This window comes from Crinia signifera, chromosome 8 (genome assembly GCF_055691185.1).
Source record: "Crinia signifera chromosome 8, ASM5569118v1, whole genome shotgun sequence".
Classification (NCBI taxonomy): Eukaryota; Metazoa; Chordata; class Amphibia; order Anura; family Myobatrachidae; genus Crinia; species Crinia signifera.
In genome coordinates this window covers 144,039,049-144,111,137 of record NC_139224.1, presented here as the reverse complement: position 1 = coordinate 144,111,137, position 72,089 = coordinate 144,039,049, and the positions used below count along the sequence as shown (strand labels likewise).

The window sequence follows — 72,089 nt, the reverse complement described above, 5'->3', positions numbered from 1 at the left end:
AACTGCCGTCAAATGCCATGACATGCCTGCGTCTATCTGACCACGCCCTGTTATCAACCCCGAATGCTGTCACTTAATTTGAGATTATTTGGTGTACAATGAGAAAATAGCGGGTGATTTGCATAAAGTAGCCACTTTGTGACCACTTCTGAATTAGCCCCCTTGTTTGGTGCACAGTAAAGCTATACATATTTCCCAACAATCCAAACTATCGAAGGGACCTGAGAGTGATCCAAACCAGTCACAGGGTCCACGCAACCACCAAGCAATGAGAGTGGTCCATATCCAGGCACAGGGCCTGGGCTACCTCCAAGCAATGACAGTTGTCCATATCCAGTCACAGGGTCCGGGCAACCATCAATCAATGAGAGTGGTCTATATCCAGTCACAGGGTCCGGGCAACCACCAAGCAATGAGAGTGGTCCATATCCAGGCACAGGGCCTGGGCTGCCTCCAAGCAATGAGAGTGGTCCAAACCAGTCACAGGGTCCATGCAACCACCAAGCAATGATTTGTGGTCCACATCCAGGCACAGGGCCTGGGCAGCCTCCAAGCAATGAGACAATGAGAGTGGTCCATATCCAGACACAGGTCCTGGGCAGCCTCCAAGCAGTGAGTTGTCCATATCTAGTCACAGCTTACTCTGTTGTGAGAAGCTGAGCGGTAGGGGAGTGGGGGGATTTCAGGGGCCTTTGGGGAAAGCGGGAAACTTTAGCTACTTTTTGGGGGGGGGGGGGGGGGGGCATACGATTTTCGGGAGCCTCCCAGCTATTCCGGAAGGGTAGGCAAATATGAGCTACAGCCAAGGTTCATGTGAGTACTAAGGAGAATAATATATTAGTATCAGGCATATATGACAACTATTCCTAATTTCTATTGAAAGTACACCATACTTGCCTACTTTTGAACACTAGTTTCAGGGAGATTATTGTTGGTAGTAGAATTTTGCAAAACTCCCCATTGAGGGTGTGTGTCATGCTCCACCCAAGGTGTGTGTCATGCTTCACCCAAAGGGTATGTCTAGTTCCATATATTGTGAACATGGAACCTAAAAGCGTGGGTATATACTGCTACATCTGAGAGGAATCTTGAAAAATTATTTATATCCAAATGTAGATGAGCCCAAAGCAGTTAGTAAGAGCTACTATACTTGGTAAAGTGCTAGGCAATGGTGCAGATGATTCAATGTAAATGAGTTTGAAAAAAAACTCAGGAGCCCGAGGTGTGCTCCCTACGGAGCCGGCGCCACCACAAGGCAGTGCTAGGCATTTGCCTAGGGTGCCGGCCACTGGGGGGCGGTAGTTGGGAGCAGGGTCCCCCAGAAGGCTGTTGGGAGCAGCCTCCCTTCCCCCCTGGATCAGCGCGCCGGCCGGGCGGCACATGTTAATGCTGGGCAGCGCTGAGCACTTGGCTCACCCTCAGACGCTGCCCAGCTGTACGCGGAAGATGTCTGCGCCTGTCTGCACCGGGACTGAATACACAGCACAGTGAGCCCTGCGCCCTCCTGCCCGGTAAGCGAGACCTCCTCACTCCCTCCTGCTGAGCCAGCTCGCCCCGCCCGCTAGCAGCACAGTGGCCGCATTAACCCTCCACCCACCCGTGGAGCGGGTGAGCACCAGGGCGCCCCCCTGCCTGGGGCGCTCCGGTGCCTGGCACCGGCACTGGCTCCCTACCACCAGTGCCGGTGCCTAAACACATGCAAAGGGGGCCATGCATTCGAATTGGGCTTTCTCCCGAAGGAGAAGGGCCCCGTTTTTCCCCTAACCCCTCTCAACCATAAGGCCGAAGAGGGGAAAATAGGGAACGGTGGGTCCTCTTCGCCGAAGCTTAGAGAGACCCTCATTCCTCAACCCCCGGAAGGGTTAGGACGGTGGGTCCTCCGCACCCGAAGGTTTGGAGAGACCCTCAGTAGACTTCCCTCCGCCTTGCGGCTCGGGGTCGTCCTCGGGGGACCGAAGCTCTCCCCAAAAGGCGAGAGCTTCGGTACATTGGGGAAATGGAAGGCCCATAAGGGTCGACCACACTACCCAAAAAAACGTGACAAACTTCAAAAAACAAAGAACGTGAAAAGTGACAAACGTGAGAGGGAAGAGAAATAAATAAATAAAGAGACCCCAGCCAGAAGGCCAGGGTGGGGGTGTGAAAAATTGTCCTACCCCATCCAAAAGGACGAGGTAAGGACGTGAAGCGCTAACCTAAAGGGAAGTGCACAGTGCTAGTGCCATACTAGTGCAAGGTGACTTGGGATCACCCATGCATGTTCGGCACCCCCAAGTTTCCCCGGGGGCACAGTGCAGTCTCGGACTCCAGGCAGCCGGCCAGTCAGCATCCGACCAAGTGTTTCTCCGCCTCACCAGCAGGACCTTTCCGCCCCCCCCCCCCCCCCCCGGCATGGGAATGGATACTCCACCGGGCTTTTCGATGAGTCTCCCCCGCAGCAGCGGAATAGACCAACTGAAGGAGAAGAAAACACCTACTCAGTCCCAACGTTTCACCTCTCCCAGGGATTGAGTACTGGGCTGGGCTTTTCGCTGTCTCTCTGGCCGAGGGAACTGGGAACCCCCGGACCAGAGAGCAATCTACTCGGTCCCAGCTTTTCCCGTCTTCCTGGGAGTGGATACTATACCTGGCTTTTCAAGTGACTCTCCCTCAGAGGCTATAGACCCCCGAACAAGAGCCCCATCTACTAGGCCCGATGCTTCTCCCCTCCCTACCAGTAGAAGGGTGTGTGTCCCCCCCCCCCCCCCCCCCTACGGCAGGATGAAGATACTCAGCCAGACCTTGCACCTGCCCAGAACATGAGGTATTTCAGGTCCTCAGCTCAGTAGCAAGGTGGTTTGGTCCAGCCTTTCTCTATTCTCTGCCAGGGGGCGGTCCAGACCCACTGATAAGAACAGATACTACACTTGATCTTAGCCAAAAGGCTGAGAAGATTCAATGTAAATGTATCTACTGTATCTCTCATTCCTTTTTTCCCTAAAAATGTAACAATGTAATAATGTGGGCTAGGTGACATAAGGGAGATTGCTAGACTAATGAGGGAGATTGCTGCTATTTCAGGAAGTCTCGTGAAGAATGCAGGAGGGTAGGCAACTATGAAGTACACACTATAAAGATGGACCCCTGGAGATGATGACTACACAGCACCAGTTTCCCTATTCTGTATCCCGGGGGCACTTTTCAGTATCTGACAATATTTTGCATTAATTGAGCAGATCTGTAGTTATCTCATTTTGCCCCATTTTATATCACCATAATTACAAGGCTCCAGCCTCCACATTATACATCTGCATAAAATACATCCATGATAATTGTTGATGCTGGTTGTAATGTCACGCTGAATGGGTAATGCCCCATAACTTTACATCTAGGATACGTCACTGGAGACTGCTCTGAACGCTGGCAGCTGTGCTCAGAAGTACTGTTGAGTTTATGTTGCATAAATACAATAAACACTGTATTACATTGCATTCTGTGAGATACTGTTTTGGATTCTTGCATATAACCTTTGCTGACAGTGCCGTGTCCTTATTGTGTATTACTGAATTACATAGATGTGGATCTCTGGATATTTCCACTAACATGAAAAGGGTCAGTTTTGAGTTCAGCCAGCCTGATCTAATTGCCAGTACAAGGACATGGGTGGTTGAAGGTCAACAGAAGGAAATTCATTAAGTACTTAGAATTTCTGAGTCTTTGGAACCCCAACGCTAGGACTTTTGCCTGCAATGTGTGGGGATTCTGGCAGTCAGAATCCTATTATCAGTGTTCTGACTGTCGAGATCCAGACTGCTGGGATTTCGTATTAAGCCATACAGTATTTCGTATAAGAGAGATCCGACTGTCTGTATTTTGAGTTTTGACCACATCCAATTACTGAGCTGTGATACCATATACTTCCCTCTGATTTCCTGTGCATTTATTGAGCGTCTATGACATGTATTCATCCCACTCTCACAATTTTATTTTTGACATCATTGCATCAAAATTAATTGATTTGGGAATTCTTATGATCAGTGGTGGCACCAGGGTCAGTGGCTCCTAGGCCCTGATTGTAATGTATTTGGTACCCCTCGCATTCACACGGGGGACCAATGGTTTTGCTCTACGTATGTGCATAAGAAACCACCTTATTAACCAATGGCACAAGCAGCCAAAAAGGGGCCATGACTTCCTGGAAAGGAGTGTAGCCTTGAGGGAGCCCCGATGACATCACTAAGGGGAAGTCTAAGGGGAATATGGCCAATCCCCATACAGATGGGAACGAATGGGATCGGCCATATACAGCCCAAAAATATGGAGAATACTGCAAATTTATGAAGCTGCTGTATTCTCGTATTGTTCAATGTCATAGCCCTTTGTATTTGGCAGCGGCATCGCACAGATCAGTCAGATCCGTGCAATGCTGCCCTGTGTAAAAATAAAAATAGAATAAATAAATAAATAGATTATTAAAAAAACATTGTGTGGTTCCCCCCCACCCTGCTGTAACCAGCACCAGGCTCATGGGCTGGTCCTGGTTCCCAAATACGGAGGACAAAATTTCCCTATTTTGTAAACCAGCATCAGGCCCAAACATGCCACAGCCGGGGGAAATTTTTATATAAGTTCCCCCGGCCAAAGCATTGACCCCTGACTGGTCAGCCCAGGTGGGGTCCCTTGGGGAGTGGGGAGACCCGAGAGCTACCTGGTTGATCCTGCCAGTAGCATATACTTGTCTCAAAGATTAAGCCATGCACGTGTAAGTACACACGTCCAGCATAGGCGTGCGCACATTGAGTGTTAAGGGTGCACAGGCACCCCCTAATGCTGTGCCCCCACCCCACACTTATTGCTGCTAGTAATACCAGCAATACCTTTTACCAAAGACTTTTGCTTTTTAGACCTGTATTCCATTCAAATAAGCGCCCATCAATCAATTATGTGTGTTTTGCATTATTAATTGTATTACACCTTTGTCATATCACTACATACCTGTGTCATCCAGATACGATTTTGACATTATTTGCATGTACTGTTACACAGAGTAATTAGAAGATTAAAACTGAAATAGGCAGGATACTGTATAATGGTGTGGCTGAGAGACATTTTATATTGTAGTGAGTGCTTGCCTGATTGGCGGTGTTAGACAGACCCAATGGCGGTGTTAGACATGCCCAATAGGTGGTGCTAGGCACACAGCTTTGACAGTGCACCCCCTAATAAAATGTGCTGCGCACGCCTATGACGTCCAGTACAGTGAAACTGCGAATGGCTCATTAAATCAGTTATGGTTTAATGAGCCCCCCCCAATAAAGGCCCCTATCCCTCCAGGCTATCCCCTGGGCAGTGAGCACTGGGATAATAGCCATACTGTTTAAAAAATAGAATGAAAAACTATTGGGTTAAGTTGTGGAACTACAAGTCACAGCAATCTGGGACTTGTAGTTCAACAACTTAACCAATTGTCAAATAACAAACACAGACACCCCCAGTCCCCACCCCTGTGCATGTAGTATGTGCACATACAGGGGAAAAATCAGTGAAATGATTTTTCACCTGAGCACTTAGTGAGTCAGGACTCACTCGGTGCTGTGAAAGCCGTGGGGAGAAGGATGCCGCTGATCATGTCAGCAGCACACTCTCTCGATGGCCGGGGAATGACTGAATTTTCTTAGGACATAGGCACAGTGGACCATGCACTTGCGTCATCCTCCGATTTCTCTTTATTGGGGAGTCCCCGCTCCCCCAGGTACCCCATCTGCGGTAGTCTTGGTTCGGCCAGGGGACCTTGTATAACAGTGTCCCTCGGCTATGGCATAACACGGTTGGCTGTTAGAGCCCGGTGCTGTTCCAAAATACACGGGACCCCCAGTCTTTTTGGCCCCCGTATTTTTGGAACCAGGACCGTTCCAAGAGCCCAGTGCTGGTTTCTTAAATACAGGAGATCCCCACTATTTTCCCCGCATATTTGGGGAACCAGGACCGGCTCAATGAGCCTGGTTGTGATCGGGTGGACCCCACGCATTTTTTTTTTATTTTAACTTTAACATATTTTTTTGACAGATCACCAGTGAGATCTGTGCATGGTTCTGTCAAAGTCGCCAGGCTGGACTTGTTCTATTTATTTTGGGATTTTTGATCATATTTCGGATGCCATTTGAAAAATCGCACCCTATTGCATTTGTCCAATTTTTTCGACATGTTAAAACTTGCAAATTTCACAGCAATTCGCACGTTACTAGATGTGCGATTTTCGGAAAGCGTGCAATTTCTGCCGTTTTTTTGCCTAAAAAAATCGCACATTTCCAAAAATCGCATTTTACTACATTTGGCCCACCATAAGTTCCTATAAAGGACCTGCCTGTAACACTGTACAAACCCCACTCTGTATAGCCAAGAAGGAGACTTTAATCAGCTGAAAGAGAGATCGAAACTGACCTTTTTATACACAAAAACCTGTAAAAGCTATAATGATGTATACATATATACACTTTTGAAACTAGTCATAAAAATATACTTAGAAAGTAGAATTGGGAGATTTTTTTTTTAAGAGCTTGGGGCGTAATGTGTAGAGTGTGACTTGCCATAAAGCTACATGGTGCATGGAATATGTACTGGGACACCTCGCCCACTACAGAGGCATACGCAGTGATTCATTTATAAACACAGCAGGTACAGGTGTAGACGTTTCCCAGGTATTTATACCTGCAGGGAAGGTGACCACAGAGGTGTGCAGTCCAGCATCACTGGAGTGGAAATCTAGGGAAACTATTTGCATTCATCGCGTAGCCTTTAGAACTGGCTTGATCAACTCTGGGCAGGAATGGACTCTGTGTGAATGGAGAGAACCACCAGTCATATGCTGGAGATCAGTGTCTGACAGGCACAGCAGGAAGGTGCTGCCTCCGTTCCTCTCTGCCACTTGGATGTCTTCACTTCTGCAACTATTCCAAAAATAATCTTTTTGGATTTTTATTGAAAGGATATGGCGGAGGATAAAACATTCCGCTACGGACTCATTGTGTTGGGATTCTTCTTGATTATGATTGGCATGTTCATTATGAGTGTGGATAAGCCCCAAGTATACGGTACATTTTGTTCTATGGGCGTGTTGCTGGTGTGTGTCGGCATCACTTGGAGCATCTGCCAATGTTACCCCAAGGTAGGAGAGTGCTCGCTCACTTTATATATTCAGTTCAGGTGGTGGTGGTGGTGAAAGATATCGCTCAGAAAGGGCTTTCCATGTAATATCGTTCGCTATATCGTCTAGTGTGTACACTCAATATCGTTACAGATGCATTCCGATGATTGACGTCTACTGAACATGCAGGTCCATTTGGCTGTATAGCCAAACGACCCTCATGTTTAGCGGGCCCCGGTGACATCACTGAACGATATCGGCGGACGATATCGTTCAGTGTTTGCACGCAATATCGGACGATCTCCTTGATATTGTTAACTATATCACCCACACCCAGGTCGGCTAGTGTGTATGGGGTATTATACAAGAAGAATGTTAATGGTTGTCCAACTTTACCAATTCATGTCCACATTATTCTTACAATGCATACAGTAAATGGTCTCCGTGTGAGATACAATGATGTGGCAGAATGTATTCTAGTCATAGTAGTTCCTACTAGTCTGTATATCAGCATCTGGTTTCTGCACAGTACTGTGCTTTTATATCCCTGCTGCTGATACAGTTATAAAGAAGTGATTGTTGTGTCATTCTTATCTGGTATCCTGATGCCACTTGCCACTCAGACCTCCCCTGTTCCCCGGAAAGGGTGGCTACTACAAAAGTAGGAGGGCAGCGTTCCAATGCCCTTAACTATGCCCTAATACCTTGCACTTCCTTGTTATAGGATTAGCGTGCCCTTCATTTCTCCTAATCACTGCTAATTACACTGGCATCGACGTCTAGGGTGAACTCCAGCCTGTTTGAATGTTGTGCCCACGGTGTGCCACTGTAACGGCATTGGTGTATGTCGACCACTGAAGATCGACAGGGCTTAGGTCGACACCTGAAACAGGTCGACAGGGTTGGAAGATCGACACAAGCTTTGGCAGGGTCGACAGTCAAAAGTCAACAAGTTTTTCACGGTTTTGTCCTGAATGTCGACATAGTCGACATGGACACCGCCAAAGTGTGTCACGACATGCTTCGGGCACGGTGCCTTGCTGCGCTCCTCATGCTTCGGGCACACTATTCTATTGTTCCACCATGTCGTAGTGGATGGTAGGGCATGAAATACCGCCTGTAGTCACACGTCGGCAAAAAAAAAATGTGAAAAACTCATGTCAACCTTTTGGCTGTCAACATTGCCATTGTCAACCTAATGCTTGTGCCGACCTAACAACCCTGTCGACCGTAGCCATGTCTACCTATTTCAGCTGTCTACCTAAGCCCTGTCGACCTTCAGTGGTAGACCCAATGCATGTCGACAAAAATAGGGTCGACCGAGTGGCCGTATCCTGTCAGTTCACACAGACCTATGGTACCAGGGGGTCCCTGCGCCCTGCATCCTACGCCCAGTATACATTCATCTTGTGATGTTTGGTGCAATTGTCCCGTGCATCACGTATCTGTACTCCATGTATAGCAGCAGCAGCACTGGTCCTGGTGGACGGAGGTCTCAGCTCCTGCAGCTCTCACACTAAGGTGCTTTATTGGAGATTAATATGATTGATGTTATTTTCACAGATCACATTTACTCCTGTGGATATGGAAGCCGTTCCATTATCAGAGAAGTCTCATATGTTTACTGCCCCCCCACAGAAGTCCTGGTATGTCTGCTGCAATATATTACTCATCTGTTACAATTGTTTATGACCATAGACATTGTATTTGGATGGAACATCACTCATCTCATTGTAATCTAAGGTCAAACATTATTATGATGTGTAAAATGGAAACTATGCAGCGTTTATCTCTCAGGCACATCATATTAATGTGAGCAAAAATAAGGAAGTTTCTGATCAGGGGATAAGGAGGGAGAAAAGTCCTGACTCCTGTGTATACAGACACTGACTCCTGTGTATACAGACACTGACTCCTGTGTATACAGACACTGACTCCTGTGTATACAGACACTGACTCCTTTGTATACTGACTCCTGTGTATACAGACACTGACTCCTGTGTATACAGACACTGACTCCTGTGTATACTGACTCCTGTGTATACAGACACTGACTCCTGTGTATACAGACACATCCAAACTACTACCAGTGTCTGGCCCAGTGCTCTGGGCCAGTGTCTAACATTGTCATGTGGACCCTTCACTCGTGTTGACCATTTGTCAATGTTGACATATTGTAGGTTAATCCTTTGCCCATCAGCCTAGTGCATGTCAACTTTTTGTCCGTGGTGACCTATAGCATTTTGACTTTTTGGTGTCATCCTTTTGACTGTTCACCTAGAATCTGTTGATCTTTCAACCACGTTCCGAGCGCAAGCGGTGGGTGAGAAATGCCTCTGAAGAGTTTGCGCAGTTTCCCCTCGATTGGCCGTCCCCCAGGCGTTCTCTGAGACCAATGATGTAGCATTATGCTGCAGAAAAAGCCGCATTCATTCGGTGGGGATGTGGTTAATAGAGCTACAATAAAAAGATACATAGTCAATAGGGCGACTCCCCAAATGGTCAACATACAAAAGGTTGACAGAGTCAAAAGGGTCGAAAGGTAAACAGTTTCAAAAGGTTGACAGGTTAAAGGCAGACAGTGCTTAAGATCAACAGGTTCAAAATGCCGACATGACAATGGTCCACTAATTTGCTTCAGATATGGTGAAACATATATAATGACGCCAAAAAAAAAAAAAAAACAATTGTGTTGACCAAATTCATGTCCACTATTGATCTTTTCTACCCATTCTATGTTGACTTTTTGCCCTTGTCAGCCTTTTGACGTAGTCATCCTCTTTGCATATGGACCATTTTAGCTGGACTCTTTACTGTCTATTTACTGTAGATCAGTCAAACTCAAGGCCCTCCAGCTGTTGTGGAACTACATGTTCCAGCATGCCCTGCCACAGATTTTATATAATGGATTACTAAAACTGTGGCAGGGCATGCTGGGACGTGTAGTTCAACAACATCTGGAGGGCCATGAGTTTCATACCACTGCTGTAGATCATCCTAATGAGAACACTTTCAGGGCCCAGTTCAGACCGTTTTTGTGGGCATGCCACATGAAGCGCTGGGTGGACCCCAGCATATGCCACCTGCCTGTCACTCAGAGGCCTACACTTGCACATTGGGGACAATAAGCATGCGCAGAGCAAAAACATTGGGGACAGGGCCGCATGTGCACGAAGCACAGTGAGCGCAGGGACCCATACGAGGGGATGCGGTACACTTATACGGTGTCTGTGTCAGCCGCAAGTTGACCTTTTTTCATGTCAACCTTTTGCTTGTGACAACCTTTTTAATCATGTTGACTAAATGCATGTTGACCTTTTTCATGTGTCAACCTTTTGACTGTCAACCAATAGTGGTTGATGTTTTGACCGTCTACCTAGAACCCATTCCCCACGCAGGCCGAACTGTTAATTGCAGGTGTGGAACTCCTGTCGGCGCTTAGTACTGTGGACCCTAACAAGGCAGCGCCATGCTTAGCCAACATTCGGGGCATATGTGCTAAGGGCCCAGTTCAGAGTTGATTGCTGATCTGGCATTTTGCGTATGACGGTCGTAGATAGCCACTGCCCATACAGAGAGAAAACCTGCCCTATGTAAATCTGCGAGTGATTTGCGAATGGATCACTATTCGCTATCCACTGGCAAATTTATAAAAAATCAGGAACCGTCAAATTATTTTTCCAATCTGCGCAATTGTGAGTAAGGCTGACCCTTCCACAGCTCTGCGACAGAAACAGACTGATCGAGGCCCAAGCTGACGTCACAGGCTCTCCGTGAAACCGCCTGGGCACTCACAGGAGAGTGATAAAAGCCAGCCAATCAGCTACTGTCTGACATTTTTCAAACACAGTCTGTGACATGGGAGGTAGGAGCTGATTGGCTGGCTGATTATCACTCTCCATTTTATCACTTTTGAAGCTTAGAGAATCTGGCCCACAGCCTGTTACTACCCCCAAAGGCTGGCTTCCTGTCAATCACTATTTGTGATCCCACATGCGCGCTACGATCCGCATGCATGCGCAGTCATTCCATAATCTAACGGAGTTCCAGCCATGGGCGCCGGAACGGGGGGGGCGAGGGGGCAGCTTGCCCGCCCCCTAAAATTACTGAGGCGCTAAAGTACCGTTGTCTGGGGGCGCTGTCAGGGCCGGCGACAGGGGGGGTCAAGGGGGACATGTGTGACGGGCCCCGGCGATCTGAAGGGCCCCAGAGCCCGGCCGGGGCCCGTCTGTGTCTTGATGTATGTGTGAGGTCTTTTCTACACTCACATATCCTGCAGTGCTATGCGCGCTGGCGCCGCTGCGCCGGGTCTCTCCATCCGTCCTCCCTGTCAGACTCAGTCCCCTCCCTGCCGGCCGCCCTGCCCAGCGGTGTTTGATTGACACTTACAGTGTCCGACGCCGCGGCCGCCCGCCCCCTGCTGCTTCAGCGACGAGCGTCGCATGGGCATGGCATCCAGCATCCAGGTCCCCAGCGCGCTCCAACCCCATCCTGCTGCGGCCAGCGTGTCTGCCCTGCTGTGTATGGGAGGGATCCAGGCAGCAAAACAAAAAAAGTAAGTTGAGGAGATCTCTAAACTTGCTCACAATTTGAGTTAATGTACATTGGGGATGTATTAAGTTATGGGGAGTGTGTGAACAATTGATGTTCTGGGCATATGAGTGGTGTGGGGACATGTTCTGGGCAAATGAGGGTTATAGGAACATGTGCTGAACATATGAGGGATGTGGGGACATGTGCTGGACATATGAGGGATGTGGGGGCATGTGCTGGACATATGAGGGATGTGGGGACATGTGCTGAACATATGAGGGATGTGGGGACATGTGCTGGACATATGAGGGATGTAGGGGCATGTGCTGGGCATACGAGGGATGTGGGGGCATGTGCTGGACATATGAGGGATGTGGGGGCATGTGCTGGACATATGAGGGATGTGGGGGCATGTGCTGGGCATATGAGGGATGTGGGGGCATGTGCTGGACATATGAGGGTTATAGGGACATGTGCTGGACATATGAGGGATGTGGGGGCATGTGCTGGACATATGAGGGTTATAGGGACATGTGCTGGACATATGAGGGATGTGGGGGCATGTGCTGGACATATGAGGGATGTGGGGGCATGTGCTGGACATATGAGGGTTATAGGGACATGTGCTGGACAAATGAGTGGTGTGGGGACATGTGCTGGACATATGAGGGATGTGGGGGCATGTGCTGGACATATGAGGGTTATAGGGACATGTGCTGGACATATGAGGGATGTGGGGGCATGTGCTGGACATATGAGGGATGTGGGGGCATGTGCTGGACATATGAGGGATGTGGGGACATGTGCTGGACATATGAGGGTTATAGGGACATGTGCTGGACATATGAGGGATGTGGGGGCATGTGCTGGACATATGAGGGTTATAGGGACATGTGCTGGACATATGAGGGGTGTGGGGGCATGTGCTGGACATATGAGGGATGTGGGGGCATGTGCTGGACATATGAGGGTTATAGGGACATGTGCTGGACATATGAGGGATGTGGGGGCATGTGCTGGACATATGAGGGATGTGGGGACATGTGCTGGACATATGAGGGTTATAGGGACATGTGCTGGACAAATGAGTGGTGTGGAAACATGTGCTGGACATATGAGGGATGTGGGGGCATGTGCTGGACATATGAGGGTTATAGGGACATGTGCTGGACAAATGAGTGGTGTGGAAACATGTGCTGGACATATGAGGGATGTGGGGGCATGTCCTGGACATATGAGGGTTATAGGGACATGTGCTGGACATATGAGGGATGTGGGGGCATGTGCTGGACATATGAGGGTTATAGGGACATGTGCTGGACATATGAGGGATGTGGGGGCATGTGCTGGACATATGAGGGATGTGGGGGCATGTGCTGGACATATGAGGGATGTGGGGACATGTGCTGGACAAATGTTATTTTGTTACTAATAAAACTATAGTGTTTTTCTGTTACTCTATTACTATTGATGAAAACATATTTCATTAACTATCAGGGGGTAACATATAGCAATTTAGGGGGCGCCAAAATGAGATTATATCTTGCCCCCCCCCCCCCAACCTAAAAACGTTCCAGCGCCACTGGTTCCAGCCCATCATCTCCTAACTGCCAGGCTGTGTTTGAACCTTGAATAATGACAGTTTGGATATGATTGGTTGGTACTTCCTCTCTCCACTTTATCCCCATCTGAATCCTCTGATGCGGATGTGCTGTGATAATATCGGCCCAACTTGCAATGCGATAATTGACTACATCGCAGGGATGTATTGATCATTGAATTCAGGGACAGAGCTCTGTCCCTATGATGGGTCTCTGCAGCATTATCAGGGTATTTTTATTTGAGGGGGGGAGGGGAATACCATGACTCGATGTGCAAACGACATTGTGATAAATCCCCTCCAGGTATGGAATCATTGCATATTCACTGTTATAAAGGGTGGGCCTGCTCAGCACAGTTTAAACGATAAATGCGGCCTATTTCTCAAATCCTAACTATGGCAAAATGGCAGTTTTTGCAAAAAGGGTAATTCTAATTTTGGAGCTTTTCATTAAAATTCTAATGCCAGAGTGTTCACTGATTTCCCCAGTGTTAACATAGTCAATACTGCCACCCCCACTGATCTCTGTAGTAAAGATGACAATTTCTAAGCCTGCCTGAAGGTGGCGTTGGCTGCCATCTGCTATAGGTATAGCTCCAACAAAAAGGCTGCATACAAAGTTGTTTCCTGTAAGGTTGACCAGGATTACAACTATCCTTCATAAATAGCTTAATTCATTCAGAGCTAAGACCTGAATTTGGTTACTTATTGGGAAGAAGCCATGTCGAGTAATAAATAGCCCATTAAGAGACTATACAACTAATGTACAGCATGGTTTCCTTACCAGGTCTACTACACCATATACAAGCAGCAAGGAAGCTGAGCGCTATGAAGTCACCCTACCGTCTTATGAGCAGATTCATATCAAGGTGGAGGAACTTGGAGACCCAGCATTGGACCAGTCAATACCTCCTTTCCCACAGGCCATGATGACAGGGCATTCCCAGCCAAAGGTGCACGCCAAGGTTGAAATACATAGGAATTCTGTGGGCAAGGAGGAGAATGGAATAGCGGAAGCTATCTGGTAAGTAACAAGAGGTTGTGTAGGACGTAGTATGAATAATTAACACACTGATATTCCAAAGGACAGCAGAACCAGAGAGCAGCGATAAGCCATACTGACAGTCAGTCCCTTGTAGACCAGGCGTGGCCAAACCTGTGCTTAAGTTCTGCCAACACTTCATGGGTCTCAGGCAACCTGTGGATCTATAGTAGGAATGAATGCAGCTTGTTCGAACATGTGACAGTTAGTAATAACTACAGCTGTGCACCAGCTAGGTGATTTGGTGAATGTGACAGTTAGTAATGACTACAGCGGTGCACTAGCTAGGTGATATGGAAAACGTGGACCATTGGTAGATCTCGGGGACCAGTTTAGTGACCCCTGATGTAGACCAAATGATTTTGTCCCACTTTGGATTAAACCCAAAATTATATTGCACAGGTTGGGTATCCCTTATCCAGATATCCCAAAACCGAAATATTCAGAAAACTGTAATATATAGAATATTTTGGGTTTTCGTTGTTATCCCCCCCCCCCCCCCCCCGTACTTTTTTTTATACTTACCTCGTCCGCCGGTGTCCACGGCAGCCATCAGTTTCCTCTTCAATGGCATCCCCGGTCTGGTGAGAAATCAGATGGCTGTAGAATCCCAGTAACTGATATAGGATGCCCATTTCCCTTGCTTAGTGCCATAATGTCATTCATAAACCCACCTTGCACATATGTGATCATTACATTACATTGCATGTATTTTTCCTCACTGACTATGCTGGTTGCTTTTTTCCATATAGTCAATCTGCACCTCTCGCTTCACTGAAGGAAGACACCAATGTGACCACATCCGATGATGGAAGAAGTAGTGCTTCATCTCTGTCCAGCTCTGAGGAATTGGGACACAAACATGACACCACCGTGCCATTCGGGCGTCTCTCTGGGGATCTCATAGATGCAACTCAGGGTGAAGGAATTGTAATGGCTGATGCACAGTCGTGCGAAGCGATCTATCCGGGGGTACAACAAGAATGCTGCTTACTTCCCAACCACGAGGATCATTACAGCAGTGGAGAGCAGCCAGGAAATGTGTCATTCATGCTGTCTGCTACTCAGGACCCTGAAGAAGATGACCTGTATTATGGAATGAAAGACGAAACGGATAACTTAATGCCAGGTTGCGAATCAGACTGTGAACAATAATCAAAGTAGCAAACGACATACTGTAGATAGTTTTCTGACACTGAAGACAGAACTCCATCACAGTATAGGCCAGTATTTGTAACGATTGTGAGCATTTTATTGCATTCATTGTAGGGACTTTTGTGCACATGGTTTGTGAAAATCACTTGTTAAAGTGAAGGTGAATCCTTGCACTTTGTTCTCGCTGATTCTGTACCAGGGGCGAAATGTAATAGGGTGCGATTTTTAGACTGAAAAAAAATCGCACCAAATCGCACCTTTAAAAATCGCGTTTTTTGCCGCGAATTCGCATATGTAATGAGATGCGAATTAGCGGCAAAAAATGCGATTTGCCGCGATTTGCCGCGATTTGCCGCGATTTGCCGCGATTTTTAGTCATGAAAATGTGCGCATTTTCAGTCATGAAAATGTGCGCATTTTCATAAATGCGATTTTGTTCCAAAAAAAAAAAGTAAAAAAAAAAACGGCGTGGGGTCCCCCCTCCTAAGCATAACCAGCCCCGGGCTCATTGAGCCGGACCTGGTTCCAAAAATACGGGGGGACAAAAAGCATAGGGGTCCCCCGTATTTCTGAAACCAGCCCCGGACTCTTGGACCGGTCCTGGTTCCAAAAATACGGGGGACAAAAAATCTGGGGGTCCCCCGTATTTTGAAACCAGCACCGGGCTCCAACAGCCCGCGGTGTCATGCCACAGCCGGGGGACACTTTTTATACAAGGTCCCCCGGCCAAAACATGAGCACCGTGGCTGGTCAGCCTTGGACGGGGTACCTGGAGGAGTGGGGACCCCCCCAATAAAGGGGTCCCCCCCCCCCAGGCTTCACCCGTCCAGGGCTGAAGCCCGGGGCTGTCACCGGCGTCCGTGGCCAGTGGACGCCGGCCTGATAGGGTTAAATTCATCATACATATCATTACATTGCTTTTTACCGGCGAACTACAAGTGCCAGCAGACCTCCCCCGCATGCTGGGACTTGGAGAACCACAAGTCCCAGCATGCGGGGCATTAATGGGCCCGCTGGGACTTGTAGTCCACCTGTAAAAAGAATGTTTATAAAAAAACACACACACAGAGAAGTACAAGTTTATTACACACACACACCTCAATTTTACACCAGCGCTACTTACCATTCCTGGATCCAGCGCTGGTCTGGCTGCTTTACAGCCGGCTCCCCCCGAACTGACAGGCAGCGGGGAGAAGCGGCTGTCTCCGTCGCTTCTAACAGCCTCTGTAGCGCTGTCCGAGTGCTACAGAGGCTGAGAGCGTGATTGGCTGAGCTATGCGTCTCCATGGAGACGCATACTGTAGCTCAGCCAATCACGCTCTCAGCCTCTGTAGCACTCGGACAGCGCTACAGAGGCTGTTAGAAGCGACGGAGACAGCCGCTTCTCCCCGCTGCCTGTCAGTTCGGGGGGAGCCGGCTGTAAAGCAGCCAGACCAGCGCTGGATCCAGGAATGGTAAGTAACGCTGTGTAAAATTGAGGTGTGTGTGTGTAATAAACTTGTACTTCTCTGTGTGTGTGTTTTTTATAAACATTCTTTTTACAGGTGGACTACAAGTCCCAGCGGGCCCATTAATGCCCTGCATGCTGGGACTTGTGGTTCTCCAAGTCCCAGCATGCGGGGGAGGTCTGCTGGCACTTGTAGTTCGCCGGTAAAAAGCAATGTAATGATATGTATGATGAATTTAACCCTATCAGGCCGGCGTCCACTGGCCACGGACGCCGGTGACAGCCCCGGGCTTCAGCCCTGGACGGGTGAAGCCTGGGGGGGGGGGACCCCTTTATTGGGGGGGTCCCCACTCCTCCAGGTACCCCGTCCAAGGCTGACCAGCCACGGTGCTCATGTTTTGGCCGGGGGACCTTGTATAAAAAGTGTCCCCCGGCTGTGGCATGACACCGCGGGCTGTTGGAGCCCGGTGCTGGTTTCAAAATACGGGGGACCCCCAGATTTTTTGTCCCCCGTATTTTTGGAACCAGGACCGGTCCAAGAGTCCGGGGCTGGTTTCAGAAATACGGGGGACCCCTATGCTTTTTGTCCCCCCGTATTTTTGGAACCAGGTCCGGCTCAATGAGCCCGGGGCTGGTTATGCTTAGGAGGGGGGACCCCACGCCATTTTTTTTTTATAAAAACACTTTTACATATTTTTATTAACAGAACCATGCACAGATCTCAATGATCTGTGCATGGTTCTGTCAAAATCGCCTGTCAGAACCTGGTCTATTTTTTTTGCGATTTTTGGTAACATTGACCAAAAATCGCACCCTATTACATTTGCGAGTTGTATACTTTATAATGGGAAAACATCTGGATGCGAATTGAAATGTGACTAAAAATCGCACTTAGAAAAGTGCGATTTCGCGGTAAAAAGTGCGATTTTTTACCGCGATTTTCAACCTATTAAATGTGCGATTTTCGGAAAATGTGCGATTTCGGCCGTTTTTGACCAAAAATCGCACATGTCTAACAAATCACACCCTATTACATTTCGCCCCAGATCTCTTTTCAAGGATGCAAATGCCAGATTTAGCACCCGGCGCATTCGCAGAGGTATATTTACGCAGATTTGCATAGCTCTGGCAGAATCTGTGTTGGATGGAAATGGGCATTTCAGATTGGGAACTGGGCGGGGACTCTGCAATCGCCTAGAACTGGACACTTTGTGACCGACTTAGCATGAGCCCCAGAGTGCCTAAAACCCGTTCTCCTAGTCCTGTTTGTCTAAGTATAGAGTATGTCTACATGTCATAATTGCCTTCTGTCTAAGAAGGGCTCCCAAAAATCAGAGGTTGCTCTGGCCCCATGGAACAGTGGGCTAGTCTTCCAGCCAGATACCACCTGCCCACAGCCCTCTGCAACTGATAACACCTCACCTTTTTGGGGGGCTGTCCTGGGGGTCCAATGATGCTTTTCACGCTGCATTGTATCATGTTTGGCAAACCCTCTGCCTAATAATGCTGATAATCGGGGTGGTAACACTATGATGTAGTCCTGCAGTCATGCCCCCTATTCTGCATCACGCTCCTCAGCCACGCCCCCATCCCATGTCATACCTCCATCTGAGCCATCCTGACTGCCCCCTCCCGGGAGCATACCAATTTTCATACTGTATGTGTACAAGCCCTTACAGTCTCCAAAGCAACAATTTCTGGGGTCAAGATGATTATGAGAAGCAACATTATAGGCAGAGGGAACTAATTATTTGTTAGGTGTTTCTTTTATTCTTCTAATTATCATAAAAAGGGGCCCATTCAGTTTTAGCTACCGTGTTTAAAAATTGTTGCATATAATAAATGGTACTCAACAAATCATCTCCCTACTGTCATATTTAAAAAATGACAGTTAAGCTGGGTACACACACAAAGATTTATCTGTCCAATTCAGCTGGTGGGAACAAAAATATGGTAATGTATGGGAGCAAATGACAATCAATCAATTGCTCCCAAACACTGGAAGATTGTTAAAAATGATTGTTCGGATTAGTTTGATAAAGCAAATGGCTTTAACCAATTTGTTTTGAATTACATACCTCCCAACAGTCCCGATTACCGCGGGAATGTCCCGGTTTTCGGGGCCGGCAGTGTCCCACGGCAAGGGGGGGGGGCTGTTGGGAGTCCCCCTGTCAGCTGCTGAGCAGCGGGGAATAAACGCTGGGGGCTGGGGGCATGGCTAGAGGCTCACAGAGCCTCTGGGTCATACCTCCATAGGGAAAAAAACGGGGCGTGGCCTCGCGGGAGAGACGCGAGTATAGGCCATGCCCCCTTTAATTAGGCTACGCCCCTGGAATTTTCAGCACGCATCACTGTGTCCCTCCTTGGTCTCCCTACAAGTTGGGAGGTATGGAATTACTATTGTTTGTTTTCCAACATTTGTGAGCAAATGGTTCATTCCCATATGCTCCCATACTGTACATTGCCAGATTTTTGTTTCCACTAGATAGATTGGACAGATAAATCTTTAGGTGTGTAGTGTTACTTAGGAACTGATTGGCTGGTGCACCATTTAACATATGCAATGAGTTCTAAATAGCTAAAACTCATAAATGGGCCTCATAATACGATTATTGGGTTCCTTCAATTTTTGTCTTTAAAATATATTTTCTATTTTCAGTCTTGCCTTACAATGTCACCAAGCTGTATGATACAATGTAATTTTTCTTTGTGTAAATAAATTCTGCCTAATAAAATAGATTAGTTTAAAATGGCAATTTTAGCCTATTTATGAGGTTTTACATAAGAACATCAGATATTTCAATGTATACATATAGGTTAAAACTATGGGTAAGAATTAATAGGAAGAGAGATTCAGAAAGTGAGAGATTTTGGGGGTTATTTTGGTTCACTCTTTCTGACAAATTCCTTCTTAGATGGACAAAACCATGTGCACTGCAGGGGGGCAGATGTAAAATGTGCAGAGAGAATTAGATTTGGGTGAGTTATTTTGTTTCTGTGCAGGGTAAATACTGTCTGCTTTATTTTTACACTGCAATATAGATCTCACTTTGAAGTAAAACCCCACCCAAATCTAATTCTCTCTGCACAAGTTACATCTGCCCCACCTGCAGTGCATATGGTTTTGTCCATCTAAGAAGGAATTTGTCAGAAAGAGTGAACCAAAATAACCCCCTTTGTGAGAATTCTCCAGTTTTTTTAAAGCGGCAATCATTTACACTTCAAAATCAAACTGGTTTTGCAGTGTAAATGATTGCCACTTTAAAAAAAACTAGAGATTTCTCACAAAATCTCTCACTTTCTGAATCTCTCATCCTATTAAATCTCACCCTATGGGCGGGATGTACTAAAGGGAAAATGCGGTAAAACAGGGGTTTTACCGAATTTTCCTATGTACCAATACCCGTCCGCCCCGTTTTCGCCAGGCAGGGTATCGCCGCCCTCCGTCCGCGCGCCCCCCTCCCGTCCTCCTTTAATCTCCTCCTCACCCAGCAGGTGTCACAGCCGGCAGGACATCCGGCTGCAGGGGGAGGAGGAGACGCAGGGGGACACTGGCAGCCGCCGTGATGTGACGGAGACCCCCGCAGACCACATCACAGGTATCGCGGGGGTCTCCGTCACCGCAACCTGATGCTAGCTGCATATGTTAGTACATATGCGGCAGCATCGCGGCGGCTGTCAAGCGAAGGGCGGTGATGTATATTAATACATCCCGCCCTATGTCTTTAACTGGGTACAGCTCAAAACCCAACTCAGCCAATCAGTAATCAGCTCTTAATCTGTCAACTGTTAATACTAATGAAATGTATAATTGGTTGCTATGATATAGACAAACTTTTGCACCTAAACACAAAATCAGTGTGCCCTATAGACGGACTTGGGCCTTATTCAAAATGCTAAGCAGAAAATTTGCAAAGCAAGCGAAATTACTGCACATGCGCAGCCGCGTAACCGCAGTTTGATTGACAGGAAGCTGCTGTTTAGGGGTGGAAACATGGGGGGATATGTAATAGGATGAGAGATTCAGAAAGTTTTGATTGGGTAAGAAATCTCCAGATTTTTTAAAGCGGCAATCATTTACACGGCAAAATCAGTGTGATTTTGCTTTAAAAAAAACCTGGAGATTTCTTACCAAATCTCTCACTTTCTGAATCTCTCATCCTATTACATTTCCCCCCATGTTTCCACCCCTAAACAGCAGCTTCCTGTCTATCAAACCGCGGCTACGCAGCTGCACATGTGCAGTCATTTAATTTGATTTGCAAATTGGCATTTTCTGGGTGTGTTTGTGAAAATACACATTTGCCCAGGCGTTATTTGGATCTCTCTCTGATGTCAGCGATGACCACTTCCAGCCTGGTTCTTGAACAGATTAGTGGAAGTCCTAGACTGGGGCCGATAGGAAAAACTGTTGGTGCAGTTTTTGTGGATATATCTGCGAACATCTCGATATTTGTGATGCATTGGCAATTTTGCAAGGGGCAGCTTTTCTTTCTGTCTGGCGGCAGCTTTCTGCAAGCAGTCCACTACAAATTTTCTGATTAGCGATCCACACCGGAATGCCCCAGGCGAGTCGGGGTGGGGGTGCCCCAGTGCTGGGGGGGGGGGGGGGGGAGGAAGGTTGGTATCTGTGTAAAAAAACTTGCGTCCCCGGCGTCCCTGCTGAGTGCTGGTGCGTGCAGGGGTGTCCGTGCCGCCGGGGGAGCCTGCGGCGCTGTAGCAGGGACGCAAGTTTTTTTACACAGGTACCACAGTGCTGGGAGTGAGGGGCGAACTGTCGCCCTCCAGGTGCTGGCGCCCTAGGCATATGCCTAGAGCTGCCTAGTGGTGGCGCCGGCCCTGGATCCACACTATGTCATAAGTTAATTTCTGATACCTCTCAGGGGTTAACATTTTAAAGGGTAAGTAATGGGAAAGTCAGACTATAAGGACAGTTTGTTTCATGTGAAATAAATGCAGTTATGAATGTAGGTCATGTGAATTCTGCTTATGAGAGGAGAACGGTGATCTGATGTGTGATAAGTCAGTCACTAATTGCTGCTGACAGAATCTCATCGCCTGTGATTTACCTACTAATAAATTATAATGTGCAGAAATTAAACCCAATTGAAACTGCGTTGTGGGGGCCTCTATGGTTGAATGAACTCCTTTGTCCAGAGAACGAGCAGAGGTGCCCTCACGGGGAGTGTTCTGATGTAAGATAACCATATAAACAGTACTTCATTAAACATGTGTTCATAATAAACACTGACTGACAGAGACTTGCCCTTCATGCTAGGCTGATTGTGTCACTGAACATGGAATGACTGGGTTAGGGTGGAGGACGCAGGAGTGTTACAGGAGAAATGGCACATCATAAAGGTAATATATCATGGTGTGTATTTTTATTATCATATTATATTATATATTTGTGTTATCAGTGGATCATATTCATCAATCTAGCACAGGTACTAATAGGCAGGGTAGCCCTAAAGTAATATGGTGCCTATGGCTTTATTTGTAACTCTACACCTTAATAGGGATGGCCATTGACCATCGATGGTTCAAAATCATCGATGGTTTATAATCGATGTAGACTAGTTTTGCCATTGATGGGGAGAACCAGATGGTTTCCCTCCATCAATGGCAAAGCATAACCCAATAGTTTTGTTATCCCAGGGGCCTGTTACAAGTTCTGATTGGTCCATGGGCCAGTCAGCCAAATAAAAGGGATGGCCATTGATAGTTAAAACCATCTATGGTCTACATCACATAGTATGCTACCATCCATGGTCTTTTGAACTATAGCCATCGATGATAACCATCGATGGCAATAGTATTGATGGCCATCTCTATGCCTATGTGGGTGTTGGGTGTAGCAAACCTTCCAGACTGAAGGGGAAACGTTGCCCATATTAACTAATCAGCTATCTCATTTATCTATCAATAAAATGATAGGTGGAAGCTGATTGGCTGATATAATCGACATTCACTTTATATTTGGTTTGATACATCATCCTGAGTCTGAGTGAATGGCGTCTCTCATTCAGTATTTTAGGAACCCTAGACACAAAGATGTCACTAGCCTCTCTGACACCCAGTGCACCGAAGTTGCACACCAAGAAAAAAGGGATGTGGCCTTGTCTGGAGGGAGGGGGCGTGGTCCTGGGGCTAGACCCTAATTTTCGACAATCCAGAGGACCGTGAGATGCAAACTGCCCCTAGGGAGTGCTGTGGCTGCAGTGCCGGCTCCTACTCAGTGACAGGAGCCAGGTGCAGCAGATACACCATCATTCACATTGTGATGCCACTTCCTATAGGTGATATCGATTTAAGCAGCCCCTAACAAATTCGACCTGAAGAGGTGAGCCTATAGGACATGCAGAAATAACTAATACCCTTTTCTCACGGATTTGGACACAGGTCCATCCCAGGAGTGAACCGGTACTGGCTGTGTTTTTCTAACCACGGTGGGTGACCCAGCTTATTGGCAGGTCACAGACATCAGATGGCGGCGGAGCGGCGACTCACTGGGGTGGGGGGAGGAGTCAGCACTTGGAGCTGATGCTGTCTCCAAGTGATGCCTCCTCTATAGTGTGAATGGGAGCCGGGTCGCTCAACCGGGGTTTCCCGTTCACACTGCCCCACAACCTGGGTCACAGCTGTGTTCAACCCCAGTTTAGGGATGGGTAATCATATGATGTTTCATAAGTAACATCTGATTTATGGTTCCAATGTTCAATGTTTAACCCTGCAATGTTGAGGATCCAATGTTTCCTCAACATCGCTAGATTTCTTCCCCGATGTTTTTCTCAATTTTCCAATGTTTTTTTCTTTTGTGTGTCACTGTGTGGTGCTGTCACTGCTTTCGGCGACTTAAAAAAACAGATACAAAACAGTAACACACACTGGGCCAAATGCACTAACCTTCAAAAGTGATAAAATGCAGAGTGATAAACCACCAGCCAATCAGGTCCTACCTGCCATGTCACAGACTGTGTTTAAAAAATGTCAGGCAACAGCTGCTTGGTTGGTTGTTTATCACTCTCCATTTTATTACTTGTGAAGCTTAGTGCATCTGGCCCTTTTTTTGTTATTTTCTATGTTCAGCTTAAGTTATTAGCCTGTTGCTACTGTTAGAAATCAAGTTAAAAATGGTACGTCCTCATCTTTGCGGCCACCACTTACTCAACGGAACTTACATCGCCTACAGCGAGCCATAAGGGTCATTTTTGGCGTCCACGCCATCATCTACTACCTTTAGTAATGTTGTGGCGAGCGAAGCAGAGCGAGCCACTGAGCCAAAAGTGCGGTGAGCAATCGCAAGGGGACAATCGTGATTCACGTAGTGGCTAACGTAACTGGCGGAAGCGGTGGCCGCAAAGATAAGGAAGTACCTTTAAAATACCATATATACTCGAGTATAAGCCTACTTTTTCAGAACATTTTTTATGCTGAAAAGGGCCCCCTCGGGTTATACTCGAGTGAGGGTCCCACTTGAGTCAATAGGTTTTCCCAGTTTTTTGTTGTAAAATTAGGTGCCTCGGCTTATATTCGGGTCAACTTATACTGGTATTTAAAAATAGCAGATTGTGAGCTGCTGTGAGTTGTTGCAATAAAGTTTTACTAGTTAATGCTTCATTTTTTTCCCCTCTGTAACAAATTATATTTACCACAAAACATGAATAATATATCCAATGCGTGTGTAAACTGTAAGCCTCCAACATCTAAACTGATTATAAAGATTATTTATCATTTCAGAAGTGTAATAGTGTATTATATGCTTAAGTAAAATATAGAAACATCAGTTAACATTTGATTAACATCAGTTTCAGAGTACCAGTGTTTAGGTCTAAATTATGTTTTGTAACCAATGTTGAAAAACATAATTTAACTGATGTTTTCTTTTGATCTCCCAATGAGTTGTTCGACCCGGGAAATGTGTCTGTGGCCCTTTCACACCGCAACTCAAGCCGGGTTAACATGGCAATAACCGGGGTGGATTTGGTGTTCTGAAAGGGGTACAAGGTTTTGCATAAGATAATTAAAAAACAAGGAACTGAACCTATGTGTGTTTTTTTCTCTTTTAACAGAACTGTAATGGCCTGTACACACTGGAAGATTGTGCCCACCACAATATCGGCGGTTGTGGGTGGGGTGCCGGAATTGGCAAGTGCATACATGGCCCTCATTTACGATGTGCATGTACATGTACAGACGATGGGAGAGGTCATTAATGACATGCGAAAGCACACATCGTTTGTCGGGCATAGTTTAAACGCTGGGTGATATTTATTTTATTTATTATTTATTTAGTTTCTTATATAGTGCAGCATATTCCGTTGCGCTTTACAATTGGAAACAACAGTGATTAAACAAACTGGGTAGAAACAAACCAACATGGAGGTAGGAGGCAGTGGTGTAACTATATATTTTGCGCCCCCCCCCCCCCCCCACCAAACTTTTTCGGCGCCCCCCTCCCCCTCTCTCTCTCCCTCGGCGCCCCTCCCCATGCCCATACCTGACAGAGCCGCATCTGCGGTCACTGTCCCGTGTAGTCTCCCGGCGCCGGCTGATAATGAAAAGGGACTCTTAGAAAATGGCTGCCAAAACTGTCTGCAATACGTGGGCAGCCATTTTCTAAGTGTCAGTTTTCATTATCAGCAGGAGCCAGCGCCGGGAGCAAGTGACGGGACAGTGACCGCAGCGGGTAACTATAGCACCGCAGCCCCCCCCCCGGCGCCCATAGTTACTCTGCGCCTCCCCATCACGGCGGGGACTGCGGAGGCATAGTTACGCCACTGGTAGGAGGGCCTGCTCGGAAGCTTGCAATCTATAATGAACGTTATTACTCAGAAGGGCCAAAATGAGCAATAATGTTCATTATATCAGCGAGTGTGTACGCATCTTAACACTTTCCAGAACTAGAAATAAGTTTGGCTTTGTTGTAGTCGGACACAGTTTTAGGCCATCACACCATTGTTTGGGTGGAATATCTTGTTTGGCTGGGTGGCGGGTGGTGTTAAGGAGCTCACTAAGCAGCAAAAGGCTGCTGCTTATCGAGTGGGACTGAATTAGGCCCTTAGTTTGCGATTTTGGAGCAAAACTTTAAATCATACATACCTACATTCATTTGCTCCCCAGGATGCAGCTGACAATTGACGGTGGTAGACAGCGGCGGCTCTTATCTCTACGGAGGAGGGGGGCTGTCGTGAGGTGCCTCCCCCTCGCTGCCACCGCCGCTATGCTCATCCCCGCCAGTGCCTCCACCAATCATGGTCCCAGGGTCCCTGTCCCTGCCGTGGGGTCGTCGCATGCACAGTAGCTTCTTTGGTACTTCACATGTGCCGGCCCTCAGCCTCTATGGGCTGCTTTTGCAACAGCCCCCAGAGGCATATTCTGGGTCCCGGGTCCAGCGGCATGTGCAGTATCATCCTCGTACTGTGCATGGGAGGAACCCGGTTTTTATGGGCTGCCGATCAGCAGCCCATGTAGAGGCCGTCCCAGTGGGAGGGAACACCTCCCAATGGGACTGCCTTGGGTAACTGGCAGGTCGGACTTCCAATAGGAAGTCACAGCCAGTCACAGTGAAGCCAGTGCAGTCTCACAGACTACATCTGGGTTCTCTTAGGCAGGGAAAAGTGGCAGATTTTTACCTGGGGGGAGGGTGGGGGGGTGCAGCCCATAGGTGAAAACCGCCACTGTTGGTAGAGACGGGTGCAACTCAATATTAGCCTACCATCTGCTCCACATGGACCTGCCAGTTGTGTTCCATTTATAAGAAGTGGGCGGTATGTGCAGGCTTATCGAGATTCCCAACAGTCTTCCCATATATTTATAGTTGCAATCATTTAAAAGGCAAAACATTTTTTATTTGCTCATATACAATCTAAGTAGATTTATGATGTAATATATGACATAATTATTAGCTACTACACCAAAGAAAAGTTAAGGTGTTTATATTTGTGTTTTTTTTTTTTTTTAAATGCAAATGGCATTCCAAACCAATTACTCCTCAGTTAATAACTTTATAATGACTTGCAGCATGTTTCCTGCCACACCAGAAGTAAACACATTATACAAATCGCCCTCTTATGGCCAAAGCTGGTATTACAACAAGTGTTCTATAAGAAGATGACTTATAAGGAAATGTAATAATGGGGTTTATTCTAGTTCATTCTTTCTGACAAAATCCTTCTTAGATGGACAAAACCATGTGCACTGCAGGGGGGCAGATGTAACATGTGCAGAGAGAATTAGATTTGGGTGAGTTATTTTGTTTCTGTGCAGGGAAAATACTGACTGCATGATTTTACACTTCAATATAGATCTCACTTTGAAGAAAAACCCCACCCAAATCTAATTCTCTCTGCACAAGTTACATCTGCCCCACCCGCAGTGCACATGGTTTTGTCCATCTAAGAAGGATTTTGTCAGAAAGAATGGACTAGAATAACCCCCAATATCTTGTAATTTTCTTTATAAGACAAATCCACCCGCTGGTAGACGTGTTCTACTGTGAGGGGAGGGGGCAGTAGGGCATCCCAATGTCACTTGTTGCTCTGCCCCCATAGTGAGAGAAGCGGCAGACGTTGCTCACGACAGTGGGCATTCCCGCAAAGCCACGCCCCATTTTCAGAGGCCATGCCCTTTTTTGGCTTGCTTGATAATAATGTTGTGTTCCTCATTGGCTTTTATGCTCTGATCATACTCATGTTAGAAAGCGGCTGGTCAGGAAATTGTGTTGATGTTTGACACTCCCCATAAAGGCATTTTTAGCATCAATAACATAGTTCAAGTCAGGATTTTGCAATTCATAATTGAAGTGAAGACAGCAGAGAGTACATTAGTACACTGTGATAGGGAGTCAGGCAGGCATGATCTTGCCTTAATCCCACATTCACGTACTTAAGCTGTATAGCAGCGCAATAGCTAAATCTGTAATACACTTGGGAGCTGGAAACTCTCTCCTCACTCAATACTGCATACAGTATGTGTAGGGCAAAAACTATTTGTTCTTTGCTGGTCATTTCCTTATGGTTTATATCATGAAAATGTGTATTCATATACATTTATCTCTTACTGAAAGTGAGTACAATACCAATCTGTACGAACGGGATCGGTCACAATCGGCCGTGATTTTAACCTGAGAATTCGGCAAATTTACTAAGCGGCCGAGTTCTCAGGATTCAAATTTTCCAATGGTGAAGTCATTCTTATTTGGCTGCCAAGTTTACCGACAGCCAAACATGGCCGACCCTGAAGCATCGCATGGATCAGTCAGATCCGTGATTGATTATTGATTCCTATGATGGGAACTGCCATAGAAGTCAATGGTATTTTCATAACATTGGCTTTAAAGGAATGCAAACAGCCAATCAGTCACAGAGCTCCTCTGGAGCTAGCAGCTGATTGGCCGTGGGGATTCCCATTGACTGATGTCAGTGGGAATCCCAGTCAGTAAAGAGGAGGAGCAGCCTATATAAACACATAAGCTGCTTCTCAGTCCATGGTTCGGGTTATGTTATGCCCTGGATATAGGTGAGGATTGTACTGGAGAAAAGGACTGAACTACATGTGAACATAGGTGAGTATATGTATGTGGAGGTTGTCCTAGTGTGCAGTACATTGGAGGTATTTCATTTTACCTTGTGGTGACCACCAGTATCCATAGGACACACTGATTCAAGTGCTATAAGATATTGGAAGGCCCTGTCATAATTGAACACTATGAGCACCTGAACTGCTACATACAGTGGCGTCACTAGGGTTGGTGTCACCCGGTGTAGTAACTCACAATCCCCACCCACCCCCCTTTCTGGAAGCTGGAGACGGGAGGCTTGTGCGTGGTGTAGGCGCGCCAAAAATTGGGGGAGTGGCCTATCAGACGGGGCGTGGCCTGTACGTGCAATGCTGCCCATACATGGATCTATATATCGCTCAGCCACCCTTGTCTGTGTCTCTCATCCTCCCTGTGACTTTCAGCCACCTTTATGTCTCTCAGCCTCCTTTCCCTGTGTTGTTCAGCCTCTCTTACTTGTGCCTCCCAGCCTCCCTCCCTTGTGTCATTCAGCCTCCTCTGTCTGTCAGCCTCCCTCTCTATCAGCCCTCCTTCTCTGTGTCTCTTAGCCTCCCTCTCTGTCAGCCACTCTTACCTATGTCTCTCAGCCTCCCTTTCTGTCAGCCCTTCTTCTCTGTGTCTCTTAGCCTCCCTCTCTGTCAGCCACGCTTACCTGTGCCTCTCAGCCTCCCTCTCTGTCAGCCCTTCTTCTCTGTGTCTCTTAGCCTCCCTCTCTATCAGCCACGCTTACCTGTGTCTCTCAGCCTCCCTCTCTGTCAGCTCTCCCTCTCTGTGTCTCTTAGCCTCCCTCTCTGTCAGCCACGCTTACCTGTGACTCTCAGCCTCCCTCTCTGTCAGCCCTCCCTCTCTGTGTCTCTTAGCCTCCCTCTCTGTCAGCCACGCTTACCTGTGACTCTCAGCCTCCCTCTCTGTCAGCCCTCCCTCTCTGTGTCTCTTAGCCTCCCTCTGTCAGTCACGCTTACCTGTGTCTCTCACTCCCTCTGTCAGCCCCCTTTCCTGTTTCTTTCAGCCTCCCTAGCTTTCAGCCTTCCTCTCTGTCAGCCGCCCACCCTGTGTCTTTCAACCTTCCTCCCCGTCAGCCTCTCTCGGTCTTTTAGCCTCCTCTAAATGTCTCTCAGCCTCTCTCCCTATGTCTTCCAAGCAGCCAAGACTCAATGCCTGTGTCCGCAAGCTGCAGCATTACCTTATATTTCTTAGCATCCCCCTCATCTTGTCCCCCCCCCCCCCTGTCCAAGCCTCCTCGTGAGAACTCAGCACACACTCACCTGCGGCATTTGCCCACGGAGATCCGTCTTCTTCTGAATGGCACGGCTGAGTATCCCCTGGTCTTCTCCCCTCTGTCCAAGCCCCCCGGGGCCCGAGTCACAGTAAGTGCGCAACGTGGTGGGTGGGTGCAGTGTGTGAGTGCGGCTGATTTTGGCGTCACCCCACTGAGCAGTGACACCCGGTGTGGGCCGCACCCGCCTAGTGACGCCACTAGCTACATACTGAGTCTAACCCCAGAAGTAGCTTACTTTGGGAGCTATTGATATTCCACATAAGGGAAGCTAAGTCCCCCTGCTTTTGAGTGTAATTATTATTATTATATTTTTATTTATAAGGCGCCACAAGTGGTACGCAGCGCCGTACATACAGAACACATGAGACATATAACACAATTAAAGCACAAATCTTAGTACACAATACCGCTAAGATATAAGGAAGTGAATGAGAAGAGATGCAGGTATAGATTGTAGGTGAGTAAAGCCCTGTACACACGCTTAGATTTGCTTTAGATTTGATGTTAGATTCGATTTTCTATTAGATCTGGCATTAGATAATCCCATTCGATTTTGCATTAGATCTGAACTTTTGCATTCGATTCGATTTCGATTTCACAATGTAGGCACATTGTACTCATTCAATTTACTGGTTCGAATTCGAGATTTCCTTGGCTGCACAGTAGATTTTTCTATTCGATTTTGAGAAAACGGGAGCGCGCATCGAATCGAATGCAGATCGAAAGTGACCTAAAAACCATTCGATGTGGATTCGATTTTGCTTCTGTAAGCAAAATCGAATCGAAAACAGGGAAAAATCTAAGCATGTGTACACAACTTAAGAGAGCTGTAATTGAAATACAAGAAGAGCACTGTGAGAACAGGAGGGAAGAGGACCCTGCTCTAAGGAGCTTACAATCTAGAAGGAGGGGGAGACAGACAGGTGACATGAGGGGCAGATAAGGAGACCTGAAGGCAAGAGGTGAGCATGGTAGGGATGGTCAGGATGTGAGGCAGCAGGTAGAGAGAATGGGCAAATATAGTAGAAGTATAACATACAGTGGGGAAACAGGAATAAAATGTGAGTAAAATAGACGAGATGTACGCTTTTTATGGACGTTTAATAAAATATTCTTAACAGTTATTCCTATTGCATGTACTTCACTGTTGTGTGCATGCATGTCTCTAAATCAACTTGTACTTTCACAGTGCGTGTATTCATTTTAGTATTGGCCCTTTAATATATATGATATAGTGGGCTCAGAAATAAATTGGACAACCATTCTATTGGGGATTCTGGTAGAAACCTCAATCTGGTCATTTACACCATAGGAGATCATATATGGATTGAACTTGATGGACTAATGTCTTAATGGTCAGTGCCGCTTGCTGGTCTCTGGTGTCTTCAAATTAAAACTGAGCATGCGCCAGGTAACATTCGCCAGGGAGGCTGAGATGCTGTACACCCGGCGCATGCGCAGTTTTAATTTGAAGACGCCAGAGACTAACAAGCGGCACTGAACATTAGAACTATTATTAAAAGGATTGCTCAATCAGAGGTGGAATTACCATTGGTGCAGCAGGTGCACTGCACTGGTGCCCCTGAGGACTGCTGCCCCTGTCATCCTCTACCTGCCTCTCCTTATCTCTCCCTGTCACCCTCTGCCTCTCCCTGTCACCCACTGACTCTCTCTGTCACTCACTGTCGTGTTACATATTGTGAACTTGGGTTGGGGTGGAGTAGGGGGGCCCAAATTATAATTTTTCACCTGGGCTCACCATCCACAAGTTCCTCCACTAAACCCAGGGCTATCTAATTAGCTGGCTACAGTTTATCAGGGATTTGTTTCTCCTGCCTCAGGCAGGTGAAGCAAAATCCCCCAAAACAGCCCCGTTTACAGATAAATATGGTGTAAACATTGCCGCAGATAAAGATAAACATGAGAACACAAAAAGGCACAAGTACAAGCCAGAAACGCCACAACATGGTTAATAAATAAATCCTCTAGCGCTGAACACTGAACATTGATAGAGAGTTGGAGATCAAACGCAAACATTTAAAAATTAGCTTCGGAGGATATGTAAAAATGATTCCTAAAATAGCACAAATGAAGAGCAATGGGCAGAGCAGATAATTAGAAATTGAATTAAAAAAGGGGGCAGGGATGAGAGACGTATTGCTGTCAGTGCCCAGTACTGGGGGAAGAAGCAGACTGGTATAAGAGGGTGGAGGTCCTGTGTGTTTGGGAGGCAGCTGTTACATGCATCTGGGCTGTGTCTGTACATGATTCGGGTGGGAGTGGAGGGGCACTACATGCAAAGTCCTGTGACTGTTTGTCTGAGGGGGTGGCATGATATCCTACACATAAATACTTTCTCTTTTGTAATTTGACTCTAGGAATGAGTTTCAGCAAACCCAGGTAATCAGTAACCAGGCTGGATCATCCGATGAGACAAGAAGTGGTGTGATTCTGCTCCTCCCCATCCAAATCTGGGCTGCCGACTGCAAACTTTGTATGTTCTGCTGCCTTTTTGGGAATTTACAGGGCTGTCTGTGCACTGATGCTGTTCCAGTAGCCCTTTAATTATGATCTAACATTCCTAATACCCCTCTTTCAACTTGACAAGTGTAATGATCAGTGGTTTATATTAATATCCTGTGTTCATCTCCAATTTTTCTCAAGGGTAACACAATGATCCTAACTGCTCCCCTACTGTTTTGTCTGCTGATTTGCCCACTCCGGGTTGCGGCAGAAGAGGGCGACTATGGGGAGGAAATCGTCCTCTCTTATGCGAAAGAAGAAGATGCCCAAACTGAGGCGGAGAAACTAACTTCTCCAGGAGTTTTCCACTGGAGCAATAAGGTAAGGTATATATGATATAGTCATAGCAACAGAAGCTACATGGAATGTGTGCTAGAATAATTCTATAACGTGATATGATATACAGGCAGACATGATATGATTAAACATTCGGTTTCTATAACAGTAATGGGAACACTTTCCATCTTTTTTTAAATGTTCCGATATTGATTTTTCATTAAACTGGAAGCAATGATGCAAGCTCACGGGGGAAAACGCAGGAAGCGAGTTCCTCTGAGGACTGCAGATAAGAAAGGGTCAAAGGTGGTTATGTTAGGGATGATCAGTTCAACAGCAATTATGTAACTGTCCTGATATTTTACATGTCCTGCAGATCCTTCAGTAATCCACACACACGTGGACATGGTGGTTGTTCTGTCTGTAGTTCAACTAATTTCTCCAACAAAAGCGCAGTGGGTGGTCCTGTCCCAATCAGTGTATTTATTTATTTACAGCTTCTTATATAGTGCAGCATATTCCGTAGCGCTTTACTATTGATATACAGTACCATTTAAATCTGGAAGGATGGGATACCAGATTGCCATATAAAGTCATTAAGGTCAATTGCAGACCTGTATGATGGCCACATGCAAGTTGCATCTGTTCCCTGAGCCACGTGAATAAGCCACAAACAGCCCAATATACCTGCGATATCATAGATTGCCCCCAATTTATATTGCTATCCAAACATATTGATCATTTGCAATCTGAAAGTCAGCTCAGACTAAACAGTCCATTGCAATCTTATTGTAATCTTACTGTAATGTACAATGTAACAATCTAGAAATAATTGAGTAACAAAAAGAAACACAAAATAAATTTTGCAATAGCGCATATTTTGTGATTGCCAACCATTCATTAATTTTTTAAATCTGCATGCATTAAAAACTTAAAGGTCTAACTATTGTTTTCCAGCAATAATAAATATTGTCTATCACTTTAATAAAATTTACTCTCAATGGAATTTACCAATGAGAGAGAGAGAGAGAGAGAGAGAGAGAGAGAGAGAGAGAGAGAGAGAGAGAGAGAGAGAGAGAGAGAGAGAGAGGCCAGAATAAAAAAAAAAGAAATATATAAAAATTACTTAAAATTTGAGAAAAAATATGGTTAGATATTTTTTCCTAAGGACATTCTTTTACAATTCTGATAGTGGTCTTTTAATATGGGCACCATGAAAGGATCACCATGTTTATTCTTAAATAGTCTTCCCCATTTTTTGTCTTTGACTAGCCAGTTAAGTACCTTTTTAGCATTCATCTGATCCCTTTTCTTAACTGTCCAATAAGAAATCATTATCTGCTTTAAAAAAAATGCAGACTCTGACTCTGCATTTGATGTTAATGGAGAGAAGGGAGAAGGAGAGGGAGAGGTGCACAGAGCAGAAAGATCTCAGAGGGGCATTCTGAATCTCTGCTCATTGCATCATGTGTCATGTGACTGTGGTTGCCATGGTAGCACAATACATTGGATAAGTTATCAATTATATACAGAAACCTTTAGAAACAAGACAAGGCAATATGGCATTTACTAAACTTCTTGTAGCTTTTGTTTTACATTGAAAAAATGGTTTTCATAACATAGCTGCTTAAAATAATAATAAAAGAATAATTATTTTTCTTGGCTTGCCTCTGAGTTTTTAAGGGATCGGGGCAATTTTACTGGGATCCTCACAAGCCAAGATGTAGGGTCAAATTTAATAGCGTGTAAGAATCATAAAGTAAGATATTTTGGGAGAGTTTTCCCACTTATATAAAGCAGCATGGCAAAATCAACCTGGTTTTTCCAGTGTAAATGATTGCCGCTTTAAAAAAATGGGAAAACTCTCCAAAATCTCCCACTTTCTGATTCTCACACCCTATTACATTTGGGAGGTTATTCTGGTTGACAAACAGCCTAGGCCACATTTTAAGCCCCGCCCGCATTGCCACCCACTCCCCTTCGCACAGTGAATTCGCCTGCATGGCTGCAAATCAATGTTTTGCATAAGCATCCATTCGCAGCCCAGGGGGCGAGAGCCACATCATTTGAGGGTAGCCAACCATCAATGATGTGTAGCGTACATGCAAAACTAAGACACTCTTAGGAGCCCCACCGGCACCCGCATCAATGGGGCATTACCATGAGAACCCCCAGCGTTTTCATGGGAATGCCCATGAAACACTGGGCGTTCCCATGGGCACATCCCCCGGCCTGCCGCCCCATGCCCCCCTGTTGTGAGCGAGCGCCTGGACAACACTCTATTCGCCTAGGCCACTTGCACACATCTCATTGTAAAGTGCAACGGAATCTGCTGCGCTATATAAGAAACTGTAAATAAATCATAGTTGCCGACTTTTATGCTGCTCTCTCTGGGAGAGGGCAGCCAGCCAGCTCACTGAAGTAGGGGGGCGGGGCCATCACCGGGAGGGGAAAGGGCGGTTCGGGGGTGGCGCCATCGGCCGGCTGCTCTATCGGGGGTGTGGCTATAGCAAACGTGTCATTTTTAGCCTTCCCCCCCGCAGTGCAATGTTGGTATTTCAGTCATTGCACTGCGGGGGGCGGGGCTAAAATGACGCGATCGCGGGGGTTCGCGGGTGATGGATGGATATGCGGGAGGGTTGCCTCCCTTTCCGGGGGGCCGGGAGGGGGACCCGATTTCCGGGACCCTCCCGGACATTCCGGGAGGGTTGGCAACCCTGAAATAAATAATAAATAAATAAATCTCATGCGCATGCACACAAGAAAAACATTGCGCTCCCGTGCGAATTTGCCTGGGAGCGTATCTACGGGAATAATCTTATTGGCCCTTAGTGCCTGAAATAGGACGATAAACAGAAAATAAAATAAAAACCCTCAATACAACTTAGTACCACTCTATAATGCACTGCAAGTCCACATTGGGCAGTATACTAGGACAGTCGTAATATGTACCATAGGCGTGTGTACATACTTCATATAATGTATATTGTGTGTATGTTGTATATACCGTAATACTACACAATAGTGACATTTGGTCAAAATGCTTTTCCTACTTCATTGTAACATTTTGCACTTTGACCCCCCTCATTAATACACCAGCTATCGCTGTTGGAAAATGAATATAAAAATTCACACTGCTTTCTAGGAAGCCTGGAGAATGTCCGGCCAGTATGTGATAGTGCTGAAAGAAGATGTGCACAAGTCCCAGACAGAAAGAGTGATGCGTCGTCTTCAGACCAGAGCAGCCAAGCAGGGCTACCTGGTCAAGATCGGCCATGTTTTCCATGAGCTATTTCGGGGGTTTGTGGTCAAGATGAGCAGTGATCTTCTAGAAATGGTAAGTGGTGTTAGGGGTGCACAGTCACCCCCTAATGCCGTGCACACCCTTGTGAACACCTGCCTGCAGCTAGCAATACCTTTTACCAAACACTTTTGTATTCCACTAAAAGAAGCGCCCATCAGTCAATTGTGTGTGTTTTGCATTGTTATTTGTACTAGACCATTGTCATATCACTACATACCTGCGTCATCCACATATGTTGTTGACTTTATTTGCATGTACCGTTACACAGAGTAATTTGAATATTAAAACCGAAATAGGCAGGAGATTATGGTGTGGCTGAGAGACGTTTTATATTATAGCGAGTGCCAATAGATGATGGTAGACACACCTGATTGGCAGTGTTAGACACACCCAATGGGCGGTGCACCCCTAATAAAATGTACTGTGCACGCCTATGTAAGTGGTGCATGCTGTGGTGGGGAATCATATCTAGTGTATATAGACAGCACACAGATAACAGTCTAGGGGGGTCTATGTGCTAAACCATGGAGAGAGATAAAGTGGATGGAGATGACCTACCAACCAACCAGTAACTAACTATCATTTTTCAAATACAGTATGTAATGTGGCAGTTGTAAACTGATGTGTTTGTACTTTATCTCTGACCACTTTAATTCTCTCCAGGTTTAGTTCACAGACGTCTATAATGTACAATTCCATGGATCCAGAATACTAAACCTACAGAGATTTCAATAGAAAGCTATCTCTGTTGTACAGAGGAAACTAGAATGATCTCTAATAGTCTCCATATGCTATTGATGCCCTCAGCATGCTCTCTGTATTGTATAATATTCACTAGAATGCTCTCTGTCTTGTACCAAGGCTAATAGAGTAACTGTATTGTATAGCTCGTGCAAATAATCTCTGTATTGTAGCAAGGTCACTGTAAAGCACATCTATGGCAAAGCGGTTCCCAGAATGCTCTGTATTATTTAGAGATCAACAGAATGCTCTATATTCTATTTGGAGCTTACTAGAATGCTCTCTGTATTATGAAGATGACAATAGAATGCTCTATGTGTTATGTAGAGGTCACTAGAATGCTCAGTGTATTGTGCAGAGGTCACTAGGATAGTGTTTGCATTGAACCATCAAGTGACTCTCAAAGATTTGATTGCAGATCAGACATTACAACTTTGTATATATTCAATTGGTTATATAAAACTATATCCATGTTAGATATTGTCACAGCCATTTGTTTGTGTATGCTACACTGGTACATTTCCCGAGACGTGTGGTGCTATCATCACAACCTACACAATAGCCAATTGGCATCACTTAGCAGGAAAAACAGCATATATTATAGAAGACTTTAACCCTTTGCAGTCCAATTTTTTTTGCAATTCATACAGTCTGGTTTAAATGTTAAAATTAATTTTAATTGATTTATTTTTTTAATTAAAAATGTTCTACATTGAATGTGTTGAACAATGTTAATGTTCTTATTTTAAAGTGGCTCACCACTGGATCTGCTACTAGCGCTAGGGCTGTTGAGCCTGTAGACGTTGGACCTGAAAGGGTTAAGGTTTGGCCCAGGATATGATGTAGGGATGGCCATTGACCATCAATGATTCATAAACATCAATGGTTTATGGCCAGTGTAGAATACTTTTGCCATCGATGGGGGAGAACCAGATGTTTTCCCTCCATCGATGGCACAGCATAACCAAAACTTTTTTTTTCTTCCCAAGGGGCCGGGACATGGAGCATAGCTCTGCACCTGACACCCATAAAGTCCCGCCCCCAGGTTATGATTGACCCACGGGCCTTTCTTTCAAAGAAAATGGATTACCATCTATAGTGAAAACCATAGATGGTCATCCATTGCATAGCATTCTACCATCATGACATTATCAACATTGATGGCAACCATCGATGGCCATCCCTAATATGAACTGCATTTTATTACAATCACATATAACCATATATATCACCATATAACTGATCCATCCTTTAAGTTTTCCCCTTTCAAATGGGTGCAAGGTGAACATAAACGTGTAGGGTCTGTGGTCAGATTGGCCTAAAAAGACAGAAACTGTAAATCCCGGTCTAGGTTCGCAGTTTTGTTTATGAATGTGTCAGACTATATCCAGTGGAGTCTCGTAACCCGTTCCTTCCCATTATCAGGCCCTGAAGCTGCCACACGTAGACTTCATTGAGGAGGATTCCTATGTATTCGCCCAAAGTGTCCCGTGGAATCTGGACAGGATTGTTCCCTCTCCGCATGTTGCCAATCACTTTAACCCCCCAAGTAAGAATTGTTTTCTTCTTTTTATCTTTTTTTTGTAATATTTATCTTAATTGAATGTTTATGTGCTTTATATTACTCTGCATACCCAGGGCCACAGAAAACAAGCATGGGCCTATTTCTGATAGTGCAGAACCCCCACCACTCAGATCCTAAATCATCAGCATTGCGTACATTTCTAAACCAGACACACCATTGTTTGTATAATCGGTACTTGTTTCCTAGCACGGCGCCGTAGGGAAATCGCATCGTATGCGATTTTTATCCACCACTATCCACGCCACCCTGATTCGTGGCGAGCGCAGCGAGCCCCGCGAGGGTCGGTGGAACGCGTCCTATGACTTTTTCATTACCCCACTATCCACGTCGGCGTGGAGCTGTTTTTATATAGTGTGGCGAGCGCAGCGAGCTACCGAGCCCGAAGCGTGGCGAGCCCCGCGAGGGGACGGGTATTACTTTACATGTATTCCGCGTCCCCACGCTTCGGGGTGGCGTGGATAGTGGGGGGGGGGGGGGGTGCGTTAAACCTATTTTTGGGACATACAATCATATTATTGTATACCTAATGTCATGGCAGAGCACCCCAGAAAATCGCATGCGATTTTGCATGAGGTGCGATGCTATGCGATTAAATGGCCCTGGGGACATAACAGCAGTGAATAAATTAACTTTAAAATCGCATCGTATGCGATTTTTATCGCATGCGATGCGATGGCCTGGGGACATGAAAGCAGTGAATAAATTAACTAAAAAAATCGCATCGCATTCGATGTGATGCAATTTTTTTCCGCATAGTGGCCGCCGTGCTAGGAAACAAGTACCGTATAATCTCTATGGACAGGGACGGATTTTAGTGCCAGATCCACCCCTAGGCACCAAATTTTTTGCAGCCCCCCCTATTAGGGCATGAAAGGGGGTGAGGTGAAGTGGGGAGAGCTGACAGGGGGCAAGAGGGGATTATCTGACTGGAACGAGAGGGGGTGAGGTGACAGGTAGAAGGGGAGAGGGTGGGGAGAGGAAGGGGTCTAATAGCATGATCGGCGGGTCGCCTCCCGACTCGATAGCTCCCCAGCCAACACTGACTCTGCTTCCCTGCTCGGCTGCTGTTCTCTGGCTGCTGCCTTGTCTCCTGCTCCATGCCCGCTGCTGCTGGTCTTTGGACCTTGGTCTATGCTCTCCTATTACCTAGGTGCTTGTGCCGCTGCTCTCCTCTGCTGCTCTACTCGGTTCTCGGCAGACTGCGGGTCCTTACTCAGCTGCATACCTGTCCAGCGTAATGGTCGGACCGGCCCTGCACCTAGTAATCCCCCCTACCCACCCGGCGACCCCCCTTCAGGAAATCGCGAACCCCGCTACCCGCAATGAGGGTAGATGCCCTGCCGCCCCCAACAGGTGCTGCCCATAGGCCCGTGCCTCACAGGCCTAGTGGGATATCCGGCCCTGTCTATGGAGCTGTGTCTGTGCCAAGGGCAGTAATGTTGCCCATTGCAACCAATCGAAATTCTGTATGCTACTGGCAATATCTCCATTTAATATTTTTAGAAGCTTTATTTATTCTACCCCTAACTCTTATAGGAGTCTATGTACTAAACCTTGGAGAGAAATAAAGTCGATAGAGATAAAGGGGCAGATTTATTAAGCCCGGTGAAGTGATAATATGGCTTATAGTTTATACTTAATCACTTCACCAACTTAATAAATCTGGCACAAAGTACCAGCCAATCAGCTTCTGCAATTGGCAAACACATCCTGTTATGTGGCAATTGGGAGCTGGTACTTTAAGAGTGAGAAAGTGGACACTGAGCCAATCAGCTCCTACCTGCCATGTTACAGGCTGGGTTTGAAAAATTACAGGTGGGAGCTGATTGGCTGGCTGTTTATCACTCTCCACTTTATCACTTTTTGAAGCTTGATACATCTGGCCCTAAGTACCTACCAATCAGCTCCTAACTGCCATGTTACAAGTTTTGTTTGAAAATGTCTGGATCTGTCCATCTCCATGGTTTAGTACATAGACCATAGTACATAGACCTCCTATAAGAGTGTTAAATATGCCCAAAAGTTACAGCCAATCACCTTCTAACTGTCATTTTTCAAAAACAGCCTGTAACATGGCAATAAGGAGCTAATTAGGGATGCCGTATGAACTCCGACAGTCGGGATGCCGACTTCTAAATGCCTGACAGTGGAGATCACAAATGAGAGGTGCTATTCTCCCTCGTGGGGGTCAACAACCCCATAGAGGGAGAACAGAACCTGTGGCGAGCACAGTGAGCCTCTAAGCCCGCAGTGAGCCCGCAAGAGGCATCTTAGCGCTCACCCCCCCCCCATTCGGAGTACCGTCAGTCTGGATTCCGATGTCGGTATACTGATCATCGGAATACCGATTGTCAGAGCGTCATACCACAACCTCTCATTGGTTGGTACTTTGTCCATTCAGCCATCTGTTTCTCTCCAAGGCTTAGTACATAGGCCCCAAAATGACTAAAGAATCGAACTAATGTTGATGATGTAATAGGACATGTATACTGTAGTCACTTACTACTCAGCCGTGTTCCATCAGTCTTTAATAGGATTTATTTCCTGTTCAGACACAGGGGATTCCGTAGAGGTGTATCTCTTAGACACCAGCATACAGAGCAACCACAGAGAGATTGAAGGGAAAGTTCTTGTGACAGAGTTTGAGAATGTCCCAGAAGAAGATGGGACCAGATTCTACCGACAGGTGAGTTATTCTCTTACAGTAGGCTGATGGGGTGTGGTGGCAGGGCTGAACTAATTCCAGGGGTGGGATAGATGCTAAAGGTTCCTGCCACTTGGTTACTGTCTATAGACTCTGAGATCTGGCTAAATAGCTTTTAGTATCTTCCTTGTTATTATGCTTCCCCCTCTGAGGACCCTAGAGAACGTCTATGTCCATGTTTCCTGTGTGTCGGTGTAAATGTCAGCATTAATGTTTGCCTAGCACCAATGTCCCCTCCTCCACTGCCGTAACAGGCACAGCGCAGTACTTCTGGCAGGGTGAAGGAAGTTGGGAGGAGAGAAAAAAGAAGACTCTTTTTGTGGGGCACTCTTTGTATTATGTTTCTATTAAAACTTAGCTTTTAATGTAGTTCAAATAAGATAAAGTAGACATACATAGACAGACAAACGAATAAACAGATGATTCAAATCTATACAGATGGGAATACACTCAGATTTTGCAGTGAGCTTTTGAATTATAGGCTATGCAAAAAATTTTTTGTATTCAATATTGTGTCTAGACAAAGACTGTCTAATTCTTCAGCACAGCTAATTGCTGTTTGGTGCTGAGATTTGCAGTGAGCTTTTTTAGAAGTTGCTGTGCAAATAACAAGGTTCAGTTCAATGTCAGTACCTAATATATAATAGTTGTGATAAGTCTAGCAAAGCTATTTGCCGTTTTATGCTAGAGATCGTTTGAAGGTTTTGTTAAAACTTTTAATAGGGAAAATTTCCCTCCTTAGACTGCATATTTGATAATACCCGCTACTGAGCGTTTGCAATGAGGTGTCTGATTATTGGTATAGTTTTCCTAAGAGTGTACTCTGTCAGGTGGTGCCTGCTAAGAGTCTCTTATGTCAGAAATGCTCCCAAAACACATCACTGCAGGCTCCCGGTCTCAAAGAATCACTTTCCACATATATGCTTATAGTAACAATGAGAGATTGAGTATTAAAATGATTCGCTGTACACATAAATTATTGTATAACACAAAAATACTCCGTTTCTATCTTTCAAAGTTCAAATGACCAATATCTTGCTGTGCACTAGACCACTAGATAGTAAGTTCTTATGCTACAGAGCACCTGGCTCTCACCATTGCACGGAATAGAGAGAGAGAAAAATCTGATCAATTAATTGCGTTGGTTATACAGACTAGCATGGTAGATTGTTGCAATAGATTGTATCAGAAAACCATATTGTCAATAAATTGTTGCAGTCAATTGTGTCAGAAAAGGTCTCAGTATTTATAATTTGTTGCAAATAATTGTACCAGCACAATTAGTTTGTAATCCTGGTCTCACAGCAATGACCTTCTAGCAAGTCAGATTGGATTCACTGTTTTCTCTGAGTCTTGCATACGTGCATTGGGCTCAGGATGAGAGAGTCCGTCTCTGTGCTATAGGGTCAGGAGAGATAGAGTAATGACACTTCTGCTGTTGGGGAAACTGCGGGAGAAATGCCCTGTTATGCTGACATTGCAGGGCAAAAAACCATTCAGTATCGCCAATGAGAGAGTGTCAGAAATATAGGTGACAGTTTTTAAGAACAAGATTAAACAATATTTAATGTGGAAAGGGTGCTTTTAAAGTAACCCACGTGGAACAGGTGCCACCTTCTGCTTTTAGGAAAGTCTTGCTCCTGCAGCGGACTTTGGTAATGAGAGAGGATAGGCACAAGTTCACTATGTGGTGAAAAGAAGATTAAAGACACCGCTCTTTGCTTTCTGCTATTAGATAACACCTACTGCCATGATGTTTGTTTGACAGAGCATGGCAGCTTGTGTAAAAACAGCAGGGAGAGAGCGGTGAAATACCTGTATAAGGACGGGTGCCTGACGTGGAGAGAGGGGAGGAAGATTCTCCGTGCTCCGTGTGGGCTCTCTGTCACAGAAACATGCAGGCTCAATGTAACGTCCTTCGCTGTGGTACAGGTCTCGGGTAAGGTGGCTAGTTGCCTGGCAGTCTAAGGTGCACTGTCCCGCCGGCGCCGACGGGCAGTGAGGGGATGACGCGCGTTTCGCCTTCCAACGGCTTGATCACATCAAGTGCCGTAAGGAAGGCATGGTCTCCTGAAGTAACCCCCGGAGAGGTGCCTCCCCTGTGAGGGTGAAGGAAGTGACTGCTGCTGTAGCAGCCTCTCTCCCTCCCATCCTCTTTGCTCCACAAATACACTCCCCCTCTTCTGCCTACTGACTTCCTCCCATTCCTGCCTCGAAGGTTCCGCACATGCTGCTCCCTACCTCTGGAATTCTCTTCCTCTCCCCATCAGACTCTCCACCTCTCTACAAACCTTCAATTGGGCTCTCAAGACCCACTTCTTCACCAAACCCAACCAGCTCTCATCCTAACCATCTGTTCCAGGCTCACTGTCTACCCCATCTGTGTCACCCCTGTCTGTCTGCTCCACCTTTATGTAAGCTCTCACGAGTAAGGCCCTCTTCCCTTTTCTTTCTCTTATACCCCTTTTCCACTAGCAAATTCTACCCGGGTTTTTGCTCGTGGACGCGCACCGACACGGGTTTTTTGTCAGTGTGAACGTGTCCTTTTCACAAAACACGGGTAGAGAGACCAGGGAATTCTACCCTGGTATCTACCAGGGTAAAACACGGCAATGACACGGGTCTGTGCGCAGTGTAAACGCACATTACCCGTGTTTTAGATCCGGGTAACGCTCTGAGGCCGGTAATTGGTTCTTCAGGGGCACCAGAAGATGATGTCATCTGCTGGAGACGCGATGGGAGACGCTGACCACGAGGAGGCTTCCCAGCAGCAGCTCCTCCGGCGCTGGGCACAAGCAGCCATCGCAGCACATTGCCCACGCTGGGCACAAGCAGCCATCGCAGCACATTGCCCACGCTGGGTACAAGCAGCCATCGCAGCACATTCCCCACGCTGGGCACAAGCAGCCATCGCAGCACATTGCCGACGCTGGGCACAAGTAGCCATTGCAGCACATTGCCTCCTACCTACACTGGGCACAAGCAGCCATCACAGCACAATCCTAAAAGCTATGTCTTGTGGGCATTCTTGGGATTTTTCAAAGTTTACCCGGGTTTAGTGTAAAAGGCTCCGACACGGGTATAACACGGGTCTATGTGCAGTGTGAACAGTGTTTTTACCCGTGTTTTACACGGGTATGATCCGTGTTCAAAAACCCGTGTTTAACACGGGTTTCAGATGGAAAAGGGGTATAACATAGAATATCCTCTACTCCATACTCCCTACAGTGATACCTAACCCTGGGTTTTGGTCACCCCAATGCTTATATAAGAAAAATGGCAGGTGGGAGCTGATTGGCTGGCTGTCATTTGCTGTATTTCTTGATTAGCTGATTTGTATATGTACTTTATATGGGGCTGCTGAACCCTTTCTCTGAAAGGCTACGACAGGGGTCAAACCTGTACGCCGGGTAGATAGCACATGGCAAACTGTCTGGCACCAGCTCTTTGGAGGTGGAATACCTGTAGGTCTAAAGGCCCCGTGACACTACGCCAAGGTATCACATGCAGCCTCGCTAGTGTGTTTGGGCAACTTTAGTCCAGTTGGCTTTGCCTCTCAGCTCTGTTAGGCGCACCCTCCCCCTCTGTCTAGCCAGGTCTATCTCTCTGATTGCCAACTCTCAGAGAATAAACTACACGTAGGGTTCATCCAGGTTGTTTTTCCCCAATTAATTCACCTTGGACTCTCGCTTAGTGTTTCCTCCCTCGTGCGATTGCTGCTTTTCATTTGTCTTTGTAAATAAACAATTTTCAAAAGCAAAGTTTGAGCTGTGTATTATCTCATTATCATGCGCTTCATAGGGAACACAACAAAAATACATTTATATCCCCACAAACAAAACCCCAATATCCTTATTATTGCTTTTTATAATTGCTAAGGAAAAAAAACACACAAATTTGGACATAACCCATACTTGCCGACGTTTTTTGTCTCCTTTCCGGGAGAAGCAGCATGTCAGGGGGGCGGGACGGGAAGACATCATCAAGCCACGCCCCCATGACAGTCAAACAACGTAATTTGCGGGTCCGCAAATTGGGGGAGGGGCTAAAATGATGCAAAATGACGCGATTCGCGTCATTTTAGCCCCACCCCTCACTGCGGACCAGCGAAACCGGTAATTTTGAGCTGCAGGGAAGGGGAGTGCGGGGGCTGGCTGGCCAATGCGGGAGGATTGCCCACCTTCCCAGGGGGCAGGGAGGGGGACCCGATTTCCGGGAGCCTCCCGGCAATTCCGGGAGGGTAGGCAAACCTGACACAACCTACTTGTGGCTGGTTGCTATAGGCAACTTATCCAATTGCCACTTCTCTAGGTTCACTGCTAGATGCATAAACTTCAGTTCTCACGTTACTTCTGTTGCCACCACTACTGATTTGTTGTAACAATATTGCCCCTCCCTGTAAAACATTTAACAATTAGAGAAAGATTTACATTTAACAGTGACGGTGCCACTAAACACGGGGTCCCAGAAAAGCTACGGATGATGTGAGCGCAGCTCCCTACTGAGTATTTCCAAACAGAAAACATGCAAAACTAAGGGGGTTATTCTGGTTGACTTATTCGGATGCCAATTCGCACTCTTGCGAGTCAACCAAACCCCGCCTTGCAATTGGTGGTCGGCCGCCACCCATTCGCATACAGGGCTTGCGAACGGATTCACATCCTTGTAGTATCCGCCCCCTCCATTCGATGGTCGGCGACCATTGAATGATGGTGAAGGCGCACGATTTATAAAAGTGACTCTAAAGTCACTTATATGCCTGGATGCTCGGGAAAATGGGCGGGCAACAGACATCCGGTGATGTCAGCTGCCCACCTCCGCTTCATCGGCCAATAGCATAAGAACGCCCAGCGTTCTCATGGGAACGACGCCCATGAATCCCTGGACATTCCCATATGGTAATGTGCCAGCCCGCACCCCCCACCCCCTCCCCCGCCCAGCGACTGCAAGGTTGGGTGCGTGCTCACACAGGGCATGCACAGAAATACACATGCGCAGCAATGTGCATGCAGCAAACAGCGAACAAGCGGCCACAGCATCCGGACCTGAATATGGTCCTAAGTAAGGCTGCTTAAATGGTAATAGCGTCATCCTCACAGCACAGAGGCCCTTATTCTGATCGGTGCGGCCGGATCCGATTATGCGGCCAGGACCGTGCGTGTGAAACCCCGCCTTCCATACGGATCGCCAACTCCGTCCGAACGCGGTAAGAAGCTGGCCGAATGCACCGCACGTGTATTTTTCACGGAATACGCCTCCTCCATCTAAGGGAACCTCCCCCATCACTCGATGGTCGCAGACCATCGAATGCAGGACCGAGTGGTCCACCAGCTCCCGCAACCTCAGACCACACGGACATTTTTCCGTGCAAAAGCAGGGATCTGGGCGGGCAGCTGACATCCGGCGATGTCATATGTCCGCCCCTACACGTGCGTCACGACTTCATTACCATACGTAGGCCCATTGTTTGCATGAGAACGCCCATGAAACGCGGGGCGTATGCATATGGTAATGAGCCCAAATAGCCCTTCACGCCCCTCTCCACCCCCTGTTCGGAGTGTTCACATATCATGCCGGATTTGGCCGTACGCCCCACTCGCACATGCGCAGAGACGCCTCTGCACATGCGCAGATACAAAACATTGGTGGCCCGAACGCACGCGGATATATCCGCACCGACCAGAATAAGGGCCAGAGAGTCTGGTTGTTTTGCTGCGGTTGAGTTACTATCGGTGGTCTATGTATGCGTTTGTTGCACTGCAGTGATGGTCTTACAACAAGGGTCCCAGAGGGGATTTATTCTCAAAGTGATTGACAGGCAGGGTCCATTGGAGGAGGAAACAGGGGGAGTGGCACCAAAATCATTGGCTTGTTAAGACCTTTCTGAGCGGCTTGCCTCAGCTTGCCAGTTACTATGGTTCCGTCATCTCATTTGCAGCTGCCATATAGAGTTAGTTAGCTTGTATTTACTAAGCCTAGGATGGAGATACAGTGGAGAGAGACAAAGTCCCAGCCACTCATCTGACTGCCATGTCACAGGCTGTATTTTGTTGGTGCAGCCTGCTGTAACATGGCCTGTAAGTTAGTTGCTGGTTGGTACTTCATCTGCCACCATGTTCTCTCCCTCCAAGACTTATACGGTATACCCCTTTCAGCTCGCAATACCAGGTTGGACCTGACACTGACTCGGGTTCGGCGCTTTCACACTAAACTCGGGCATCCTATTATACAGAGGGCGACCCGGGTTTAACCCTTTTTATAACCCGGATGGAAATGCTAGGTTGCTCAACCCGGGTTATAAGTTTTGGTGCTTTCACACCACAACCTCAACCTGGGTTGATACATGATCAACCTGGAAATAACCCGGGTCGAGGATGCGGTATGAAAGGGGTATTAGTAAATAGACTCCTAGATGGTTGTTTTCACGATATACGTCTGATGGTTGTTGTGTTTCTGATAATTGGATGATGGTTGTTGTGTTCTTGATGACTGGATGATGGTTGTTGTGTTCCTGATGATTGGATGATGGTTGTTATGTTCCTGATGATTGGATGATGGTTGTTGTGTTCCTGATGATTGGATGATGGTTGTTGTGTTCCTGATGATTGGATGATGGTTGTTGTGTTCCTGATGATTGGATGATGGTTGTTGTGTTTCTGATGAGTGGATGATGGTTGTTGTGCTCCTGATGGCTGGATGATTGTTGTTGTGTTCCTGATGACTGGATGATGGTTGTTGTGTTCCTGATGATTGGATGATGGTTGCTGTGTTCCTGATGATTGGATGATGTTTGTTGTGTTCCTGATGATTGGATGATGTTTGTTGTGTTCCTGATTACTGGATGATGGTTGTTGTATTCCTGATGATTGGATGATGGTTGTTTTGTTCCTGATGATTGGATGATGTTTGTTGTGTTCCTGATAATTGGAGGATGTTTGTTGTGTCCCTGATGATTGGATGATGTTTGTTGTGTTCCTGATGATTGGATGATGGTTGTTGTGTTCCTGATGATTGGATGATGGTTGTTGTGTTCCTGATGATTGGATGATGGTTGTTGTGTTCCTGATGATTGGATGATGGTTGGGTCTCTGTATGCAAGTTGGGGATCAAAAAACGCTGAATACGGGAATCTCTATACAACTCCTGGGGGCTGTGACATTTGCATATTCTTGCACAGCCACTAAATACAAATTCGCAGCTGCAAAACATTTGTCTACGTCTCTGAATGAGGCCCAAAGCTTCTACGTGACTTTGAGCCTGATTCGGACCTGTTCCGCCACCTGCCCGTGCGGTTGCCTTGGCGAGTGCGATACTCACCAAAGGCGTTCACATTGGGCGTCTGCACAATCAGAATCGGCACCGAATTAGGCCCCGACCGATTGGGTCTGAATCAGGCCCTTTATGAATCTTCCTCTCTTTTTTAAAGTAACACAAATAATTTTAAAATGTTTGTGGATAATGTTACTGTTCTCAGTGAATGAATATGAATTTATTATTAAATATCAGTTGACGCTTCTATGCCTCACCGCGTCTCGGCCACAACAGTCTCTATAGATATGTCTACAGACCTCAGTGTAAAGATCTATAATTTAGATTCCGCTGTGAGAGCTGCCTCTGAGCGCAATACGACCCACATCTTTGAAGATTGTATGTAGTTCATTAATTAAATTAACAGCGCAGAGTTTCCTCCTTGCAGAATGAAGATTTGCATCTTTTGCTGAGCGTGTAACTAATTCCATCTTTCTTACAGGCTAGTAAATGTGAGAGCCATGGGACTCACACTGCCGGGGTGCTGAACGGCAGGGACGCTGGAGTCGCCAAAGGCGTTAATCTCCGCAGCCTGCGGGTACTGAATTGCCAGGGTAAAGGGACAGTAAGTGGAAGCCTCATGGGTAAGTACTTCCTCCAATACTGTCTAAAAATGTAAACATGGAATATAGGGACTGATTCAGAGATCATCACAAAGCTACTTTTTTCTCTAATGGACAAAAACATGCTGCACTGCAGGTGGGGCAGATGTAACATGTGCAGAGAGAGAGAGAAAGTTAGATCTGGGTGAGTTATTTTGTTTATGCGCAGGATATATACTGGCTGCTTTATGTTTACACTGCAATTTAGATTTCAGTTCGAAGTTTGAACACACCCCACCCACATCTAACTCTCTATGCACATGTTACATCTGCCCCACCTGCAGTGCAGCATCGTTTTGTCCATTAGAGAAAAAAATTGCTTTGAGATCAGGTCTTAATCAGGCCTATAGTGCAACTCACAGGTCAACGATTGTTATTATTTTATTATGACGTTTTCTTTAGATGTTAGCACAAGTTGTCTGTAACATGTTTCATGGATTAACAATACCAATTAATTTGTACAAAATGTTAAATGTTAAAATCAAAGCAGAGTGGAATTAATGGGGGAAGTGAGGGGAAGGGTAGCCCAACTCATATGGCTGGCAGAAGCAGGTAATGACAACATGGGGGTAGCAGTAGGAAGTGAATTGCCCTGCAGCAATCCGGTACCTAATAAGTGACAGCCACACAGGATTGGAGTCGCTGGTGGGCAATGGGAGTCAAGAGAAAAGAGGCGCACTGATGGCAGGAATATTGCTGGTGGTGGAGGGGGGGGGGGGGGATGAGTCTAAAGCTTGTTACAAACTAGACAATATAGAGGGGTATTCAATAGCGACACTCACTTATTCAATGCTACCATTACCGACAGCATTGAAGGCAGTTTCCGACAAAACAGATCCAACTTTAAAACATTTCGGATCTGTTTTGTTGGAAATGGTCACGGATTGTTGAATTCACAGATGTTTATGGACAGTTCACGTCCGTTTTCGCTGATCCGCGGAGTTTCCGACACTTGACAACCGGAACATTGAATTAGGGCTTTTAGGATTCCAGTCGAATGGAATGAAAACGTCTCGGGATTCTGACTGTCAGGACAGATTGATTATCCCCCATAGTGTATCCATGATATGCACTAAGAATGCAGCATGTCATGTGGTAAACCCGGGCCGCAATGGACCATGCATTGGCAAGTATGCACTATATGCACTTGTTGTAGTGTTCATTCTAGCACCCGCCATCTTTGAAAACCCATGCAGTTCCTCTTCCCTGCCTGGGGTGTCACTGTCTGCTGCAGTGCTTCTAGCAGTGTGGTCTGTATATCAGCAGTGAAATGCAAACCAGACCTGTGCTAGAAACACCACAGCAGACAGTGACACCTCAGGCAGGGAACAGGAACTGCATGGGTTTTCAAAGATGGCGAGTGCTAAAATGAACACTATTGTTGCATGCCCTCTCCCGTCAGCAGCAAGCTTTAAGGACTCATTCCAAAATGTGAATGCTGGAATAGGGCATCAGAGTTGAAATAAGCTGACAGTCAGTGACCAAATATGAGGTTTGAGGTGTGTGTGTGTATGTATTGGAGGGGGGGAGGAAAGGAACAATTGAGGGGTTTACATGTGAGGGTGAGGCTATGACAGAGCAGTGGGATAGGTACATATATGTATAGTACGGCCAGTACTGGTGACATTCTGCCTGTAGTTATTAGTACACGCTATGTACTTCCAATAACATAGAAATAATCTCACATACTGCGTCCACCTTTGTTCTAGGTCTGGAGTATATCAGGAAAACACTGATCGCGCAGCCGTACAGCCCCCTGATTATCCTCATCCCCTTTGTCGGAGGATATAGCCGGGCACTCAATATGGCTACTCGGGCACTCATTAAATCTGGGGTTGTGATCATTGCAGCTGCCGGGAATTACAAGGATGACGCCTGTCTGTATTCCCCAGCTTCTGAGCCAGAGGTACGTACATGTTATCCTGAAACAGAATAAGAGGCTACGTGTATATAAACCTTCCAAAGAAGACATGTGGAGGTTGTCTATAGCAACCAATCAGCTTCATATGTAGCGCTCCTTTTATAGTATTTACCTGATAAACGACAACTAGAAGATGATTTGTTCATTTGTCCTTTTTTTAGAAGATTTGATACATCTCCCCCTAATTGTGTATCTGCTATTAGATTGGAATTAGCAACCTAGCTCCTGGCTACTCTCTGTCTCCAGAGAGAATATAGTCAATTTGTTGTGTTTAATTAGCAGACGCTTTGCTAGAGGGTTCTCTAATGCTGGACAATCAACAATAATGTGTGTGTGTGTGTGTGTGTGTGTGCTAGGTCGACACCCGAAATAGGTTGACATGCTTAAGGTCGACATGATTGGAAGGTCGACACAAGCATTAGGTTGCAGTCAAAAGTTTATCATGGATTTTTCATAACCTATTTCAGGTGTTCACCTAACCCATGTCGACCTTCAGTTGGTCGACCCAATGACCCATACCCTATGGTTGGGACTAGTTGCCCATTGCAGTAAGGACATGGGGAGGAGAGGGGCGGGGAGAGCAGGAGGACAGGGGGCGGGGAGAGTGGGTGGGGAGAGGAGGAGCAAGGTCAGAACAAGGGACCCAAAAGGACACTCGCAGGCTAGCTTCGCTGACCACGCTTCAGGCACAGAGGGCTTGCTCCTTCACAATACACGCCACCACTGGTTGCCTTTAGTAACCAGGTGGCGAGTGAAGCTGAGTGAGCCACCGTGCCCGAAACAAGCCCACGAGTGGTCCATTTGGGTCCCTTGTTTCGACCTTGCTCCTCGTCTCCCCGCCCCCTCTCCTCATCAGGTCCTTACGGCGAAGGGGAACTAGTCACAACCCATACCCTATAGAAGCTATGATGTATGTGATACAGACGCTTAGCCAATCACCAACCCTTATTTATAAGGCTAGCTTGGGCACTGATTCTGTTACGTGGCATCTGTATGGCCAGTTTAGAGCTGCACTAACAGTACTTTTCACAAGCCAATATCCCTGTTACTTGTCTCCTCCTAATGCACTGCAAGGGAGCTGTATCAAGCCTTGGAGAGAAATAGGGGGAAATTTACTGAGATGGGAGTTTTATTTCAGATGGGATGTTGCTGTGGCCAACCAATCAGATTCTATCTATTAGAATCTATCTGGAACAGGGGTGGGCAATAAGCGGCCCTGCTTGGGATGAACTACACATCCCCACATGCCTTGCCTTACTTTTGGTATTTGGCCATGCTGAAGCTGATACAAGGCATGCTGGGATGTGTAGTTCATCAACAGCTGGAGGGCCACTTATTGTCCACCCTGTTCTTGAAGGTGCTAAATAAATATGAGGTAAATTCTGATTGGTTGCCCATAGCAACATCCCATGTGAAATAGAACTCACATTTTAGTCCATAGAGTGGAAAGCGTTACAGTATTAACCAATCAGCTTCTGGCCCTGTCTTAAGATATAGAAGGGGAACTGTTTTATATAGAAGGGGTACGGAGGACAGTGCCAAATAATCCGATTTGTACACTTGTTTTGCAGTCAGAACATAATGTGGCTTTTTGGATCTTTCAAATGTGCAGGTTCTTACAGTCGGAGCTACCAACTATGAGGACCAGCCGGTTACAATGGGGGTGCTTGGCACTAATTTTGGCAATTGTGTTGATATGTTTGCACCAGGAGACGATATCATTGGGGCATCCAGTGACTGTAGTACGTGCTTCACATCTAAGAGCGGCACATCTCAAGCGGCAGCACATGTGGCAGGTATGGACGCGCACACCGTCATTTCAGGAAACATATTATAATATGAGAGATTGGCGGAGAGCACTACAGTTGGGAATCCTCTTAGTTGTGGCAGCAAAATTATTCACAGGTTTTGTTTTTTAGAAGTGCATCATATATACTTACACCATATTTTAAATAATTAGTGGTTTGGTTCAGATTTTAAAGATATAGGGGGGTATTCAATCTTGGGTCACAGCTGTCGAGCTGGCCCGACAGCCGTGACCCTGCCCCGTTTTCGGTCTGCTCGACCAAGAATTTGCAGGCGAAACTCAATGTCCCGGCCTGCCGCAGGATGAGAAGGGGGCAGCCGGGAGCTCCTTACTTCCTGGCCGTTCTCGGCAGAACGAGCCCGACTGCTTTTGAAGTCGGGCTCGTTCTGTGATATCCCCTGTTCACTGCTCTCAAGGAAGACAGCATTAAATAGGGCCCTGCAGCCATCTCCCCCGTCGGGAGATGGCTTCGGGAGATTTAATACCCCCCATATAGTCAGGACTTCATAGTCAGAAACTGGCAATTAGTATTTTCCTTAGTTTGTTTCTTCAGGCTGCTATTAAAAATGTATAATGCTGCACATTTTACAAATAATCAAGTGACTACCATGGCAACCACAGCCACGTGATGTATTCCGGAGAGAGGCTATTCAACATGTTTATATGATCTCTGTCTGCTCTGTCATATCTTCTCTCCATCTGCCATCACATTACATGTTGAAAGTCTGAGTCTTTGGACCTTATTCTAATTCAGTCGGTCCCCCACACGTTCACACGGGGGACCGATGTTTTGCGCCTACGCATGCGCATTTCTGCACATGTGCCGCAGACACGGCAAACTACATGTTTGCCGTCCCTCTTGCACCTAGCAGTGTGACCCGGGGGGCAATGCCCATGGGAACGCGCAGCATTTTATGGGTGTTCCCATGAAAATGCTGGGCATTCCTATGGTAATTAGCTGGTGAAGCGGGTGTGGGGGGCACAGAGGTGTCGCTGATCTGCGAGCCCTGGAGAAAGCATTCGATGGTCACTGACCATCGAATGATTTCTCCCTGGCTACGAATGGATGATTATGCAAATCATCTAGTCACAGCCATGTGGGTGATTGGCGAGGGGGGGGGTGGGGCCGTCACTGCGGGCGGCAGGCGGCTTTTGGTCCACATGCAACGCTGTGAAATTCACAGCATTGCATGTGGACCAGAATAAGGTCCGTTGTGTGTGTGACTGGCAGCCAGAGTGTTTGGAAAGGAGAATAATGGATTATCTGCTTTAGGTATTGCAGCAATGATACTGAACGGAAGGCCGGATCTGACTGTAACGGAATTAAGACAGAGACTTATCCATTTCGCCACCAAGAACGTCATCAATGAAGCCTGGTTCCCTGATGACCAGAGACTCATCACTCCTAACAGGGTCGCTGGATTACCTGTCAAATTAGTTAATGGCAAGTTATTAAATGTAAAAATATATCATGAATCCTTCTTTACTAACTTAGTATACTAGCTATATGGTACCTATTACATGAATACAGAGGCATAGCTAGGAACTACAGAGAAATAACCAGGACACTGAACCTTGTAGCTATTCACCACTCCTTGTTCTTTTAGTATGTTATTTATCCCAAAGGTCTGACAACACACAAAGAAATAAAGGTACTAGAGGAATGGCACTATGCCTCACCAGGGGATGCAGTTAAAATCCCAGCGGTCGGGATCCCGGCTTTCAGAATCCCGATGCCGGAATCCCGACCGCCGAAATCCCGACACATTCTCCCTCCTGGGGTGTCCACGACACCCCTGGAGGGAGAACAAATTAGTGTGCCGAGCGTAGCAAAGCACCGGGCCCGCTGCGTGGCGAGTGCAGCGAGCCCGCAAGGGGGGGCGATCCACGTCCCCCCCTTGTCGGGATTTCGGCGGTCGGGATTCCGGCGTTGGGATTTTGAACGCCGGGATCCCGACCGCCGGGATTTCATACTGAATCCCTCAACAGCTATTCCCCCCCCATACAGTATGTTCTGTTACTTCCTTGTTACCTACCCTCCTGCATTCTGCAGGAGACTCCCTGAAATAGCAGCAATCTCCCTCTCTCCCTCATTAGTCTAGCAATCTCCCTCATTTCACCTAGCCCACATTACACTTACATTTTGGGGGGAAAAAAGGAATGAGAGATAGATACAGTTACATTGAACCATCAGTACCATTTCCCAGCACTTTACCAAGTATTGTAGCTCTTACTAACTGCTTTGGGGCTCATCTATATTTGGATACAAATCATTTTAAAATATTCCTCCCAGATGAAGCAGCACACACCCACGCTTCTAGGTGCCACGTTCACAATCTCTTTTCACAATCTCTCCATATATAGAACTAGACACGCCCTTTGGGTGGAGCATGACATGCCCCCTCAATGGGGCGCTGTGCAAAATTCTGCTACCAACTATAATCTCCCTGAAACTAGTTTTCAAAAGTAGGCAAGTATGTGTTACTTCCTAGTTACATGTGACTACTGAGCACCATTCATGCCTACAGAAAGCTGTTACCAAACGCTGAAAAGTATTCATTATTGTATGTTCATTCATTTTATCTTAACCCTTTTAGTGCCAAGTGAATAGGTCAAAATAGGTGTGAACATTGCCAAGCAAACATGTTTTATTCATCATAATAATCTGTAATGTTTTACTTACAGTATATAGAAAATTTAATGGAGTATTTAATATGGGATTCCGACTCTCGGAACATCTCGACAGTCGGAATCCTAAACGTTTTTTCCTCTGATCCGACAGTACATCCACAGTCGGTATTCAATCTACAGTGTCCAAAAGTCCGCAAATTGTCGGAAAAAGGGTTGTGAATTCGACAATCCGTATTCTGACAAAACAGATCTGACTTTAACAAAAGTCGGATCTGACACCCTTCAATGCTGTCATTAACGGCAGCATTCAATAGGTGATTGGCGATATTCCCCCTGTCGGGAAAGATCGACATATATTGAATACTAAACATAATCATTTTCTTACACATTTTTTATTTTAATTGATATAACAAATGTGAGCATCGCTGGCATTTGCAGACATTTCGCACATCTCTCACAGAGATGTTGGCACTCAAAGGGTTAAGTAGCCTCCATATGGGACAGTTATGTAAATGTGTCAATCTCCAGACTGAATGCGAGTGATAGGAACCCAATATTTATATAAGCTTACATGCTATTGTGTCTTTCAGATGAGCAGCTTTTATGTCGCACAGTGTGGTCACAGCGATCAGGATTTGCCCGTACAGCAACCACCTCGGTCCAGTGCACCGGGAACGAGGAAATGTTCAGCTGCTCCAGTTTTTCTAGAAATGGAAAAAGAAAGGGAGAACAGATAGAGGTATGTACATATAGTGACGCACTGCACAGCGGCATATCCAGATGGATGGGACAATGTATAACATAAGTCTCTCAACTCCAGTCCTCAAATACCCTCCGCTGCTTACACTTAGGGCCTAATTCAGACCTGCTCGCTAGGCTGCATATCTTCGTTGCCTAGGGAGCAGGTAAACAAATGCACGCCCCCCAACGTACAGAGGAAGAATCATCATTCTCCCTTTGTGGATGTAAGTAAGTCTATACTTTTATACTGGATGGAGATGACCGAAATGGGGGCGGGCGCTGGCAATCATTTGACCGCTCATAAAACGCTGTGCAGTGCCTTGCATTCACCCCCTGCCCGCCTATTCTGGAGCGAATGCTCCCAGGGCTTACACTTGCGCCAACCCCAACAACCGGCCGGGATAGAGAATTCGACCTGCTCCGTGTGGGTCTGAATCACCCTGTTAATACATCTGTGTACCCCTGATGCTGTAACCAATGTTCCCTCTAATTTTACGAAGGCTGTGTGCAGCAAAAGATTTTGGCTGTGCAACTTTGGAATGAAATTTAAATTTTTGTGCGTCACTTATATATAACTGGAGAATGACGTTCAGCATTTGTGTTAACTTTACTTTAAAATGATATTAAACATGTAAACATTCAAAACACAGCACACAATGTAGTTAATGGGTGAAACACTCATTATTGAGTCCACAACTGCAAAAAGGGACCACTGCTGCTTTGTGCGCTCTGTTGTAATGTCTGTGCGCACGCTCGTCGAGTTGTGTGCGCGCGCACGTGCGCACAGCTTAGAGGGAACACTGGCTGTAACCCCTGGTGTGCAGTAAGGAGGAGACCGTGCATTGCCAATACAAAACAGGGACTGATTGTTTCAAGGTTTAAAACACGCAACTTTACGCTGGCCGACTGGCACTAATGTCACCCTCTTGGGCATTAATCCAAAAAGCATTCAAAACTTGTATTCAAATTCTGATTCTATGGGGTAAAAACCCAAAAGAGGTGATGTTGCCCATAGCAACCAGATTCTGTCGATTATTTCTCTATTGAATCCCAGAAAATGACAGAATTTAATTGGTTGCTATGGGCAACATGACCTCTTTTCATTTTCAGAAGCCTTAGTAAATGTACCCCTATGTATGTTAGAATTAGGCTGTGTTGATGTGGCGCTGTGTCAGCAGCCATTGTACGGTAAGGTGTAGCGCCAGTCAGCCTCTTGCTGGGCGCACGCTCTGCACCACGTGTATTAGTGATAGCTTTGGGAAATAAACCTAGAACAGGGGATCAGATATTGAGACAAGGAATCACATACACTGGCTAAGAAGAAGTCTTGGGGCCCGATGCACATAGGGCGGGATGTACTAACGGGAAAATGCGGTAAAACACCCGTTTTACCACATTTCCCTATGTATTAAAACCTTGCCGCCCCGTCAACGCATTGTATAGAAGCCTATGGGCGTCTTTCGCCGCCCGCCGTCCACGCGCCCCCCCTCCCGTCTTCCTTTGATCTCCTCCTCCCCCAGGTGTCACAGCCGGGAGGACATCCGGCTGCAGGGGGGAGGAGGAGACGCAGGGGGACGCTGGCAGCCGCCGGGAGGTGACGGAGACCCCCGCAGACCACATCACAGGTATCGCGGGGGTCTCAGTCACCGCAACCCGATGCTAGCTGCATATGTTAGTACATATGCGGCAGCATCGCGGCGGCTGTTAGGCGAAGGGCGGCGATGTATATTAATACATCCCGCCCTAAGAGTCAAAAGTGATAAAATTGAGAGTGATAAACAGCTAGCCAATCAGCTGCTGCCTGACATTTTTCAAACACAGTCTGTGACATGGAAGTTAGGAGCTGATTGGCTGGTTGTTTATCACTCTCCATTTTGTCACTTTTGAAGCTTAGTGCATCTGGCCCTTGGTCCTTATTTTGTAGGTAAACAGCTTACCAGGTAATTAGCGTAAGCAAGAATGTTACAGCATTGCAGCATACAGGTGTCACCGCATAGCATAAACTCTTCAAAAAGCTCCAGTGGTCTCTAGAGTAGCCCACACCCTGGCCTATCACTTGGGCAGCTATTCCACCAGGAGCAATGGCACTCTGCCCTGGAAACACTAACAGCCAGAGAGCACAGGTGCTGCTAATCAGCCCAACCCTGATCACATCAGTTTCCCTGCTGCTGCTCTAAAACCTGGACTGGATCCTCCACATTATCCTTATGTGGAGGTATGCTGTCCCTGCCTCAATATTAACAGCAATAAAATACTTGTTGAAGAATATTTTGTTGACATTTTAGTTATAGTCAGCGCCATCGAGAGAACGTTTCATTCTGAGTGATATGAAGTGTAAATTGCATTCAGTAAGCAATGGAAGTAAAAGCTGATTACTATAGTGGTATAATGGTGCTGTGTGGTCACATTATATTGTCTTTCTGTAATGTACAGGATAAGGAGGGTAAGAAAACCTGCACAGCACACAACGCATTTGGAGGTGATGGCATCTATGCAATCGCTAGATGCTGTGTTTGGCCCAAAGCAAATTGCAAGGTGAACGCAAGTACATCGGACAATGAAAACCCAGTGTCCACTGCCAGCTGCTCAGAGGAGGACCATGTTCTCACGGGTACTTACCTTCATCATTGTTCTGCAAGACCCTACCATGCACTGGATTCACACACTCCAATAGAATTTATCATGCTCTTATTTTCCCAGGCTGCAGCTCTCACTCCCTGACCGGCCATTTCAGTGACCATGTGAAGCCGGCACACAGCCTGGGTAACAGAGACCCTGTTTGCATTGGGAAAAGCGAGATCACCTCTCACGCTTTGTGTTGTCATGCTCCGAGTATCTCCTGCAGAGTAAAAGAGCACGCACCTGTGGGCTTTATGGACAAGGTAACATTGCTGCCGCTCAGAATTCTGTCTACATATATATATATATATATATATATATATATATATATATAACAGGATAGGGGGGGCGGCGGCACTCAGTAAATAAATGACACCAGGACTCTGGTTACGGTCACCAACGTTTCTGAGCCAGTGCGGCTCCTTTATCAAGGAGCAGAAGGTCTTCTGCACCTTGATAAAGGAGCCGCACTGGCTCAGAAACGTTGGTGACCGTAACCAGAGTCCTGGTGTCATTTATTTACTGAGTGCCGCCGCCCCCCCTAACCTGTTATATATACAGCTGGCGTCCTGCTGGCTGTTACGGAGGGCACCAGAGATTAGCACATTGCGTCTATACAGCCAGAAGTCGGGGTGCCACTACATCCAATTGCTATATATATATATATATATATATATATATATATATATATATATACCTCCCATCTCTTATGCCTGCCCAGGAGTGTGTCTGCATGTATACATCCCATCTGTTATCTCTGCCCAGGATTCTATCTACATATATACCTGCCATCTCGTATGCCTGCCCAGAGTATGTCTACAAATATACATACCATCTGTTATCTCTGCCAGGATTCTATCTACATATACTGTATACCTACCATCCCATTCCTATCTACATATATACCTCCCATCCCATCTACATATATACCTCCAATCTCCATACCTTCCAAACCTGACCCATTCCATTAGGTACAAAATACTCTGTTCCTGGACTTCCCTGCCAGTGGCAGTTACAGAGGTTGGACTACAGCACAGTCCAAAATTCAAAGAGGGGGTCACATCAACTGCCAGTGAGTCCAGGACAGTGATGTTTGGACTCGGAGTGGGTTAGGTGTGGCTCCCCTTTTTAAATATTGGATTGTGCTGCATCCCCACCTGTGCAACTGCCACTGGCAAGTAAGTCCAGAAACAGAGCATTTTGTACCTAATGGAATGGGCCATGTTGGAAGGTATGCATCTCTTATCTCTGCCCAGGATTCTATCTACATATATACCTCTCATATCTAACCTCCACCCAGGATTCTGTCTGCATACTGTATATATACCTCCCATCTCTGCCTAGGATTGTGTCTACATATAAACCTCCCGGGTGAAATTTAATAGGATGAAAGATTCAGAAAGTGAGAGATCTGGTAAGAAGTCTCCATTATTTTTTTTTTTTAAAGTGGCAATCATTTACACTGCAAAATCAAACTGGTTTTGCAGTGTAAATGATTGCCGCTTTAAAAAAATAAATAGATGGAGATTTATTACCAGATCTCTCACTTTCTGAATCTTTCATCCTATTAAATGTCACACCCTCCCCCCCATCTCTTTTCTCTGCCCAGGATTCTATCTGCTTATATACCTCCCACATTATTATTATTATTATTATTATTACATTATTTATACAAATTACAAGTCCACAATTTATTGGAAAGCTTAATATATTTTTCGGTATGGATCAATAACATTTTCCATTCATAATGTTGCAGGTGACTGTGTCATGTGACGATGGTTGGACCTTGACTGGTTGCAACGCCTATTCCCGTAATTCCAACACATTGGGGAGTTATCCCATTGATAACACTTGTGTGGTGCTAAATCCAAAAGGTGGTAAAGGTGCAGCAGCAATTGCAATCTGTTGCCAGAATAAAAACACAGAGAACAGTCAAAGTTCTAATTATAGGTGAAAGTGATGTGTAAGGGTCTGGGAGCCATGTTGTGGCCTGAACCAACATTCATGCAAGAGATCCTGAGGGCCACATGTACTAAGCTTGAAAAGTAATAAAATGGAGAGTGATAAACCAACAGCCAATCAGCTCCTTCCTACCATGTTACAGGCTGTGTTTGAAAAATGCGAGGTAGGAGCTGATTGGCTGATGGTTTATCACTCTCCACTTATCACTTTTTGCAGCTTAGTACATCTTGCCCTTAGTGAGGTCACTAACCACTACTGGATTCATATGTTACATCTGAATGTTAGCTCAGTAGACAACTGGACATGTTAAGGTCACATTAAATACAGATATATGGTCAATAACGGCAACTTTTTTTTTCTTTAACGCCGAACAACTACTTATATTGTATCGTCATTAAGGCATTTTTATTTTTACATTTTTTATTGTATTATGAGACTAAATATGGGTTGTTATGCTGTACAGTTTACATTACACAACCATTTAATAAAAAAAAATATTAGAAAGAGTTAATCTGTTATTTGAAATTGTTATTTTGCAAACATCAATTATACCAACACTCTGTGGAACCAACCCCATCGCATGGTAACTCCTTCCTAATCAATGAATCCTGTGCAAACCATGTTAAATGGGTATGGGTCATAGGGTCAACACATTATGTAGATATGGATTGGGCCAAACACAAAAGGCCAACACATAAAATAGGTTGAAATGGCTGTGAAGCAATAATTCTGGTACTTGTTTCCTAGCACGGCGCCCGTTGTGGGTCATCGCATACCTTAAGTTAAGGTATGCGATGGATGCGACCGACGCGATTTTTTGGCTATTTTTAGCCTTTTTCCCACAATTAAAAAATCGCGTCCATCGCATGCCTTAACTTAAGGTATGGGATGCGACCGACGCGATTTAACATTGAATGCATTGTATTCAATGTTAAATTCCTATGTAAAATCGGGTCTATTGTATGCCATTATAATGGCATACAATGTGACCGATGCGATGGACCCGATGATTTTACATAGGGAACAATGTTAAATGGCCCAATGGACCCGATTTTTGATTGTATACCCACCCTGATGGGTAATTTGTATGTCAAATGTCCCCCATTGTTAACGCCACCACACGATGAACGCCAACCCGAAGCGTGGTGAGCCCGCGAGGGGTGGCGGTACGCGTCCTCCGACCTTTTCATACCCCCATTATCCACGTCAGCGTGGCATTGATTTTATATAGTGTGGTGAGTGCAGCGAGCCCCGTGAGGGGGTGCGCATTACTTCACAGGTATTACGCGGCCGCTCGCCACGCTTTAAGATCGGTGGCTCGCGCTCCCCACACTATATAAAATCAACTCCACGCCGACGTGGATAGTAGGGGTATGAAAAGGTCGGATGACGCGTACCACCACCTCTCGCGGGCTTGCTGCGCTCGCCACGCTTCGGGTTGGCGTTCATCGTGGGGTGGCATTAACAATGGGGGGGCATTTGACCCATCAGGGTGGGGATACAATGAAAATTGGGGTCTGGGGGGCATTTAACATTGGGGCCAATGTAAAACCGGGTCTCAGGGACCATTTTACATCGGTTCCAATGAAAAAATCGCGTCGATCGCATCGCATGCGATTTGGTTGCATGCGATCGACGCAATTTTTTAGGACCCGATGGATACAATTTATCGCTGGCGCCGTGCTAGGAAACAAGTACCATAATTCTAACCATTACATCATCCGTGCTGCCCAATCTAAATAGTTGGGGGTGAATGTATATAATATTCATACTATCAGACTTTACCTAGTTACCTTGATGAGGTTAGTAAACCTACTTTCAGACTATCCTATGTATTACAGTTCCATTATTACCCTTCTTTCCCCCAAAAAAATCTATCTATCGCACAGGGGAGTTGTCAAATGAGCAAGGTGGAGGGTTGTAGCAGCAGGGGACACAAAGAAGTCCCTTTATAGCCCAGTTCATAATGCCTGTTTTTTTTTGCATTTAATGTCATTGAAAAAAAAATAAAAAAATTATAGATTTTGAAGCATATAAAAAAGCATGAGTACATGAAACAATGCTATAACAAATAAGAAAACCATTGGAATCTTTGCCCTTTAAATCGACCGAGAAGAAGCTTCTTGCAAGAACCTCCATTCAGTAAGTCTAGGCCCTGGTGGCAATTGCACACCAAGAACATACTCAAGGAGGGCCCAATGTGGACTTCCTTTGAACCCAAAGAGCAGAAGACCATTGTGTGTACTAGTATTAAAAAGATACCAAATAAGGTGTGCTTATGTGAATACAATAAGGATGAAACAATATTGTATTACTTACATAGCACAGGATAGTCGATCACACTTTACAATCAGTAAAACACCACTAGGAAATAAGGGAGAAGAGGGCCTTGCTTGCACGCTTACATTCTATAGGGAATTAGGCCCGGATACACAAGTATAGGTGTTGGTGGGTTGTATGAGCCAGTCACACATTAATGTTGGCCAAGTGTCCGGTGGATGTGAAAGTAAAGAAAGAACATATGAAAAGTTATGAGTGGACTGTATAGAGGGGATGTAGTTGGGTAGGATAGCTATAGAGGTTATGTGGGTGGTTCTAGAGACTGAAAAGATGCATTTTCAGGTATTACTATTGGAGTCTAGAGTGTGTGGTGGTGGTAGGGCATTCCACAGGATGGGTGTAGACCGAGAAAGGTCCTGCGACTATGAATAGGAGAATCTGAGTGAGAGGCGCAGATCTTGTGCAGGACGGAGAGGTTGGATTGGGAGATTTTGAGATCAGCAAAGAGATGTAACTTGGTGCATTTTATATTGCATTTGGTGAAATACCAGTAACCAGTGAGGGACTGCAAGCGTATCAACAGACTATGAACGGGAGGTATTGAGTCCAGGATTCCACTGTCGTACACCCGAACAGTCAGAATCCTGGCCATTTTCGCTGGCTTCCGACATGATCTCGACCTTCGGTAGTCAATGTACTGTAGTATTGAATGTCTGTATCAAGGGAAGACCAGTAAGGAAACTATTGCAATAATCAATATGAGAGAGGAGTACATGGATTAGTTATTGCAGCGTGATGTGCAAAATGCTGGTAAATTGTGAATATTTTTGTATGAAAACATACGGCGGAGAACAAAGGACAATTCAGAGGACAGCCAGGTAGCGAGTCTCTGGGGTAGAGGGTTTATTGTAGAGTTATCAACAGTGATATTGTGTTGGTATTAATGGCTGGTGGAAACATTAATTCTGTGTTAGAGAGAGTAAGTTTGAGGAGACGATATAACATTCAAGATGAAATAGAGCAATACAGATGGTGACAAACAGTGTGTGTGTGGCGGATCCTCTGCCCTGCTGCATCTGCACGGGAATTGCTCAGCGTTTTTTGTGACGCATCAACTGGTACTGCGCCTCTCTCTTCCTACCGCCTGGCCTGTGTGCGGCAGGAAGAAACATAGCGCCACTTGATGCGTGGCAGGAGCAGAGCGAGACGCAGCGCTGCTTGATGCGTGGCAGGAGCAGAGACACCGTGCTGCTTGATGCATCGCAGGAGGGGTGAGGGACGGGGTCCCGACAGTCATTTACCTGATGTCGGGATCCCGACTGTCAAAACACAGACAGCCACCGGCTATTCTCCCTCGTGGGGTCCACGACCCCCATAGGGGAAGAATAGAATAGGTGGCGAGGGTAGCGAGCCCACAAGGGTCTTTGTTGCCCTCACCATGCTGTCTGAGTCCGGCCAGTCGGGATCCCGGCTTCGGGCTAATGACGGTTGGGATCCTGACTGTTGGACCCCTACACCACACCCAGCAGGAGCAGACAGAGACACAGCGCTGCTTGATGCGTGGCAGGAGCAGAGAAAGAGACACAGCGCTGCTGGATGTGTGGCGGGAGCAGAGAGAGGCGCAGTGCTGCTTGATGTGTCACCAAAGCTGCTGATCAAAACTGCAGCGAGCCCAGGTAGGCTGTCACATGTAGAGACTGGGGAACAGCAGCATTGTGCAGTGTTACATGCACCTCTGCACTGTTATAATTGGGATTTTAATCTCCCATTCCATGATACACTGTTTTGTGTGTGTGTGTGAATATATATATATATATATATATATATATATATATATATATATATATATATATATATATATATATATATATATATATATATAGGGATGGGCTTCACATGAGCTTGCTTCATGTTACGCCACTGCTCCCATCTCACCTGGCGGGGGCTCCCTCTCTTCGGCGCGGTAAGCTCTCCTGTAAAGAGCCTGTAACCCCTGCCATCAAGCATGCAACTCGAAGCAGCGAGCATGTAGGTAAGCAGCACTTATGTGGCATAACATGTTATGGGCATACAGCGTGGTATATGGATTAGGAATTATGGCATGTGGTATAATATGTAATCGGAATTACGATGTAATGGACACTGGCATAACATGTAATAGGCATACGTCATGTAATGTGTATGTGACGTGTAGTAAGCATTACAGTATAAATTGTGGTGTGCACCTTCCCCACACACTGTCCTTATTTTTAGTGTGTTTGGTGTTTTTAACTGCAATGAGTGCTAATAGGTGGTGCTAATCACATCCCTCGGACAGTACCCTTTTTTTTTTAAATTGTGAAGACCCCCACCCGGCTACTTCTTGATGCCACCTGGCTGGAAAGTTTTTCTGGGGAAAACACTGTTGAGTATCATCCATATACAGATTACACCATAATCTAAATAGGAGCCAATACCTTTCCCTAGAGATGTGGTCTACATTGAGAACAGCAGGGGACCCAAGACTGAGCCTTTGCTGTACTCACCCACCACCACAAACCAATCGTGGCCCTGTGGCATCAGGTAGACATTGCATATGGATACAGCATTCACAGACTACAGACTTGAAAACAAAGTATACAAAAACAATGCAGTTACATCACCACTGTGCTAGAAGCTACACAAATTTTAGATCAGCTTCTACCAAACAGATGCAACCAAACCAGATTCATTGCTACGGGGCATAATTCATACATATTCCACTTTAAAAACTTAAATAATGCAGGACCTTATGCTTTGGATGGAATGTCCCATTAAACATACCAACTCCACAATACAGGCTATGTATTACAATGGCAGACTGGGTCTGGGTTATGTCACCTGTAACTTTACAAGTACGAGCCCCCGATACATCTGGAGAAAATGGGCAAATGTTCTTCTCCGAAAAATTCTAGGCTTATATTCCAATAATCAGAAAGTCCATTAAAATGTGGTATTTTTTTTTTAGGCTAAAAGTCTTAGATTTTGATTGGGGCTAAGGGATCTATTCATCAAGGACAAAAAGGGCCCGATTCAGAAAGGACGCAAATCAGACTGTGGCGCCATCTTTGGATGCATAGGATCTGAATCAGGCTCAAAATTCTCAACCTTGCAAAGATGGGAAGTTCTAGGATAAATTATCTATATCTAAAAGGCTAAATACTCCTCACCTCTACCCGGTAAGGAGGAAAAAATGTAATCCGGGAAAGAATGATAGGTGCCCTAAGTGCAGAATAGAACAAGGCACATTCATCCATATGCTATGGTACTGTGAGGTGGTTAAAGGCTTCTGTGAGCAGATTAGACAGGCATTGAGTAACATGGGGTGGCCAAAAAAATACCACACCATAAAGGCATGTATATTGGGAATAGGCATAGGCCATGGAGGAGGGGAAATAAATAGCCAGCTATTGGAGATGCTGCTGGCACTGGCAAAAGTGATAATTGCAAGGAAATGGGCCAGAACTGAGACAATGGGTTAACTTAGTGAACAGCACAGTAGAACACGAAAAACACATGTATATTAGGGATAGCAACAACTTGAATAAATTTGAAAGAATTTAATCAAAGTGGATCAACACAGATTACTAGAAGGGTTAGATAAAGGCATTATACAATAGAACAGTAAGTGAATGGTAACAAGGTATAGACAACATGGGGTGTGTGGGGGGGAATAATAGTATAAAATAATAAGCACAAGAAAATGTATAACTCCCAACAAATAAGTAGGAAAATCACAGTAATAGACACTGTAAGAAGTGGGATACAGGTTAAAAAAGCAAAAGGAGGCTTAGGCGTTCTTTGTGCTGAAGATGAGAATATAAATAATACAGCATTATGTTTTTTGAATGTCAGAATATGTATTTAATGTGTATGACAAATGATGTATCGTTAAATTGTCATTGATGTGGTTTTTATATTTTAATTGAAAAAATGAAATAAAAGTACCGCTAGCGACGGACCAAATTACTCTTTTGCGTGCTAAAAGGAGGTCATAAAGTGAAAGTAATTTTTCCAGGCACACTGATTTGTTTCAAACTTGCTGTATATGGAGAGGGTGAGCTGTGACGACAGATTGGAGGTAGGAGCAGATAGGGACTGGTAGTGGACAGTTTGAGGACTAAAACGGTCACAGCTCAAAGTGAAAGCACATTGAAGAAGCCGTCATTTTGACGGGCTTTTAACTAGTTTAAAATAATCTGGAACTGAAAAAGTCCTGGCATCCCAGTTTTAGGGTGCATACAGGAGCGAGTAATTGACTTCTTAACAAATACCTGCCCTGGCAGAAAATTTCCAGGAGTTGGTGAAACGTCTGTTGCCTCATTGTTCAAAAATAAATGGACTTAAAGATCCCTTAAAATTAAAAACTACAGAGGGCGTGGACTGGCAGCCATAACAATCAGACATGTTCCCAAAGTGCTCCATCTAACCCAGCATTTTGAGCCTGTTTCCCCCCTGCTTCCCATCCCACAGTGCTCCCCTTTTGTCCTACCTATCCCCTAGACACCGGTTGCGGAGCCGGGGAGTGCCTCCTGCGGGTTGCGGCCTGGTGCACCACAAGAAGCTGGGACCTCGATTTTGGTGCGGGCGGTGGTATGCTGATGTGAGCCGCCTGATCCGTCTGGCGGCGAGTGAGGTTGCGGCAGGTGGGGATCTGTTCCGTCCTCCAGCTGGTGACTGAAGGGACGGTGCGGGAGAGAGGCTGGGATCCCGTTACTGTCCGGGTGCCGCAGCCGCCATTAAAGCAATCGCTCCGGGCTCCTGGCGCATGAAGAGGTAAGGTGCTGCTGGAAAATCACAGCATCTCCTCTCCCTGGCCCTGTGACTGATCTGCCACGTTCTCACCATAGCTGATCCCCACATACCCGGGCAGAGTGGCGTTTCAACCCCAAAGAGGAGTTTCATTAGTCAACATAGCCCCTGCTTCTCCACCCAGTCTAAAGCAACTGTTTATTGCTCAAGGGACGTCTGGGCCTAACACCCTGTAGCTAAACTCATTAAACCAATACCCACTGTGAGGGGTCAAAGCGCCCACAGTCAGTAGCTAGTGAATATCTTTTCTGAGCCGCAGGGGAGGGTGTGATGGTCCGGGACCATTGCCTGGAGACCTACTGTATAAGGAAGCCATCCCCACAGTATTGGAGGAGTTTCTGACTTAAGACCGAATTAGATGACCTGACCCTGTTTCACTATAAGTACCCGAAGGTCCATAAGGAAAGGCGAGCACTCTGACAAATCCTGACACTACATGCAACTTATCATTTTATCATAAGAAGGGGAACCTGCCATGTGACATACAAGTTCCCATCTACCGCTTTCACACACAATTCAACGTGGGCTCATTTATAATATTACCATATGGGGAGACGCAGTGCTCCTAAAAAAACAGGTGTTACTCCTGCCAAACAATCTCAATCCTCGGCCTTTAACTCATTCAGAGCTACTCCGCCCCCCCCCATTACTGAAACAGCCGACTCCAAGTCCACCCCAATGGAATCAAGAGGTTCAGAAGGCTCAGAGACTCCTGAGCCTAGCTCGCCCTGCATGTTGCCGTCGACTCAAGGAGCCAACACAGAAATTGGTGAAATACTGACTCATCTATGCTCCTTGCCAACTCGACAAGAAATTCAGCAAGACCTGCAACGTACAGAACAGCGCCTTCAAGAATCTATCAATAATCACATACAACTATTCAGATATCGGCCATGTAGCAGACAGAGTTGAGCTATTCGAGAATCACAAAGTAGAGACCGATAAAAAAACTTGTCAATCTTACGGCTGCACTCCAAAATGAAGCTAAACTATTAAATCGACATCTAACGTTGTTTAGACGACATCGATAATAGAGGATGAAGGAACAACCTCAGAGTGCGAGGATTGCCCGAGGAGGTCCTGCAAAATGGCATAATAGACTTGCTGACAAATTTTTAATGAACTTCTTGACAATAATCACGACTCCCAAGTCAGCTTCGATAGAGCACTGCGCCCCAGGGGAATGCCCTCTGACCGCCCACGAGACATTATCTGTTGCCTACATTACTACACGTTAAAAGTCTTGGTAAATGTCTATTTCAACGGTTGCCTGCTGGGGCATCGCGATACCACACTTCATTTGTATGCTGTTCACAGTGCTACTGAGGATTTAAAGATACCTTTAGGTGCCTATAGGGCACTGATTACAGGTCAGTTAACAGTGACCTGACGGAAGAATTGGAAAGTGGGAAATCCAATTGTAGGGCCCAGTGGTGTACCAAACACTGGTGTTACTCAGTGGAGATACAGCGCCTATGAGCATCCATTTTTGTGTATATGAACAACGCAGCCAGAGCGGTTGTCCCAGTCAAATGGCGTTCAACACCACCACCTTCTGTCTGGAAATGGTGCCAAAGTTGGTTTAGCTGGTTAGAGTTCAAACTTACACCCACATATAATGACCCGTTTCCTCAACCCATCCTCCCGGTGAGACTTGAAAGTTTCCTGGTTTCCGATGCCTTATGTTGCTGGAAATTAAGTTATCGCATTAATTTGAAGAGAGACGGCACTTACTAGCTAACAGAGATTCTGATATAATAAGCTTATATTACTTAACTACCGTCTCAACTCCCCCCCCCCCCAAGTTTCCTTACCTCATGTGTCTTCCCTCCCCTGTTTTTCTGTTAATACTCCTGTTTAACAAACATTGTTATAGATGACTAATTATTATAAATCATAATATCATATAACATCTGATTGAGAGGTGTCTTTCTATTTACTTTATACTGTACCTAATAAAGGGCCCCTTAAGGTGCCCATACACGTACCAATTACCCGGTACTTTTTGTGCTAAAATAGCATTGCATCCTATGCACAACACATGCACAACGATGCTATTTTAGCACAAAAAGAACCGGGTAATTGGTACGTGTATGGGCACCTTTACACTTGTGAGATTTCATCCAATTTGAGTCAATTTATCTGACAAGATCTGATGTGCCGTCTGACAAAATCTTATGTGCCTGATGTGTAGGACACAATCCACAATCCTGTGCCATTGGGTATAACCAAGAGATTGGAAGAGATTGAACCTCCTGCACATAGGATAAATCTTGAGTCAATCAGGTTCAATTTGTTGAGACAATAAGTTGACAAGTGTAAGGGGGCCTTTACTTAAATGATAACATGCTTGACACGTCAACGAACTGAATACTGGAGTTTTGATTTGATTATGTTCTGGAAAATTGTAACTTTCTGAAAACTCAAATAAAGAATTTATGTAAAAAAAAAAAAAAAACACACAAAAACACACAACTACAGAATCCAGGGGGGCAGGTGTACTGGCTGCATTGGGCAAAGCTTTATTACACAAATAGGAAGTTTTAGCAGACAACGCTGTCCATTTAAAAAAAACACGATAAAAGTGCTAATTCATCCTGATGACATTAAAACAATAGAATACAAGGAAACTCTGTGGCGACCAAGACTGGTATCACACGGGACTGTAAGAACATGGCAGCCGATGTGTGAATGGTGGGTGTGACATCTGTACATTCCAAAGTAGAGGTTTCTGAAAGTACGTACAGAAACGATCCCAAAGAGTCTCTGATCGAGGTCTGTGTGCAGACTAATACTGGATGCTGTTTATGGCCAGTTCTGTGAGAAATCCAAGCACCTGTATCAGGTAGTCTTTGCTGAAAAACTGCAAGAGGAGAGAAAGAAAACACACAAAAGTTAAAACCCAAGGAATTCAACATTGAGTGTGAGAGCACATCATTCTTTAAAGTTAGTCAGACAGGTCTTTAACCCTGAGTGCCCCATTTCATGCAACATTTTTTTATTTGAATTTATATAACAAATGTGAGCGACGCTGGCATTTTTTTGTGGATATTTTGCACATCTCACAGATGTTGGCATTTAAAGGATTAAATCTCCACGTGGGTGTCCCCATACCTGCTCTCAGCGCTCTCACAGGAAGCCCAACTTGTAAGCTGCTCTTTAAGCTAGAAAGCGAATACTGTCATGTCCCACGAAGTATGTGTCTTTATATGCTGTTCAGTTACTGTCATGTTATTATTGCAAAGCTTTGCATTCTTGTGAAAATTGTCCTTCCTTGTTCCTGTAGGGCTCTGATGTCATTAGCCCTGCCTTCTTCCCATCTCTATCTCATTGTATGTCTGCCATCTTAACCTTCAGTTGATTCCTGTTGAGCTCTGGCAAATTATTATCTTTTCACCTACTGTTTTTTGTGCATTATTACAAGAATATCAGCTTGAAATAAACCCTCATCTGGATTCTTCACACATGCCTCTTCAGTTGAGTTGACACTGTCTGACAAAGTCTCCTGGTGTAAGTACTGGTTCACTATAGACATACACAGATGAACTGTCTTAAAGGCCTTACATTTACAGCCTGGTTATTGAGTCAGAAAAGTGAAAAGATAGTTTATAAACTGCCAGATATACCAGCAAGCCAGCTGCAGCTTCTGCAGATACAAAGAAAGTAACTAGTTTGCCTGCAGTGTGAGGAGAAATCATCAGTGTTTTGCAGCCACACAGACAGCTACATCACACAGATTCTTCTAGCAAACTACTGTACAAACTTACTCCAGTGTTATTCAGCTAAATTCTTCCTGTGTGCTATCACGGCTGAAGGGAACACTGTGCAGCCTGTTCAAGATGAACACTATCTACAATCACAACAAGAAGAAGTTATGGATCTCAACTTACAGTCTAAACGCCCTGTTAAGCCTACATTGAAGGTTAAAGAGAATCTTGAAGGTAGGAAACATGAACTTTCTGCCCATATCCTAAACTTATGGCAAAAACTACAAAGTCACATGTCCACCATCTCTCAGCATGATTGTGATGTCTCACCACTAGAGGGAGCCCTAGGTCAGCTTTGTTCAGTATATGAACTTTACACAGTGAAATGTCAAGAATATGTTCATGTTTTGAAAACGCTTAATACTCATGATGCATTAAAAGAATTGCAAGGCTTCAATCATCTCAATTTGGATCGAGACAGTTTAGTATGTGAAGTTAAGTGTAAGACAGCAGCCAGAATCGCACAATTATTGGAAACATCATCACGCATTTCTGTGTCCACCAGGCATTCAAAGCGATCATCTAAGTCACGAAGTTCAAAATATTCCATGCTAAGTGAACAACTTGTAAAGGCACATGCCGAAGTAGAAACTGCTAAAATACAAGCCGACTTTGCAAAAAGAAAGGCAGAAATGCAAGCTGAAATGGAAGCCAGAGCAGCACGCGAAAAGGCTGAGATGGAAGCCAGAGCAGCGCATGAAAAGGCTGAAATGGAAGCCAGAGCAGCACGGGAAAAGGCTGAAATGGAA

At 45.8% G+C, this 72,089-nt stretch overlaps 3 protein-coding genes and 1 pseudogene across 4 annotated transcripts in view; 2 read left to right on the top strand and 2 right to left on the bottom strand.

Moving 5' to 3' along the window:
- Positions 1-2,830: 2,830 nt before the first annotated feature.
- On the bottom strand, positions 2,831-2,936 carry LOC146029972 (U2 spliceosomal RNA; annotated as a pseudogene).
- A 3,570-nt stretch (positions 2,937-6,506) lies between these two features.
- Positions 6,507-15,640, top strand: BSND (barttin CLCNK type accessory subunit beta). Its single transcript, XM_083157308.1, has 4 exons — positions 6,507-7,144; positions 8,687-8,769; positions 14,044-14,280; positions 15,051-15,640. Exons 1-4 carry the CDS (start codon positions 6,968-6,970, stop codon positions 15,451-15,453), a joined length of 900 nt encoding a protein of 299 aa, XP_083013434.1. The 5' UTR covers positions 6,507-6,967; the 3' UTR covers positions 15,454-15,640.
- Positions 15,641-32,046: 16,406 nt separating this feature from the next.
- On the top strand, positions 32,047-60,974 carry PCSK9 (proprotein convertase subtilisin/kexin type 9). Of its 2 annotated transcripts, XM_083157304.1 has the most exons (13): positions 32,047-32,233; positions 32,404-32,583; positions 35,684-35,875; positions 38,009-38,132; positions 40,721-40,854; positions 48,623-48,764; positions 50,492-50,688; positions 52,316-52,499; positions 53,784-53,954; positions 55,732-55,880; positions 58,316-58,493; positions 58,583-58,764; positions 60,258-60,974. In XM_083157304.1, exons 2-13 carry the CDS (start codon positions 32,413-32,415, stop codon positions 60,453-60,455), a joined length of 2,022 nt encoding a protein of 673 aa, XP_083013430.1. In that variant the 5' UTR covers positions 32,047-32,233; positions 32,404-32,412; the 3' UTR covers positions 60,456-60,974. The 2 variants fall into 2 exon arrangements, with proteins under 2 accessions (XP_083013430.1, XP_083013429.1); XM_083157303.1 differs by lacking the exon at positions 32,047-32,233 and having other exon boundaries at positions 32,242-32,583.
- Positions 60,975-70,072: 9,098 nt separating this feature from the next.
- CENPL (centromere protein L) overlaps positions 70,073-72,089 on the bottom strand; it is a 25,297-nt gene continuing 23,280 nt past the window's right edge. Inside the window, exon 5 of the mRNA XM_083157302.1 lies at positions 70,073-70,436. Within this exon, the coding sequence (XP_083013428.1) occupies positions 70,362-70,436 (75 nt within the window). The 3' untranslated portion in view covers positions 70,073-70,361. The remainder of the gene's footprint in view (positions 70,437-72,089) is intronic.

Bases quoted from the DNA above. Each gene is read 5' to 3' on its own strand.
- BSND (XM_083157308.1), top strand. From the start codon at position 6,968: ATGGCGGAGGATAAAACATTCCGCTACGGACTCATTGTGTTGGGATTC. The intron at 8,770-14,043 runs GTATGTCTGCTG...TTTCCTTACCAG, and splicing joins GCCCCCCCACAGAAGTCCTG to GTCTACTACACCATATACAA. The intron at 14,281-15,050 runs GTAAGTAACAAG...TTTTCCATATAG, and splicing joins GGAATAGCGGAAGCTATCTG to TCAATCTGCACCTCTCGCTT.
- PCSK9 (XM_083157304.1), top strand. From the start codon at position 32,413: ATGATCCTAACTGCTCCCCTACTGTTTTGTCTGCTGATTTGCCCACTC. The intron at 40,855-48,622 runs GTGAGTTATTCT...TCTTTCTTACAG, and splicing joins GGACCAGATTCTACCGACAG to GCTAGTAAATGTGAGAGCCA. The intron at 55,881-58,315 runs GTATGTACATAT...TGTAATGTACAG, and splicing joins GAAAGGGAGAACAGATAGAG to GATAAGGAGGGTAAGAAAAC.